Source organism: Cryptomeria japonica, chromosome 3 (assembly GCF_030272615.1).
Source record: "Cryptomeria japonica chromosome 3, Sugi_1.0, whole genome shotgun sequence".
NCBI lineage: Eukaryota > Viridiplantae > Streptophyta > Pinopsida > Cupressales > Cupressaceae > Cryptomeria > Cryptomeria japonica.
This window is the reverse complement of record NC_081407.1, coordinates 58,402,274-58,474,362: the sequence shown is the minus strand read 5'-3', so window position 1 is coordinate 58,474,362 and position 72,089 is coordinate 58,402,274.

The window sequence follows — 72,089 nt, the reverse complement described above, 5'->3', positions numbered from 1 at the left end:
AAAACATATTGCAACAAAATTAAGCTTGACTGCAAATACCATTTACACAAAATCCTAATACAGACAATCTTTTCTTTAAACAACCAAAAGCATAAAATACTTGCAATTAAAGATTTTCGAGAAAATAAGAAAATACAACATATATTAATACAAGGAAATCAATGTTGTCATTTGTGCAATAAGGTTAAATAAAATCACATAAAAATTAACCCCCTAATTATGTATTCATGATTAATTTACAAAAAAACCTGATTAGATTATATCAATAATCTAAATTAAATTCCAAATTCCAAATTATATATAATAGTATAATATAATTACATAAATATATATATTCTTTGAATATAATATTATATAACTTATATCACATTAAAATATATAATAAAAAGAAGATTTAATTTTGAAATAACTTTTATTTCCAAAATAACATAATAACCCACAGAAAATACTATATATATATAATATTACTTTTTTTAAAACATATTAAAATTTAAATAACTGAAAAAGAACCAAAATAATAAACTTCAGAGGGCAATCACAAAAGATGGTGTAGTTTTATTTATACATGGCTGCCTCCCCCCTGCTACCGCATGGTATTCTGCTACCATATGGTAGCAAGTGCTACCTTGCGGCAGCACTGCTACCATAGGGTAGCAGCCGCTACCTCACGGTAGCGATGCTACCATATGGTAGCAGTAGCTACCTTACGATAGCACTGTTACCGTAGGTAGCAGTCGCTACCTTGGGGTAGTGCTTCTGCTCCCATGGGGTAGCAGGCTCCGCCTCCCCCATTTTTGTTTAATTAATTTTCTTTTTTTTTATAATTTTTTTTAAAAACTTCAATAACCTAAAAAACATTAAATTTCAATAACCTAAAAACATTAAATTTTATTTCCAATCAAATTTATTTCCAGGGAATCTAATTAATACAGATTTACTCCAAAATAATAAAATAAAACTATTTCCCCATAACTTTTAATAACCCAATAAATTTAATTAAATTTAAATTCATTACCAAAGTAACTAAATAATTACACCGAGATGTACAAATATTGACAGAACAACCATAGAAAAATATCGAAACCAATACCAATCCATAGGACGTTTTCTCTGGCAAAACCCATTTCTCCCAAAACTTGCAATTTTCATGCACAATAAAACATCTTGGCAAAATTTGCTAGAATAACTCTTCCAAAATCCTCACAAAATTTAATCTACAAACACCCAGGAAATAACTCCTTTCCATAAACTAAAATTAATCTCAGGAATGCATTTTAGCCAAAATAATGAAATAACGAAAAAGGGTTTTGGATTTGACAAATATTTTTAACACACATCATTCAGAAAAAGGGAAGAAATAAAATATTTTCTTTAAAAACAACCAGAAGAGGCCACCCAACTTGTATAGCTTTCCTGGAAGATTCACGTGGAAGAACTCAATCCTGTACCGGTTATCCAAGCCAGTCCCTCTTCCAGCAATCCTCTGATAATTTCTTCTTCAACAAAATATTGCTTCCAAAATAATTTTTCTTCCAAAATCTCTGCCTCCTTCTTGTGTACCAAAAAGAGAAAGATCTATTCTTTTTAACCTAAAATTTTAGGTTGCACATATTTTTCCCAAAAACCTATAATTTAATTTTAGTAATAAAAACAATTTTATTTTCTTTTCTAATTCCTACCAAAGGGATAAATTAACATGCAATAAGCAAAAATCATTTTTTTTTTCCTTTCTTTCCTCATGCAAATTAATTAATTTTCTAAACAAAGAAAATAAAGAAGTACTTTAATTCTAATTTATTCTATTATTCATTTATTTATTCTTATATTCATTTATTTATTTAAAATTCTAGGAAACAATAAATGAAATTAATCTAATTTATTTTTCACTAATATTTAAATAAGATATAATTCGAATACAATGCAACTTGCAATCCTATTTCTTTTAATTAATAAAATTTAAAATCTTAATGCATAAAATACATAATTCTAAAAATACCAACTATGAGATAACTCCATAAATTTAATTAATTAATTAAATCCACTAAACACACAAACTGAGCAAACCTCAAGCACAGACTCATAAAAAGGTCAAATGACAAAATACGAAGGCTGAACAAACTAACAGGACAACCAACTGACGACACTCACAAGAGTGTAACTGGGTAAAATAGGGTCAAGTACTACCTCCTCCACTTCCATCGGACAAATATAAGGAACGCTCAGACCTGTGAAGCCAGGTGGAGACGATACCCCGTACCTACTCGGTACTTATACCTGCAATATCCTGCATCACCGAACCACACATGCATATATACAATATAGAAAACACGACATGCACACCAATGAAGGAGAATCGCGACGTTCCTTGTCTCACCGGAGTGAGTGATGGAAAATCGTCCCCTTGCATCCAATACACTCGCAGACATGCAACATATAATTTCATATTGCATAGATAAAATAAAGTGTTAGTACAGAGCAATAATCCATAAAATACCATAAATCACAAGTACAGAAATACTGCAAATAAATTATGCATCTCATATCCAGATAAAGCATGAAATAATGTCATATAAGTCTAAATAACACATCATGGTAATGTATCCACTAAAAGTAAACAATAATAAAATATGAGTCTAATAAGTTCAAATGAGGAGGGGTACTACACCTAATCTTCAGATCTATCTTCTATGTTCTAAAAACTGATTTCTAAATGCTTAATTATATTGTTTTATATGATCAAATATGATTCATGTCAGCCCAAGATGAAACGTGTAAAACAACAAGGTCAGACTTCGCTAAAGAGATCCCTTCGGAAAATCCAAAGAGTGAAGTGCAGACCCAAGGAAAGGTCGGTCATACGCCAAGGAATGTTGGAAACAATAAAATCAGGCTCTGCAAGCATCATCAACAACAAATAGGTCCAGGCATCTCCAATACACAAGAAAGAAAACTGTCCCATATTCCAGAAGCGATAACTTACCAAAAAAAGATCCAAACGTCCCACAGACCAAGGATAATATTGATGGACATGTCTATGAACCAAATCTAGCTCCACAACATCTGGTGAGAAAACAAAAAGATAAGCTGAAAGAAGTACACTGAAACTGCAAAACAGGAAACAAACTGAAAGGAAAATATTTTTGGTTGATGCAAGATTACCAAGAACCAGAGATGCTCCTGCATCAACTATGATATCGAACTACTTTTAAATGTGAAATAAATGATATATTTTCATAAAAAAAACATGGATGGCATCTTGATTTTCCAGTAAGACAAAGGAGGAACATATGTTGAATGTGAAACAAGTTTTGTAGATTTTGAGAGAAGAGAAGTTGCTGATAAACATTAAGAAGTGCTCTTTCATGAAGGAAGAGTTAGTTTAATTGGGATTTGTGATATCTACAGATGGATTGAAGATGAATCCTAAGAATGTAAGAGCAATTATTGATTGGCCTACACCGGGAAGAATTAGTGAGGTAAGATCATTTCATGGATTAGCTAGTTTCTACCGGAATTTCATCAAAAATTTCAGTTCAATTTATAGTCCCATGACAAAAACAATGAGAGGAGATAGAAAGGATTTCAAGTGGACAATCAAAGCAAATAGGAGCTTTGAATTGTTGAAGCAAAAGGTGATAGAGAAGCTTGTGTTGGCTTTACCGGATTTTAATAAAGTATTTCAAGTGGACTATGATGCAAGTGGGAATGCAATTGGAGCAGTGTTGAGTCAAGAGGGAAGACCAGTAGCTTATTTCAGTGAGAAATTGAATGATGCAAGGAGGAGGTATTCAATGTAAGATCAAGAATTTTATGCCATAATTCAAGCATTGAAGAAGTGGAGACATTATTTGTTGACTAAGGAGTTTGTGTTGTATACCAATCATCAAGATTTGCAATATTTGAATAAACAAGAGATGAGAATAAAAGTATTGGGTTTTGAGGAATTGAAGAACTTGTATGAGGATCACCCAGAATTTGTAGAACCTTGGAGAGCTTTCATAGAACCTGTTACAATGGATATAAGTAAGTGGCTAGATTATTTCATTCAAGATGAGATGTTGAATTCAGAGGAAATCAGTTGTGTATACCCCAAATCTCTATGAGGGAAAATCTGATAAAGGAGAAGCATAGTGAAGGATTAGCTAGACACTTTGGAGTACACAAGAAACGTAACATTGGTAAGTGAGGATTAATTTTGGCCTCATATTCATAAGAATGTTAAGAAATTTGTTCAGAGATCTAGGATTTGTCAAGTAGCAAAAGGTGGTAATCAAAATGTTGGACTGTATTTAAGCCTTTGACATTTTTAGAGAGACCTTGGGAAGACATAAGCATGGATTTCATACTTGGCTTACCTAAGACACAGAGAGGAAATAATTCTATATTTGTGGTGGTGGATGGATTCGCGAAGATGGCACATTTCATACCTTGTAAGAAGACGACAAATCCATTACATGTTGCTAACCTATTTTTCAAGGAGGTGTTAAGATTACATGGATCACCTTAGAGCATATTTTCAGATGGAGACACTAAGTTTATTGGATACTTTTGGAGAACACTTTGGAAGAAGATGAAGACAGATTTAAAGTTCAATTCTACTTTTCACCCACAGATTGATGGATGGACAAAGGTAGTATTTATAGAAGTTTGGGAAACTTGTTGAGATGCTTAGTTGGAGAGAAAATTAGATGTTGGGACTTGATCCTTGCACAATCAGAATTTACCTACAATAATTCAATGAACAGGAGTATCGAAAGAACTCCTTTTGAGATTGTTATCGAAGTACACCCTATAGGCATATCAGAACTGAGTGACATCAATAATGAAGATAAAAGGAGTGCAGAAGTAGAAGAATTTGCTGGGCATATGAATACAGTGCATAATCAAGTTAAATGCCATTTGGAGGACATGAAGAGGACATGAACAACAAGTATAAGGAGAAAGCAGATGAGAAGAGGAGACATAAGGAATTTGAATTTGGCGACGAAGTGATGGTGCATTTAAGAAAAGAATGATTCCCAATTGGTACCTATAATAAGTTGAAGATGAGGAAGTTTAAACCTTGTAGGATCTTGAAGAAATTCACTTTCGGAAATGCATATGAAGTGGAGTTACCCGATAGTTTGGGTATTTTGCCTATATTCAACATTGTAGACTTGTATCGGTATCATGAGGTTGAATTCAATGGAGACAATGAAATAGACTTGGAGAAGAAGATACCCCAGAAGGTACCAGATTAGATTGAAGAGATTTTGGATAGCAGAATTGGGCATAGCACTTGTAGCAAGAAGTACAGAGAGTATCTTGTGAAGTGGAAAGGCGAACCAGTTGAGGATTTGTCATAGATTTCTCAAGCTAAGGTGAACCGTCTTGGTTTTCCTTTAGCCCTAGCAAAGTGAGACTCACTTTTTAATCAACCCCCGATGTCTAATTCGAGAGCATCCCTAGTTCTTGGCAATCTTGCATCAACCAAAAACATTTTCCTTTCAGTTTGTTTCTGTTGGTGTAAATAATTATTCATCATGGATATTATTACACTTACTTAAGTTTACTTAGGATAATGCATTTCATAGTAGTTTGGATATGAGACACTTGGGTGTTTGTGCCACATTGGGATAGTGTGTGTAGGAGAAATTCCACCTCTTATGGTGTTGATCTTGTTATTACACTATCATATCCACTTATTGTGGAGTGATAATTCCACCTTCAGTGGGTGATCCACCTCATGTGGAATATTATATTATTTCTTCTACCTACCCACACCTATTTCCTACCTACCCTTGTTTCTTATTGAGCCACATGTCATGTTTGTGTGCTCATACATATCCCTAGCCTTGCCTATATAAGCAGGCTCATCTACATTGTATGTAACAACAATTATTGATCATTTTCTATTGATGAGAATACAGTTTATTCTTGTCCCATATTATGTCTCTATCTTGTACATTTCAATGACTTCTTGATCTTGGCAAAATCCAACATGGTATCAGAGCTATTGGAGTCTCATTGATTCGTCTTGAAGAGGCATTATTGTGACATCAAGAGGCAGATCTGAGGAGCATCGTCATTTGGAGGCGTCCTAGACCAGATCCGACCTCTCCATTGCGTCCGGAAGGCCGTTTCCATGAATTTTGGTTATAAAGTTGGCCTATTTTGGTGAGAAAATTTTTTTTCCCAATTTTGCTTATCGTACGGATTTTTCGAATATCCCTCTATTTTTTTTCAAAAATTTTTTTTTTTGCAATTGTTTGAAAAAATCGAAAAAAAAAAATCAAAAAAATTCAAAAAATTGAAAGGCAAAAAAAAAGAGAAAAATTTTGGTTTGGGGGTCCGCAGACCCCCGCACCCCCGTGCTCCCGTGATTTGCAGGCCCGCAGAATCCGTACCGGTTCGCAGGTTTTCCTGCGTCCTCGTAGTACCTACTCCCTGCGCAGAACGTACCCGCCGCCGTTGCATCCTCTGCGCCACCGTACCTGTCATCTGCGCGGCCTCGCTGACCGTGCACCAGCGCCTCCTCGTCGAACGCGCCGCCGCACGACCGCTGCATCCGCTGTACCTCCGCCTCGGCCTCCGCTCGGGCACCGGACTCCGCAACCTCGTCCACTGCCACCGCCGCCTCTCGAGTGGCCCCCACTCCGTCCTTGCTCCTGCAGCCTCTGGCACAGCCCGAGCGCAGCTCGGCTACACCCACCGAAAACCGTGCCACGTCATCCACCGGGAAACTTGCCACGCAAACAAGACACGCGGAAAACCGTACAGCTCCGCACTGTGCCACGTAGCTTTTCCGTACGACACGTCAACCGTACGGACGACACATCAGCATTGCACAGTCAGCATTACCGTACAGTACGGAACGTACAGTCAGCACGCCACGTAATCTGTCCGTACGGTACGGACGCCCAATCAGCCAGGCGGCGAAGTTTTGGCGACGGTCATACGGCCGTCAAATTTAACCCCGTGAATTGCTGACGTCAGCGCCACATCAGCAGGGTTTGGAAATTTTTTGACCCCCTCTCATTTGCATTTTTGATTTTGCAGTTCAACTTCAAATGGCCATAACTTGCTCATTTTTGCTCCTTTTTGGGTGCAATTTTTTTTGAAATGGGCTAGAATTTCGTGCTCTCTGCAGTGGTGAAAGAATTTTTTGATTTTGATGCACGGATTTTTCAGAAAATGCAGTTTTTGGTGACTGTCCCTGAGTAATCCCAGTTTTTGCAACTTCAGAGGCTTCGTTTGGGGTCATACGACCTCCTTTTCAGGTGCCGTTTTTTTTGAAAGTGCGTATTTTTTCATCTACTTTCACATGATGCTATCAGATTGATGTCGTTGTAAGTAGAAATTGTACTTTCAGATCTTGGCCATTTTTGGCTCTCTTGGTACTTGTATATTTGCTTGAATCTCAGTTAGATTCATTGCACTATTGATTGAAGTCTCTTGTATCTCATTTGAGAAGTTGTAAAATTTGCATCATAAAGCCCACTTTGCCTTGTTTTGCAAGTGGCTCATTGTAATCGCACTAAGTATAAAGTGCCAAAATCATCACTTTAGGGGGGGTACTCTGATTGATTGAATTTGGGGGGTGTCTCTTGTGCTTTTGTGCTCTTGTGTTCTTTCCTTTTTGCTGCTATGGGTTCTTCTAAGTTTCCTCTCTTAACTCCACATAATTATGCTACTTGGAAAATTGATGCATGGAGTAAACTTATGGAAAAAGGACTCACTCATTACATTGATGGAACTATTGTTGCTCCAGCTGATCCTAAGGCTGATCCAGTTGGTCACTTAGATTGGCTCACTAAAAATATCATGGCAATTGGTACCTTAAGAAAGTATGTATCAAAGGATCTCATTTTTCATATTGAGAAATGCACTCTAATCAAGGATGCTTGGCAAAAGTTTCAAGACTTGTATGGTCAAGTTGATGAGATTAGGGGATATCAAATTGATAGTGATCTCACCATGTTAGATCCCAAGAACTTTGATACTATACAAGATTATGTCACTAAGGCAAATGAGTTGAGGGCACAACTCAAAGATTGTGGCATTGATAAGAAGGATACTCAATTGATATTCAACTTGATAGGGAAGCTTCCACAAGAATATGCAGCATTTGTTTCTAGTTTCCAAACTCATAGGATGACAATGGGTTCAAGCTACAAAATGCCTACATTTGATGCTTTCAATGAAATGTTGATGATGGAACAAACTAAGTTGATAAGCATGGGCATTCTTAAGACTTCTTCTAAGTCTCAAGCATTAGTGGCAAATCAAGGAAACAAAGGAAATCAAGGAAAGGACAACTCAAACAAGAAGAAATGGCAATCAAAGCCTAAGGATAAAGCATCATCTTCTCCACAACAAGGAGATTCATCTTCTTCCAAGAAAGATAATTCACCAAAGAGAGAGAGACCTACTTGTGCTTATTGTAAAAAGATTGGTCATGAGGAACATCGTTGCCATACTAAGAAGATTGATGAACTTACACATATCATCAAAAAGCATAACATTGATTTGCCTAAAGTCTACAAGAAGGATGATTCATCAACTTCCACTTCCTCACATTCAAAAGGAAAAGGGCAAGCATTCATGGCTTCTACAAGTGGAAAAACTCACTCTTTTGGAATAAGAAAAGGACAAGCTCTATGTGCTACAACAAATCATACTTCAGAGAGATGGCTTCTAGATTCAGGGGCTTCTCATCATATGGCATCTTCACAATCTATGTTCTCTACATTTGAGCCTTGCACCATGCCACAGATTTTGATGGGCAATCATACATACATGGATGTGATTGGGAAAGGATCTATTGACATTGGGGATAACTCCTTCAATGATGTGTTGTGTGTACCCCACTTGACAAACAATCTCCTTTCTATCTATCAAATCACACATGGCGCAACTAAGAGAGTTGTGGAGTTCACACCTGACTCAGTTTTTATTAGAGACATGGAGACTAGAGCTATCATTGCAACTGGGGTGGTTGATCATGCATCTCGGTTATACTCCTTTTCAGATTTTGTTGATGATGATGATTTCACATTTGATGATTCTACACATGTTGATCACACTTATTGTGATGATTTAGATTTTGAGGAGAACTTTGGACACTTGAACATGGGGATTCTCACATGTGACCCAGTTCTTGAGTCTTGTACTTCATCTTCTCATATTGATATCACATCACCTATGGCACCTAATGATGCAAATAGTGCGACAGTTTTGCCTTCATATGATTCAGTGCAGCAGGATATACATTGTCTTCCAGCTTCAGATTCATGGGATGATTACTTGACAGATATTGCAGGTTTGTTTGTGGAATCCTACATTGCAGATTTGGGAGACATCATTGATGACATACATCTTCTCTTTGATGAAGATGATCCTTCTTCGATTGTTGCGAGGGCACACTCTGACCCTCTTGTTCATTCTCTACATGATCATACTTTCGAGGTTGACATGATTGTGGATACTTATGTACAGCAGTTGGAGGAGGTCTCTTTATTCTTTGAGGAGACACATGAGTCTTTGGATATTGTTCTACATCCATCTTCACTAGATGTTGGAGTTCCTTTTTCAGCAGTATGGCACAGTTTACCATCTTTGGAAGGGGTATCTTTTAGCATCGACATGGGGACACTTGAGCAGTTTTCAGAGATTCCTTTCATCATGAGTTTTCTTCATACATCTTCCCTTCATGATTGGGGAGACTTCATGGATACACCTTTGGTTTCGTTTCTTCCTAAGGGGAGGAATGTTGTTCGACGTTCGTGGAGCAGTTTCTTCATACATCGAGCTTCTATCTTTGGTGCAGATTCTTCATTGAGGGATGATCACAGTTTGACTTCTCTTCTTCTCTCATATGGGGGGGACTTTTTCCTCACATGGGGTTTTGTTCCTCACATTCTTCTATGAGAGTTCTCTTGTATAGCTTTCATCTCTCTTTTGGGGGAGGGTTTTTTCCCATTGGGTTTTTCTCTCTTTCCCCACTTTGTGAGAGATTTCATTTCATTGGTTTGCATGCATTTGCATTTGTGCATGGGTACCTAACATGGCCTCGTAGCTGGGACCCATCTTGCATTGCTTAGTTGCATTGTAGACTTAAGTGCATTCCCCTAAGTTGCACTTAAGGGGGGGTGTTGGTGTAAATAATTATTCATCATGGATATTATTACACTTACTTAAGTTTACTTAGGATAATGCATTTCATAGTAGTTTGGATATGAGACACTTGGGTGTTTGTGCCACATTGGGATAGTGTGTGTAGGAGAAATTCCACCTCTTATGGTGTTGATCTTGTTATTACACTATCATATCCACTTATTGTGGAGTGATAATTCCACCTTCGGTGGGTGATCCACCTCATGTGGAATATTATATTATTTCTTCTACCTACCCACACCTATTTCCTACCTACCCTTGTTTCTTATTGAGCCACATGTCATGTTTGTGTGCTCATACATATCCCTAGCCTTGCCTATATAAGCAGGCTCATCTACATTGTATGTAACAACAATTATTGATCATTTTCTATTGATGAGAATACAGTTTATTCTTGTCCCATATTATGTCTCTATCTTGTACATTTCAATGACTTCTTGATCTTGGCAAAATCCAACAGTTTCCTATTTTGCAGTTTCAGTACTTCTTTAAGCATTTCTTTCTATTTTCTCATCAGATGTTGCAGAGCTAGATTTGGTTCATGGACATGTCCATCAATCTTATCCTTGGTCTGCAGGACGTTTGGATCTTTTTCCGACAAGTTATCATTTCCGGAATATGGGACAGTTTTCTTTCATGTGTATCGGAGCCGCTTGGACCTATTTACTATTGATGATGTAGTTGGCAACAATGAAGGAAAACTGAGAGGGGGGGGTGAATCAATTTTCAGCGGATTAACAAACTTAACCTCAAATATAGATTTGAGTAACTGCAATAACAAAAAAGATAAGCAAATTGATAGCACAACATAGAACACCAAGATTTTGACGTGGAAAACCCAGTTAAGGGAAAAACCACAATGGAACCCTACCCACAATTAGGTGATACTCTACAGTAGTATGTGTAAATATTACAATGAAGAATGCACATGCATTCAGGCTCATTGCCTAGAGCTCACTACTCAAAATACAATAACCCATAAGGCTACAACCCTCGAGGAAGGTTCAATACCTTACATGGAAGTCTCACTGACTTACAAAATATTCGAACAACAATCCAGAATGAGTTGAACTAAAAGAATAGCATCTGCAAATGCTTGATGACAGTATCGGTTAAGCAAATTTGTCTTCTCTGCAATACTCCAATCTCTGCTCAATCATAATGTTGAAGGATGTATTCAATTATTTGCACATTTACCATTCTCAGATAATGCAGACCATTCACCAATACCAAATTTACATGACTATACCATCTATATATACCGATCATCAACCTTGACAACAAGGTTGGCCAAACCCTCAACTCACAATTACAAAATTGCATCACATGAGAGAAAGATTGAACATCAAACCAATATAATGATACATGTGACATAATATGGACATAAACCAAAATCTCAGACATGCAACACCACCAGAAATTGCATCAAGATTAGCTGCAACATGCTACACCACCAGGAATACTACATAACATGAAGAATATCACCAGATCAGTAAAATCACCTAGAACGCACACAAGGATCAATGTAGACCACCAAAAAAGGTATACCATAATTAAGAAACACCATCAAGCACATTAGAATCATCTGTAACAGCTATACCAGCGCCACATATCAAATCTTCATTGATAAACATCTAAAACTTGGGTGAACTCACAATAATGGTTTCCACTTTTTTGCCACTTTTGACACTGAGATGAACAATTTTAAAATAATCTTCAAATTCCGACAACTATAACTTTTAAACTATTAAGAATTTGAAGATGATGTAAATTAGTGATTTGTAGAATTTTGTCTGTAGATTCTATATATATTTTTTTCAAATTTTTTTGAAGGATTTTTTTTTTTTTTCCATCTCCCTCGAAAAGTAGTTTTTTACAACAAACTACATTTTTTAATTATTGATGTGCCTCCCGAAACGCATAAATTTTTTTCTATAAATGATAAAAACTCAATTCTTTTGAATTTTAGTTTGTAACATCAATATCCAAGGCTTGCAGTTGGTTTGATAGTGACATGTTCAATAATTTTTATTTTATTAAGTTTTGAAGTCTGACTAGTCATAATTCAGACATAGGTTTACGTTTGAACACATAACTTATTCTATATATATCGAAATTCAATTTTATTTTTTTTGTTAGAAAGAAGACATCAATACCCAAGGCTTAGATATTTTTCAAAATTTTTTTGAATTAGTTTCCTATTTTTCCCAATGCGTTGAACAGAGAAGTTCATGTTCGGTGAAAAACCTATATTTGGTAAAATTAAAAAAACAAGTTCATAATAAACTCAATATGTAATAAAATTATATTCATTGGAAAGCTTGCTTCGAGGAATATAATACTACATTTTGGGTTGTCAAGATCATTCCATTTGAGCCTTCAACCAGAGGCTTCAAGGCCAAAAATCTGCAAAAAAATGTAGAAATCTTCAGAGAAGTGTTAAAAAAGGGGTTCGAACAAAGGGGGGTTCGAGCGAACCCCCCTTTTTTAGGGGGGTTCGAATGAAGGGGGTTTCGATCGAACCCCCGCGCTATAATTGAAAAATGACATAAATGGGCATTAAAGGTGCTTCGCTCGAAAGATGGTGTTCGAGTGAAGTGGGGTCTTCGTTCGAACCCCAAAGGGTATTCCGTTCGAACACCCCCACTTCGCTCGAACCCCCCGTAAACAAAATTTTCCACTTTCACCAATTTCCTTCGTTGGCAAAAGTGGGAACCAGCTTTGTGAGTTCACCTACTTAAGAACAATAAAAAAACAACTGTCATGAGAAAAGATAACTTAAGGAGAACCAAAACATGATCCATATGAAATGAAAATACACATGAACATCCCAAATAATCTCCCAAAAAAATAGCTCAAGATCTGATCACACCGGAATATATTGAAGGAAATACCAAACTCTGCAAAGCACTGATAAGAGGAACTAAACTGCAAACTAGATCATATGATTTGATCAATTAATCTCACAGGTCACATAAACCAATACTTAAAGATATAATGATACTAGAAGTATTCCATATACCAGACCATGATCCCAATAAACCAATCTGCAACCACCGAAGCAATAAAATCACAGGAATATGTTGACATCAATGACAACAATATATCCTAGTAGCAACAATGACCAACAATCTCCCCCTTTGGAATTGATGGCAACATATGGATGTGAAAAAACAATCAATGAAAAGAAAGAAGACATCCCCAACAAACTCCCCCTAAGATCAAGCTCACCAACAACAGATAAGACAGTTTTTCACATGCTTTATCTACCCCTCTGACATCAATGACAAAGGTTCTCAAAATAGAAAACCAAACTCACCCTCTTAGATAAAAAAATCATGATTAAAACCAGCTCAACTTAATCACAAACATACTACTCCATCAGATGAGCAACATAAGCTCATCAATCTAGACAAAAAGATCAGACTGTGAAGTCCACTGGATTTATGCAACTTAATGCATCTAGTTCCCATCAAGAGGGGTGGATACCCCTAACTTGTCACTAAAATAGACAAATTTATCTGTAAGCAAAGGCTTGGTGAAAATATCAGCAATTTGTTCTTTTGTAGACACATACTCTAGCTTCACTTCCTCTTCACTGACTTTTTCTCTCAAGAAATGATACTTGATTGATACATGTTTAGTCTTTGAATGTTGCACCGGGTTCTTTGACATATTAATAGCACTGAAATTATCACAATTTATGGCATTAGGTTCATCATAGATAACTCTGATATCCTTCAACATTTGTTTCATCCAAACTACTTGAGTGTAGTTACTAGCATCAACAATGTATTTAACTTCAACAATAGATAGGGAAACTAAATCTTGTTTCTTACTTGCCCATGAAATCAATTTCTTACCCAAAAATAATGCACCATTGAAGGTACTCTTCTGGTCATTAACATCACCAACCCAATCAGAATCAGTGTAAGCACATAACATGAAATAATCATTTCTCAGATACAACAAACCATAATCCACAATTCCTTTCAAGTATCTGAATATCCTCTTCACAACAATGACATGAATCTCTTTCGGATCAGCTTGATATCTGGCAACCATGCACATAGTATGCATAATGTCAAGTCTAGTATGAGTCAGGTATAGCAGTCCACCAACCATAGATCTGTACAAGGTCTGATTAGTTTTTGAAGATTCATCATATTTAGACAATTTGCAGCCAGTCACCATAGGAGTTCCAATTGGTTTAGTAGTTCCTTCACATATTTAGGTTGAGGTATAAAAATACCTTTTCCAGTCTGTGAAATCTGCAAGCCTAAGAAAAATTTCATCTCTCCTATCATAGATATTTCAAATTCTTTATGAATTTCATCGATAAACTTCATACTCAAGTCATCATCTTCTCCAAAGATAACATCATCAACAAAAACTTCAACAATCAAAATGTTATTATTATCAATCTTGAAATATAGATTACTATCAACCGTACCTTTATTAAATCCCAATTTCAGCAAATACTTATCCAATCTATCATACCAAGCTCTAGGGGCTTGTTTCAATCCATAAACAGATTTCTTCAGTTTGCATACCATGTCTCCATCGTCGGATAATGAAAATACATTAGGTTGCTCAATGTAGAATTCTTCCTCAAGATCACCATTCAAAAAGGCTGACTTGACATCCATCTGATATACCTTGAAATCCTTATAGGCAGCATATGCAAGCAATAGTCTAACAACTTCAAGTCTAGCTACTAGAGCAAAGGTATCCTCATAATCAATCCCTTCCTCTTTTGAATATTCTTTGCATACTAGTCTTGCTTTATTTATGAAAACTTCACCGACTTCATTCAATTTGTTCTTGAATACCCATTTAATACCAATCACATTTTTGTCTTTATGTCTAGGCACAAGTTCCCATGTGTTATTCTTTTCAACCTGATTCAATTCTTCTTCCATAGACTTCATCTAATTTTCATCTTTGCAACCCTCAACAACATCTTTAGGTTCAATTTTAGAAATCAAACATACCTCTTCAACAACTAGCATTCTTCTAGTCATCACGCCTTTGTTTTTATCACCAATGATCTAATTTTCAGAATGATTCAATCTTACACACCTCGGGGTCTTTTGATTATTCTGATTTTTAGGTTCCCTCACCTCTTCACTGGCAGCAACAATATCCAAATTAATAGTTTCTACCAGATCATTCTGCTTCAATTCTTCTATCTGAGTTTGAGTTAAAACAACATTTTGATCATCATCATATCCACATTCTCTAATTTATTTTCCATAGTTCTCATCAACCTTCACATTTACGCTTTCCACTATCTTTCTCAGTCTCTTATTGTAGCACCGGTAGGCTTTTCTCTTTGTTGAATATCCCAAGAAAATTCCTTCATCACTTCTCACATAAAAATTTCCTATATCCTCATCTCTCTTGATATAGCACTTGCTTCCAAAATTTTTAAAAATATCTCACAGTAGGATCATGACCAAACCATAGCTCATAAGGACTCTTACCAGAATCACCTTTTATATGCACTCAGTTGAATGTGTAAACAACAGTGCTAACAACTTCTCTCCAATAGATCTTCGAAACATTACCTTCAATCAACATAGTCCTTGCAACATCCAATATAGTTTTGTTCTTCCTTTCAACAACTCCATTTTGCAGTGGGGTTCTAGGAGCAGATAATTGTCTTTTAATCCCATGCTTCTCATAGAATGAGAGAGACTCACCAGAACAAAATTCTCCCCCTTTGTCAGATCTCAGACATTTTAGCTTTAGTCTCAACTTTGCTTTAAATATCTTGATTTTTTCCATTGCTTTTGATTTTTCTCTCAAAAAGGCAGCCCACATCATTTTGGAATAATCATCGATCAACAACATGAAATATATGTCACCCTACACACTTATTATACTTGTAGGTCTGTTAGGTCTCAGAGACAACTCAGAGGGGGGGGGGGGGGCTGAATCAGTTGTCTAATAAATTCAAACCAAACACTTATTAACCGACTTAATGCTTAATACCGGTGAATCAGTTAAGTATACCGGTAGACAGTGTTGACAGTAAATTGCTATACTGGTAAGAATTAATGCATGAAACATAAACACAAAGTCATCCACAACACATGACACCAATATTTGTATGTGGAAACCCTGTAAGGGGAAAAACCATGATGGGAAACCTTGCCCACAATCAGATGATACTACTGCAGATAGTAAGTGTACAAAAAGGGGTCTGCACATGCAGAAAGGCCAATAGCCTAGAGCTCACTGCTCAATCACAAATGGGAGTCACACTAACTACAGTTGGATGGTTAAATCCAATAAGAATGTACTGCACAAAATTGCATCTTCATATGCTAGATTCAGTACCGATGTAATGCTGATATGCTTCTACAAAAACCTTACTTCACCTTCAAATGATGTCTTCGTGTATTCCTCTACTTGATCTCACATATACCTTTACTTAAATCTTTTTTGCATTCCACACTTGATCTTACAAATAAGATCTTACATTTATACCATACCCTAAGACCAATTTTAGTAGGTCAGCTCTACAAGATATTAAAATAAAAACATTTTACAAATAATATAATATCCGATGCAATAACCATTTAAACATGTCAGCTTAATGCATTTACAACAATAATAAATCATCTCCATAGCGTGCCATGCCAATCTGGAAAAGATAAACCTATCGGTGTAACCCTAGATAACCTAGACCTATTTGCCGGTAAAAGAAAATATGCAAATATGAATATACCAATGATTATTACTTCAAAATAAAGTGTCCACATGATGTCTTCGACATTACCAAGTGTCTTCCATGTCATTCCAGGTACCCGTGAACATTATATCCTATCGGTTAACCATATACCAGTAACTGTTGCACAAATTACTGCTTCCCGGTGAATGTTGTTGCCTCTCTAAAGTAGGTGTATTCAGTAGGTGTTGACATCAATGACAAAACCATACCAAAATACCAAAAATCTCCCCCTTTGGCATTGATGGCAACACAAGATGGAAAAACCATCACAGTGCCAGAACAAAAATGCCAAATAATATCTCCATTTCTTCCCTTGGGAGTAACAATACCAATTTCTTATACCAATTTCTCCTTAGTTGTATTTTTCAAAATTTCTTCCTTAAAAATCTCTTTTACTAAAAGATAATGTGTTTTTCCATAGATATCTCTCCCCCTTTGACATCAAATGCCAAAGTCACAAAAGGTCAAGTTCATACAAAATACCAACCAATTCAATATACCAACTACTCCCCCTTTGAAGTAGCTTCCTCATCAAATACCGGAATAAAGATTTGTCCATTTAATTCTGTCGGTTGATGACAATCATCAACTGTCTAAGTCTCTACTGATGGTGGTATGACTCCAAGCTGATCTCTGAGATACTCAAAAGTTTCCTTAGGCAAAGGTTTTGTGAAAATATCTGCAAGCTGTTCTTTAGTATTCACATAAACCAGTTTTATCTCTTTTTCTTCAACTTTTTCCCTTAGAAAATTCAGTTTGATAGAAACATGTTTTGTTTTAGAATGTAATACCAGATTTTTAGATATATCAATTGCTGCAGTGTTATCACTATAGTAATAGGTTCCTTGCATTTTACCTTTATCTCTTTCAACATTTGCTTAAGCCAAAGTACCTGTGTATAGTTTGTTGCTGCTGCAACATATTCTGATTTTGCTATTGATAAAGATGTACAACTTTGTTTCTTACTTAACCAAGAAACTAATCTCTTTCCAAGAAAGAATGCTCCTCCAGTGGTGCTTTTTCTATCATCCACATCTCCTGCCCAATTTGCATCTGTATATGCACATAGATCATAATTTTCATCTTTAGGATACCATAATCCAAGATTTGTTGTGCCTTGTAAGTACCAGAAAATCCTTTTCACTACTGATTCATGATTTTCCCTAATATTACTCTGAAATCTAGAAACTATACATACTGCATTCATAATATCAGGTCTGGTTTGTGTCAAATACAGTAAACCTCCTATCATAGATTTGTATCTAGTTGGATTAACAGGTGTAGATTCATCCCTTTGAGATAATTTGTCATTTGTAGTCATAGGTGTGCTTACCGGTTTAGAGTTCTCCATCCCAAATTTCTTAAGTAGTTCTTTCAAGTACTTAGATTGACTCAAAAATATACCTTTATCAGTTTGTAAAATCTGCAATCCTAAAAAGAATTTTATTTCTCCAATCATAGACATTTCAAATTCTTGCTGCATTTCAAGAGAAAATTCTTTACATAATCCATCTTCTCCTCCAAAGATTATATCATCAACAAATACTTCAATAATCAAGATGTCATCATTAGTTACTTTGTAATATAAATTGCTATCTGCATTTCCTTTAGTAAAACCAATATTTAAAAGATACTTATCCAATCTTGCATACCAAGCTCTTGGGGCTTGTTTCAATCCATACAGGTCTTTTCTTAATTTGTAAACCATATCATTGTCATCTGTCAAAGAAAATCCATCAGGTTGTTCAATATAAACTTCCTCTTCAAGATCTCCATTCAGAAATGCACATTTAATATCCATTTGATAAACTTTGTAATCCTTGTGAGCTGCAAAAGCCAAGAATAATCTAACTACCTCAATTCTGGCTACCGGTGCAAAGGTTTCATTGTAATCAACTCCTTCTTTCTAAGAATTTCCCTTACACACTAGTCTTGCTTTATTTCTGACAACCTTACCATCTTCATTAAGTTTGTTTCTAAATACCCATTTGGTTCCAATTACATTTTTATCTTTAGGCCAGGGAACTAATGTCCAAGTATTATTTTTCTCAATTTGTCCTAATTCTTCTTCCATAGCTTTAATCCAAAATTTATCTTCACATGCCTCATTGATAGATAATGGTTCAATTTGAGAAATAAGACATACCTCTTCATTTGCCAATCTTCCTCTTGTCATAACTCCTTTAAATTTGTTTCCAATTATCTGATCTTCAGAATGATTCAATCTTACATACCGAGGTGTCTTAGTCTATTGTTGCTCTTCAATTACTGTGGAATCCTCTGATGATACCGGAGTAACTGGATCATCATTCTATACCAGTGGATTCATTGTAGGTTCATTTGTCATAACTTCTGTTTCCAGTTTAGAGTCCATATACCTTGAAGTTCCTCTGAATTGTTCATCAATCTTTACATTTGTACTCTCAACAATTTTCTGTAATCTTTTATTAAAACATCTATATGCCTTGCTCTTAGATGAATAACCAAGAAATATTCCTTCATCACTTCTAGGATCAAATTTGCCAATATACTCATCTCTTCTAATATAACATTTACTTCCAAAATTTTTGAAATACTTAAGAGTAGGAATATTACCAAACCATAGTTCATGAGGGGTCTTACCGGTTTCACCTTTGATGTGAACTTTGTTGAATGTATAGACAACAGTGCTTACTACCTCTCTCCAGTACACATGTGGTAGATTTGCTTCTGAAAACATACTTCTTGTTGCATCCAAGATAGTTATGTTTTTCCTTTCAACAACTCCATTCTGCTGCAGTGTCTGAGGTGCTGATAACTGTCTTTTGATTCCATTCAATTCACAGAATGTATTAAAATCTTTAGATGTGAATTCTCCTCCTTGATCTGATCTTAAACATTTGATTTTCTTACCGGTTTCATTTTCAACCATTTCTTTGAATAGTTTGAACTTCCCAAGTGCTTCTAATTTTTCTCTGAGAAAAGTAACCCAACACATTCTAGAATAATCATCAATAATTAGCATGAAATATCTATCACCTTGTAAGCTTTTAGTTCTAGCTGGACCACATAAATCAGTGTGAATTAAATCAAGAGCATTATTGGATTTTTTTGGAATACTCTTGAAACTAGCTCTAACTTGTTTTCCAAATTGACATTCCTTGCAAATTGTATTATGAGGTTTCACAATTTTAGGTAGATCTCTAATTGCCTTAGAAGTATTGATTTTTATCATGCAATCAAAATTTACATGACATAGTCTTTTATGCCATAACCAACTTTCATCTATATGTGCAATTAAGCATGCCTTTTCACTGTTATTCAAATGAAAGATATTACCTCTAGTCTAACTACCGGTTGCAATTTTCAAACCAGTTCTATTCATGATTTTGCATTTTCCATTTTTAAATTGTAACTGAAAACCTTTCTCAACTAATTGACCAACACTTAAAAGATTATGCTTTAATCCTTCAACATAGTAGACATTGTCAGTGTTATGTTTACCATCAAGAGAAATTGAACCCTTACCTTTGATTGAACAGGCTTTGTCATCTCCAAATCTTACTAAACCTCGATTGTATTCTTGAAAGTTCAAGAATTTACCTTTGTCTCCAATCATATGATGTGAGCATCCTGAGTCAATAATCCATTCATCCTTTGATTCGACTTTAGCTGCTAGGGCTTGTTCTACCGGTTGAGCAGTAGGTTCCGCTTGATCTTCTGTTATAGCAACAAAAACCCATCCATTGTCTGCTAGATCCTCATTAGAATCATCAGTCACACGTTCATCAGCAATGCAACAAGATTTATCTTTGTTTTTCTTAAATCTGTATCTCTGATATTTAGGATTAGGCTTGTATGTTCTTCTAGCTTCTTATCTTAGTCTAGCATGTCTATCAGGGCATCTTGAGGCCATATGACCAATCTTATTGTAGTTAAAACATTTAAAAGGTGCTTTACCTTCATACTTACTTCCAATTGGACCTTTTGGCACTTTCCTTGCAAATAGTGCTTCAAGTTCTTCAAGCTCTTCATTTTCCTTCCTGGTTTCTTCAAGTTCTCTTGCATAAAAGTCTCCCCAGACTGATTTGTCAAAAGATGGAGTAGATGATGTTGATGCTTTGAAGGCCAAATCAGTCTTAATAGTAGCAACAGAAGCAAATTCCTCAATTTCAAAAGCTGAAAGTTTTCCAATCAATGTATCCCTAGTTACTGATGTATTAGGCATTGTTCTCAACTCATTTATAGCAGTAACCTTCATTTTATATGCCAGTGGCAAACCTCTTAAGATTTTTGAAACAATCTCATCCTCACTCAAGGTTCCTCCACAACACTTGATACCCAAAACAATTTCATTTACTCTTTCCATAAAAGCAGAAATCCTTTCATCTTCTTCCATTTTCAGATGTTCATACCTGACTCGGAAGCCTTCAAGTTTTGCAATTTTGACTATGGAATCTCCTTCATTCAGTGTTTCCAAATGATCCCAAATAGCTTTAGTAGTAGACCTATCTGATAATCCCATGATTTGTTGATCTGATAATGCGCTCAAGAGTGCTTCTCTTGCTTTGCAATCATTTTCTTCATCTTTGGCTAGGGTAGCTGGAGCAGTCTGACCAGCTACAGCAACAGTATAACCATTCTTAGTAACTTCCTAGATGTCTTTACCGATGCAATTCAGATGTGTCTCCATTCTGATCTTCCATATCCCATAGTTGGTTCCATCAAGTTTAGGACTATCGTTCCTGAAATAATTAGTAGACATTGGATCTCCTCAAGTTGTTAAACTTCTACAAAAAGAGGACTAAGCTCTGATACCAATTGTTAGGTCCCGAAGACAACTTAGAGGGGGGGGGGGGTGAATCAGTTGTCTAATAAATTCAAACCAAAAACTTATTAACCGACTTAATGCTTAATACCGGTGAATCAGTTAAGTATACCGGTAGACAGTGTTAACAGTAAATTGCTATACCAGTAAGAATTAATGCATGAAACATAAACACAAAGTCATCCACAACACATGACACCAATATTTGTACGTGGAAACCCTGTAAGGGGAAAAACCATGGTGGGAAACCTTACCCACAATTAGATGATACAACTGCAGATAGTAAGTGTACAAAAAGCAGTCTGCACATGCAAAAAGGCCAATAGTCTAGAGCTCACTGCTCAATCACAAATGGGAGTCACACTGACTACAGTTGGATGGTTAAATCCAATAAGAATGTACTGCACAAAATCGCATCTTCATATGCTGGATTCAGTATCAGTGTAATGCTGATATGCTTCTACAAAAACCTTACTTCACCTTCAAATGATGTCTTCGTGTATGCCTCTGCTTGATCTCACATATACCTTCACTTAAATCTTTTTTGCATTCCACACTTGATCTTACATTTATACCATACCCTAAGACCAATTTTAGTAGGTCGGCTCTACAAGATATTACAATAAAAATATTTTACAAATAATATAATATCCGATGCAATAACTGTTTAAACATGTCGGCTTAATGCATTTACAACAATAATAAATCATCTCCATAGCGTGCCATGTTGATCTGGAAAAGATAAACCTGTTGGTGTAACCCTAGATAACTTGGACCTATTTGCTGGTAAAAGCAAATATGCAAATATGAATATACCAATGATTATTACTTCAAAATAAAGTGTTCACATGATGTCTTCGACATTACCAAGTGTCTTCCATGTCATTCCAGGTACCGATGAACATTATATCCTGCCGGTTAACCATATACCAGTAACTGTTGCATAGATTACTGCTTGTCGATGAATGTTGTTGGATCTCCAAAGTAGGTGTTGACATCAATGACAAAACCATACCAAAATACCAACAAGGTCCACATAGGTCAGTATGCACAAGATCTAGCAATCCATCCGATGTATACTGCTTACTATTAAAAGAAATTCTTGTTTTCTTTCCCATTTGACATTCCTTACATACCAGATTAATAGGCTTAACAATTTTAGGCAAATCTCTAACAACTTGAGTAGAGTTGATCTTAATTATTGAATCAAAATTAACATGACACATTCTCCTATGCCACACCCAACTTTCATCAATCTAAGTAATCAAGCAAATTTTCTCACCATCATTTAGGATCTTTCATTTTCCATTCTTGTAATGCAAATCATAACCTTTGTCAACCATTTGTCCAACACTTAAAATATTATGCTTCAAACCTTCAAGATACAAGACCTCATCAGTGTTATGTTTACCATCAAAGGAAATAGAACCTCTACCATGGATCACACAGGCTTTGTCATCTCCAAATCTTACTATTCCACCATCGTACCTCTTCATATTCACAAATGTTCTTTTATCACCAGTCATACGATGTGAACAACCATTGTCAATCACCTATTCATCTTTTTGTTCAACTTTAGCAGCTAAAGCTTTCTCCTCAATAGTGCAGCTTGTGGAATCAACAGGTATCGGTCCATCTTCTTTAATAGCAATAAACACAATTTTATCTCCTTCTGATTTTTCATCTGTAACACCTTCATCAACAACATAATAACAGTTCTTCTGATGTTTATACTTCTCGCTAGATTTGTAAGGATTGTCATACTTATAATGATTCTCCTATCTATCATTTATATCATGCTTATCAAATTTATCATTCTTATCATACTTAAACATTCTCTCTAGGAACCTAGAAGAAAAATGTCCTATCATATTGCACAAGAAACATTTTAGAGGTAATTTTCCATCATACTTAGCAGCTCCTTTAGGCAATCTTTGAGCAATCAATGCTTCAAGCTCATCCAATTCCCTTTCTTTCTCTTCCATCTCTATTCTCTATCTTTCATATCTAGATATTCTGCATTCTTCAAGATCATTATTCTTTTTGGATATGGATGCTCTAAATGATGGCTAAGACTTTCCATGTGATTCACCAAACTCGCTCAGTTCAAATGCAACAGTCTTTCCAACCAACATAACTCTTATCACCATAGTCACACTCTAGATCTCATCAATAGTAGCTACCTTATGTTTGTAAGCAAGAGGTAATGATCTCAACACCTTGGCAACAATCTCATCTTCTTCAAGGGTTCCACTGGCACATCTGATACCTAGGACAGTTCATTCACCTTAGGCATGAAAGAGTTTATGTTCTCATCTTCTCCCATTCTCAACATCTCATACTTCCCTTTCAAGCTCTGCAACTTAGCAACTTTGAATTTTTTATCTCCTTCATAGAAGGTCTCAAGATTATCCTAGATCTCATGTGTATTCTGAAGTCCCATCACATTAGTCATCTCTAAATCAGTCAGGGCACTCAACGATGCTTCCCTAGCTCTAATGTTATTTTTAGGATCCTTGATCTCAGCAGCAAAAACCCGTCCATTCTGAGGAACATAATAGGCATCCTTTGTAATCTTCCAATAATCCTCTCCAATACATCTCAAGTGTGTTAGACGGATCTGATATTGAGAGTAAACTAAGAGAGGGGGGTGAATCAATTTACTATCACAAATCAAAACTATTGCATATCAAAATCTTTAAACCAGAGCACAAAGAAACCAACACAATGAAAGATAAAACATGAAAGAACAGTACACACAACACCAATATTTTTGACATGGAAAAATCGGTAAAGGGAAAAACCATGGTAAGAAACCCTACCCACAATCAAACAATACTTCTGCAACAGTATGTGAAATAATTACAATGGGGATTGCACTTGCAATCAGGCCAACCACCTAGAGCTCACTGCTCATCACAAAAAGAATTCTCACTGACTTACAAAACACTGGACTACAATCTGGAAAGAGTGAACTATGAAATTAGAATCTCCTAATGCTTGATACAGTTCTGGTTAAGCACAAATGTTTGCCCTGCATTACCAAATACTTTTGTCGAATGATATATCACTTGTTCGCACATAAACCTTCTTCTGATAATGCAGATATAACCATCGATCCTACATATGACATATTACATGAATAAGTCACCTATAAATACAGATCATCAACCTTATGATAAGGTCGGCTTAACCCTAAACCCAAAAACTCATAGTTACAAAAATTATATCACACGGTACCACCAGACCAATATTATGATTTACATTACATAGAATGGACCTAATTCAAATATCCAAACAATTATATCCACCGTAAATTCCATTAAGACCAAAATCAAACACGTTTCACCAACCAGTAGAAACCCTCAGTGCAATAACACAAAAAGTCTAATCGGATCCAAATAGGACCACGATAACAACACGCTAGCCAATGCAAAGTCACCAAACACTTAGAACACAATCAAGAAGCACCTTTAGCATGATAGAAACCAATTCCACAAGCCGGACCAAAATCATTTGATCAAAACATCAAATATCGTTGACTGGTAAAGCTAACTGATACAAAGAAATATCAATCGGGAACATAAGTGATAGTTATTAGAGCACCAAAACATGAACCAACAGAATATGGAAAGCATATAACCATCTTGAATAAGCATCCAAAACCACATCCAAGGATCTAATCATACCAAATTAGAATCGAAGCTAAAACCAAGATAAACACCAAGACTAACCGGGATAGGTCCAACCGAGATAGAAGAACCATATACAACTGGGATACATTGTTGACATTAATGACAATACTTAACCAAATCTAGCATATGCCAACAATCTCCCCCTTTGGTATTGATGGAAGCACTAAATGTGAAAAACATCAAAGTGCCAAGGAATGCCAACAATCTCCCAAAAGCTGATCTAAAGTGTATTTCCCTAGAAATTAACTAATTATCATATGAGCAACATCTCTCCCAAATATTTGACTATTTTTCACATGGTTACCATCTCTCCCCATTTGACATCAATGACAAAGGATGGATACCAAATCAAAAATACTGAACAAAATAGCTGACTACTCCCCCTAAGTAGTAGCACCATCTCATCAACCCGGATCACATAAAATATCTGATAAGCTTACTGGATTGATGCATTCCCGCATCTCTAAGTTTCTTTCAGAGGGTTGGTAACCCCCAATTGATCTCTAAGATATTCAAAAGTATCTTTAGGCAATGGTTTTTTTAGAATATCAACAATCTGGTCCTTAGTAGGCACATAAACCAATTTGACTTCCTTTGCTTCAACCTTTTCTTTCAAGAAATTATACCTTATAGAAATATGTTTTGATTTGGAATGAAATATTGGATTCTTTGACATATCAATAGCAGCAGTATTATCACAATAAATAACAATAGGCTCATCATAACTTATCTTTACATCTTTCAACATCTGTTTCATACATAAAATCTGAGTATAGTTGGTTGCAGCAGGTACATATTTCGCTTTAGCAGTAGATAATGAAGTACGTGATTTTTTCTTACTAAGCCATGAAACCAATTTCTTTCCAAGAAAGAATGTACCACTGATGGTGCTCTTCCAGTCATCCACATCTCCTGCCCAATCAGAGTCTGTATAGGCACATAGTCTAAAATCATCATTCTTTGGATACCATAGGCCAAGGTCTATTATACCTGCCAAATATCTGAATATCCTCTTGACAACAATATCATGAGTTCCTCTAGGATCTGACTAAAATCTAGAAGCAATACAAATAACATTCATTATATCAGGTTTAGTTTGAGTTAAGTACAACAATCCACCAATCATTGATTTGTATCTACTTGGATTCACTTTAGGAGATTCATCATCCTTTGACAATTCGCAACCGGTTATCATAGGAGTACCGATAGGTTTAGAATTCTCAAGTCAAAATTTCTTAAGCAATTCCTTCACATACTTAGTTTGACAAATGAAAATACCTTTATTAGTCTGTGTAATCTGCAAACCTAAGAAAAATTTCATCTCACCAATCATAGACATTTCAATTCATTCTTCATATCATCAACAAATTTCATGCATAGGTTTTCTTCTCCTCCAAAAATTATATCATCCACAAAGACTTCAATAATTAGTATGTCATCATGCTCAATTTTATAATATAGGTTACTATCAACATTACCTTTGTTAAAACTGAGATTAGAAATATATCTATCCAATCTAACATACCATGCTCTAAAGGCATGTTTTAATTCATATAAAGCTTTCTTCAATCTGCAAACCATGTCCTTGTCAAGTGATAAAGAAAATCCACCAGGTTTCTCAATGTAGACTTCCTCCTCAAGATCTCCATTCATAAATGCACATTTGACATCCATATGATATACTTTGTAGTTCTTGTGTGTAGCATAGGCAAGAAATAGTCTTACCGCTTCAATTCTTGCAATCAAAGTATAAGTCTCACCATAATCAACTCCTTCTTCCTATTAATAACCTTTGCAAACCAATCTAGCCTTGTTTCTTACAATTTGACGTTCCTCATTCAATTTGTTCCTGAAAACCCATTTAGTTCCAATAACATTCTTATCTTTTATTTTGGGAACTAATTCCCATGTCTTATTCTTCTCTATTTGATCTAATTCTTCTTCCATTACTTTCATCCAATTTTCATCTTTACTTGCTTCAATAAATGATTTTGGTTCAATTTGAGAAATCAAACATACCTCTTCAGTAGCTATCCTTCTTCTAATCATCACACCTTTGCTTTTATCTCCAATGATCTGATCTTCAAAATGAGTTAGTTTCACATACCTAGGAGTCTCTGAATTTTCTTGATTTACTAACTCTTTCTGTTGTTCAACAGTCACAGTTGATTTTTTTTTATGTTGTCGAAGTCACTAATTCAATGCTCTAAACAGATTCTTGCATTATCATTTCTGGTATGATAAATTCATCTTTTGGTCCACAGTCATATGATCTAATATGATTACTGTCTTGTTCATCCATCTTAACATTTATGCTCTCCATTATCTTATTCATTCATCACTTCTAGAATCAAATTTTCCTAGTGCATCATCTCTTCTAATGTAGCATTTATGTCCAAAAATTCTAAAATAGTTAACAGTAGGAGTATGACCAAACCATAATTCATAAGGAGTCTTACCGGTGTCACCTTTTATGTGTACTCTATTGAAAGTATTTACAGCGGTATTGACAACTTCTCTCCAATAGATATCAGACAATTAGCTTTAGTCATCATTTTCCTTGTCGTATCGAATATGGTTCTATTTTTCCTTTCTACCAATCCATTCTGTTATGGAGTTCTAGGTGCAGAAAGTTGTCTTCTAATTCCAATCTTCTCACAAAAGTTGCTGAACTCACTGGATGTAAACTCACCGCCTTGAGTTGATCTTAAGAATTTTATCTTCAGTCGTGTCTCAGTCTCAACCATAGCTTTGAATATTCTAAATTTCTCAAGGGCTTCTAATTTTTCTTTTAAAAATGCAACCTACATCAATCTAGAGTAGTCATCAATAAATAACATAAAATATCTATCACCTTGAAAACTTTTAGTCCTTGCCAGTCCACACAGATAAGTATGAATAATATCAAAAATTTCATTAGATTTATCATGTATGCTTCTAAAATAAGTTCTGACTTGCTTACCCATTTGACATTCTCTACATACCAGATTATGAGGTTTGACAATCTTGGGCAAATCTCTGACAACCTGTGTTGAAGGGATATTTACTATTTAATCAAAATTTACATGACACATTCTCTTATGCCATAACTAGCTTTCATCAATCTGAGCAATCAAACAAGATTTCTCATCGGAGTTCAAATGAAAAATGTTTCCTCTGGTCTGGGTTCCAGAAGCAATTTCTAATCCAGATCTATTGATGATCTTGCATTTTCCATCCTTGAATTGAAAATGAAATCCTCTATCCACCATCTGACCTCACTTAAAATATTATGCTTCAATCCTTCAACATAATAAACATTATCAGTATTAGTCTTACCATCCAATGATATTGTTCCTTTGCCTTTGATCCTACATGCCTTTTTGTCTCCAAATTTGACTAGTCCGCCATCAAATTCTAGTAGTGATAGAAATTTTCTCTTGTCACCAGTCATTTGATGTGAGCATCCACTATCTATAACCCATTCATCCTTTTCTTCAATTTTAGCAGCTAAAGCCTTCTCCTCAGTATGAGTTGCTTCAATGACAGGTTCCAGAGAATCATCCTTGATAGCAATGAAGACCCAATCTTTATCGGAGCTTCCATTGCTGGTTCCACTTACGGGTTCATCATCATCATCTTCAGTAATACCAAAATAATCATCTCCAACATAATAACATTATTTATTCTTATTCCTTCTAAATCTAGGCCCGTTCTAATATTTTGGATTAGGCTTATAACTCTTCACAAATCTTTCATGATTCCTAGCAGCTCTTTCAGGACATCTAGAAGCAATATGACAAGTCTTATTGCATGAAAAACATTTAACAGGCACTTTTCATACTTACTTCTAGATAGTCCTTTAGGAATTCTTCTAGCAATCAAGGCTTCCAACTCTTCAATTTCTTTGTCTTCCCTTTCAATTTCCTCCAAATCTTTAACATGCAATTCCTTCCAATCAATCTTCTGCTTACTAGAGGTAGATGCTTTAAATGTAGTTTCAGTTTTAGTAGCACTTTGATCTCCATGATCCTCAAGTTCAAAAGCAGTCAATTTCCCAAGTAATGTATCTCTAGTAACAGGGGTACTTGACATTGTCCGAAGTTAATTAATTGCAATAGCCTTCATCTTATAAGCCAGAGGTAGAAATCTCATAATCTTTGACACAATCTCATCCTCACTAACTTATCCTCTGCAACATTTGATTCCCATAACAATTTCATTTACTCTATCCATGAAAGAACTAATCTTCTCATCTTCCTCCATCCTCAAAGTTCCATATCTTACCAGGAAAACTTCAAATTTTGCAATCTTTACTTCTTGATCACCTTCAAAAAGAGTTTCAAGCTTTGTCCATATCTGATTTGCATTCTCCAACTCTATGACATTCAATAGCTTTTCATGAGATAGGGCGCTCAACAATGCTTCTTATTCTCTAACAGCATTTTCAGCTCTCTTATGTTCATCAGTAGGTGTCAGTGTTCCAGAATTAGGATCATGAGGTATATACCCTTTCTCCACTATCTCCCAAAATTTAGCTCCAAGACATCTCAGATGAATCTTCATTTGCTCCTTCCATGTTTTTTAATTTTTACCATCAAATCTAGGGCTCTCCTTCCAATAGGGAATGGATGCAGAATTAGATGCAGTTGCCATAGGATCTACTCAAGCGGTTAAGCTTCTATAGAGAGGACCTTTCTCTGATACCAATTGTTAGATAGATCTGATACCGAGAGTAAACTAAGAGGGGGGGGCGGGGTGAATCAGTTTCCTATAAAAAATCAGAACTATTGCATATCAAAACCTTTAAACCAGAGCACAAAGAAACCAACATAATTAAAGATAAAACATGAAAGCACAGTACACACAACACCAATATTTTTGACGTGGAAAAGCCGATAAAGGTAAAAACCATGGTGGGAAACCCTAACCACAATCGGATAATACTTCTGGAGCAGTATGTGAAATAATTACAATGGGGATTGAACTTGCAATCAGGGCAACCACCTAGAGCTCACTGCTCATCACAAAAAGAAGTCTCACTGACTTACAAAACATTGGACTACAATCCAAAAAGAATAAACTTTGAAAGTAGCATCTCCTAATGCTTGATATAGTTTCGGTTAAGCACAGATGTTTTCCCTGCAATACCAAATCCTTCTGTCAGATGATATATCACTTGTTCACACAAAAATAATCCTTTGATAATGTAGACATAACCATCGATCCCACATATGACATATTACATTAATAAGTCACCTATAAATACAGACCATCAACCTTATGATAAGGTCGGCTAAACCCTAAACCCAAAAACTCATAATTACAAAAATTACATCACACGGTACCACGAGACCAATATTATGATTTACATTACATAGCATGGACTTAATTTAAATATTCAAACAATTATATCCGTTGAAAATTCCATTAAGACCAAAATCAAGCACGTTTCATCAACTGGTAGAAACCCTCAATGCAATAACACAAAAAATCTAATCGGATCCAAATAGGACCACCATAATAAAACACCAGCCAATGCAAAGTCACCAAACACTTAGAGAACGATCAAGAAGCACCTTCAGCATGATAGAAATCAATTCCATAAGCCGGACCAAAATCATCTGGTCAAAACATCAAATATCGCTAACCGACAAAGCTAACTGGTACCAAGAAATATCAACTGGGAACATAAGAAATAGTTACTGGAGCACCAAAACATGAACCAACATAATATGACAAGCATATAAAGATCTTGAATAAGCATCCAAAACCGCATCCAAGGATCTGATCATACCAGATCATAATCAAAGCCAAAACCAAGATAAACACCAAGACTAACCGGGATAGGTCCAACCGAGAGAAGAACCATATCCAACCAGGATATAGTGTTGACATCAATGACAACACTTAACCAAATCTAGCATATGCCAACAGAGTGCACCTCCATCCGGTTCTTTCATATATCATAATTACTTCCATCGAATCTTAGACTTTCCCTCCTAAAAATAACACCTCCAATTGCCATCCCGGATCTCCTCAAGCGATCAAGATTCTTCCAAAGTATCTAGCTCTGATACTAATTGTTGGCAACAATAATGAAGGAAAAATGAGAGGGTGGGGGTGGGGGGTGAATCAATTTTCACCGGATTAGTAAACTTACCTCAAATACAGATCTGAATAACTGCAACAACAACAAAGATAATTAAATTGATAGCACAACACACAACACCAAGGTTTTGATGTTGAAAACCTAGTTAAGGAAAAAAGCATGGTGGGAACCTACCCACAATTAGATGATACTTTGCAGAAGTATATGTAAATATTACAATGGGGAATATACATGCATTCAGGCTCACTACCTAGAGCTCACTACTCAAAATACAATAATCTAGAAGGCTACATTAACACTTAGGAAGGTTCACTACCTTACAAGGAAGTCTCACTGACTCACAAAATTTTTGGACAACAATCCAGAATCAAATGAACTGAAAGAATAACATCTGCAAATGCTTGATGATAGTTCCAGTTAAGCACATTTCTCTAATCTACAACACTCCAATCTCTTCTCAATCACAATGTCGAAGGATGTATTCGCTTATTTGCACCTTTACCATTCTCTGATAATGTAGACCATTCACCGATACCAAATTTACATGACTATACCATCTATATATACTGATCATCAACCTTGACAACAAGGTCGGCCAAACCCTCAACTCACAATTACAAAGTTGCATCACACGATACAAATATCAACCATCGGGCCAATATAATGATACATGTGATATAACATGGACCTACACCAAAAGCCCAAACACACAACACCAGTGGAAATTGCGCCAAGATCAACCACAACACGCTACACCACCAAGAATATGGCATAACATAAAGAATATCATCGGATCAACAAAATCACCAAGAAAGTGCACAAGGATCAATGCAGACAACCAAAATAGGTAGACCATAATTAGGAAACACCAACAAGCATGTTAGAATCATCTGTAATATTTGTACCAACACCACTTCTCAAATCTTCATCGATCAACATCTAAAACTTAAGAACTCTCAAACAACAGCAACTGTCACGATAAAAGATAAATTGCAGAGCACCAAACACGATCCATCTGAAATGAAGATACACATAAACATCCCAAGAAATCTCCCAAAAACAAAGCTCAAGATCTGATCACACTGGAATATACCGGAGGAAATACCCAACTCTACAAAACATTGATCAGAGGAACTAAACTACAAACTGGATCATATGATATGATCAATTAAGCTCCTGGGTAACACAAACCAATACAAAAAGATATAATGATACTAGAAGTACTCCATATACCGAACCATGATCCCAATAAACCAATCTGTAACCACCAAAGCAATAAAATCACATAAATATGTTGACATCAATGACAACAACATATCCTAGCACCAATAATGATCAACAGATGCTTGCAGATCTTTTTTGTTGCTTGTGAAGCTTGATTTTGTTGTTTCCAACATTCCTAGGCGTATGGTCGACCTTCCTTTGGGTCTGCACTTCATTCTTTGGATTTTCTAGAGGGATCTCTTTGGCAGAGGTTGACCTTGTTGTTTTACATGTTTCATCTTGTTCATCGGTATTTGTTTCATCTTGGGTCGACACAGATCATCCTTGATCATATAAATCAATGTAATTAAGCATTTAGAAATTAGTTTTTAGAACATAGAAGATAGATCTGAAGATTAGGAGTCCTAGAGTTGGCTCGCATTCTTGCTTGAGTTGAATGTTGCATAATAGACATGTTTTGTACTCGGGCCTATGAGCTGAATCTATGAGCCCAAATGTTGTCGACAGTTTGTAAGTAATTTCTATGATATAATAAATCTAATTCTGCATTACCTCCATCACATTGTGTTGTTTTTGTTGTGTTTTATCTGCTGCATGGTCTGGATTGTTCTCTTTGAGGACCCTCCTATCCGTGACTACACCAATAGTCAATTGTCATCTTTCACAAAACATAAATACAACTAGGGAAGTTTGATTAGGATCCAATATTAGATATTCTTTATTTTCTAATGAGTAGAAGCAAGATTTAAGCTTTAGGTAAAGTGTTTCTTCTTTTTCATATTATAATGGATTGTCCTTAAACTATCAAGGAATGATCTATTTTAATTTCATTTGTGCTTTCTCATTAATTGTTATATGATGAATTTTTAATTAGACAAATAATATCAAGGTGCCTATTTTTTATACATATTTGACTAGAGGAGAAATATATTGTAAGAAGCTTGGACATATGTGGATTTGTTTTGAATTTTATAGCAACAAATAATGAAAGTGAAGTCCAAGAAAGAAAGCATATTCATGCAATATAAAATGACTATTATGTTGGCAGGTGGTTTGCTTCCATTATGGAATTACCACATTGGCATAAAGATCATGGTGTAATAGATTATGGATGTTGTTGTAGACCAAACATTCCAACAAATGTGAAATAAATGTAGAAGGAGGATTCCATAGTTGTAGAAACACTTCCAAGATTTACAATTCTCAATGTATCTATCTTGAGCCTGGGAAAGACTAATTTAGAGGGTCTTTAGAATGATCCTCTTTATATTTTTTAGCTATAGATAAGATGTAAGGATAAGAAAGCATATTCATTTGCAAGAAATCAACCATTATCATATTAGGTGGGTCACATCCATTATGACATCACTTAAAATTGGTATATGGATCATATTACATTGAAGTATATATATTGCCACATACCAACGTTTCCAACCAATGTAATTACTCTATACAATAATGTTGATTTTATGCTCGTAGAAAATTTTAAAATACATAATTTTTAGGCATATCTGATGTAATGAAATAATTTGGACTCTAGAAGTAGGTAATGAAATATGCTTCAAATATTTGGTGATAATATTCTATTTTCAAAGGGGTATCCTTCTAATCAAATTTGAAGGAGATGTCGTCGATAGCATTCAATTAGAAGATAATATTCCACATGATGATAATAACTCGCCACTAACTCCTATATATACCTAATTATGCCTTGGTTGCCTCCTAGGTCAGCTTAGATACTAAATTACACTTACTATGACCTAGATAACTATATATTATTACAATAATGATTATGTAACATATTTAAGAGTTAATATAGCCACAAGATGATTAATCCTAAATGAATTTGCATTATAATGTTAGTGACATAACATTTTCTTCCTATTTACAAAAGTGTTGTCCTCAATACTAGTTAATTATGGATGCTTCTACACAAAATATTCACCATCCCATGTGATAAATTCAACCATAAAATTAGTTTCAATTAATGTTGTCCTTTGGTATTGTCCTTGTTCTCAACTTCTTCATGTGTGTCTTGACAATTAACTTCATCTTGAATATAGTTATTCCCTTTACACTTACCTTAGGTAGTACTATTTGTGTTGAATATTGCATTGGCCAACTTGCTTCATCATTCTAGTTTGTTCTTATTCCTTGATTTTTTTGAGACTATAAGGTACTTGTGTTTCTTATGCTAATATTTTTTAAATGTCTCTAAACTTTGCGTTCTTTTGATGAAGAGATGAATAGTGGTAGATGATACCCTATCATTGATTGAATTCCTTGACTAGAATTCACTTAGAAGGAAATCATTTTCAAATATATCCACATAATAAAAATTCATGAAAATATATTATTGGATTGATTTATCTCCTTTTTTTTTATCTGCTTCTTATATTTTATCTCCTTCTCCTTTTATTTCATCTTATTCTTGATTTTGTTCTTTCACATCTTCTTTTTCTTTTCTTTTCTTTTCTTAATTTTTCACCATCTGCATCACTTTTTGCTTCTATATATTCTTCAAAAATATTATAATATGAATGGAATTTTTGATAGTGACATAGTAATGACTAGGGTCTCTTACCAAGTATCCCAACCACATAGCGAAATTGATACCAAAACATAGAAAGCAACACATGTTCATTTAGACTGATTTTATTCATAAATGTGTGATAGCTACAATCACAATTAGTTACCAACCAATTTATTCAACACCAGTTATGATGTTATAATTTACAAAACAATATCTTCTCCATTCCATCATTATCATTCTTCAACAGCATCTCCTATAGTCATTCTCTATCTTTCTATCTCTACTTTAGATACTTCTTTAATAATAGAAAGTGTTCTTTATTCAAATCTCAACATTCTAAAATATTCTTGACATATTTTCTTTTCTTTATTCTACCCTTCTCAAAATCACCCTTTTTCCCTCCCTTCTCAGCCCAAATACTTTCTCTATACACCACTTCTTGGCTCCAGTGTTTGAAGGCAACGTTTTACTTTTATAATAAACTTGAAGAAATTGGATTATTGATAGTTGCAACTAAATCATCTTAGGTGGTTACTGAACTAGAACATCAACAATCAACCAATATTTTACAAAACTAAATATTTGGGACATTAGTAAATACTTTTTCTATGGACCATGGAATCCATCATACACATGTATTCCTTTGACTCATCGATATTATAGGAATCCATGAATATGAACTCAACCAATGGAATCCCATTCATACCATTTGTCCCTTGTAAATAATTTTTCGATTGGTTTCACTATACGAGGAATTCTTTGAGCTCTTATACCTTACATTAATACCACCACTTTTTAGTAAATTGAATATTCGACCAACTCTACTCACTAGAATTTTGTCATTTTGGCACTACCCCTTTTCCCAAAATCTTGACACGTCCCTTTATAAAAGTGTTTCAATGATTTGAAAAAAATTAAAAATCACCAAAATAATTTTGTTTCGGCATTTTCGCCTCTCCCCAAACCTAAAAAACTTGCCGATAATGTTCTTCCTCGAGATTTCAAAATATTGTAAATTTGTAGAAGTTGTGAACCTTTAGACAAAGCTTCTTCTCTTTTGAAAATGATGTTTCTGTAAACCACGAATCCATTACTCTTATTCTCGTTTGGTGATTTCACCTATCAATGAATCGAAGAGTTTATGAAGAGATCTAGTGTCTTGCCAAAAAATCCTTTTTTGGTGAACTTCACTTTCACCAAACTAGCTTTCCAAACCTCTATTTTCTCAATGCTTTAACGAATCCAAACTTCACAAAGCTTAAACTAGAAATATTCATTTGAATCTGTTTCATAATGATATCTTTTGCCAAAATTATCTTGAAATCTCCTCCAAAATCAAACTTGAAATATTAATAAATAACGAAAGTAAAACACATTCAAAAGTAAATCAAATTGAAATTGAAATTGAAAACAAAGAGGTAACTTGAAATATTTTAGGGTAATAAATGATCGTCTATGGAATTAGATGCTTTTACATTATATATGCCATGTAAGAATTTTGTAAGCATTTCTCAAAAATGAGTTGAATAGTAGGACTACCCTTTCAAATTGAACAAAAACTTCAGCATACTCTAATGTTGTTTGTGTTAGACACAAAGATATAGTGAGAGGGGGATGAATCAGTATATGTCAATTCAAATTTAATTCAACATTATTTGCTATTAATAACTTCTCCAAAAATAGTGAAAAAATCTAAGTAAGAGATAAGCACACAAACACAATAGAGCACCAGATGTATGTGGAAACCTGGAAAAGGAAAAACTAGAGTTAGAATAGATTTCAAGATCTACTACACAAATATTACCTCACAAAGATAATAACATACATTAAATATTTTGTAGGAACCAATTCATCGGAATTATAGCATCACATGGAAAGACCAATCCCTAATTGTATTAAGGGCACCAACCTAGAAGAGACATCATAATCCAAAAATTGAGCACTAATTCAGATACTAAGGCAGCAACATCAATTACAACAAAGTATATGAAAGATATTTCATGCAAACATTCACAAATCAACCTTCAACATCTATTTGCTTTGATCTATATCGGACTACTATCTCTGGGTGTATATGATTTGCAATATGATTTGAACACTTCAATTCGTCTCTACTACCTCTTGAATATATCATTTGCACAACTTTTGTCACTTCTACCAACTCAAATCGCATGGAGTGAACCTAAATCAACAATATGTATGTATGTATGTGTGTATGCATGTATGTATGTATGTATGTATGTATGTATGTATATGTATGTATGTATGTGTATACACACACACATACACATATATACATATACACACACACACACACACATATATACACATACATACATATACACATACATATATACATACATGCATATAGGCATATACATACATACATACATACATACACATATAGATACATACATATACATATACATATATATGAATTTCAATATTATTTACATTTACATGTTAGCCTAGAACATATTTGCAACATTTGCAAGTTGGATATAAACAAATTTATGTATGTATGTATGTATGTATGTATGTATGTGTATCTATATATAAGTTTGTTTCTGTGTGTGTGTGTACACACATATATACATACATACATACATACATACATACATACCATATACATATACATATACATATACATATACATATATATGAATTTCAATATTATTTACATTTACATGTTAGCCTAGAGCATATTTACAACATTTGCAAGTTGGATATAAACAAATTTATTTTCAAATTTGTAGTTGGCTAGGTCATATAGCCCACACATTACACTAGGAATGGGAACATGCTATGGATTACCCAATACATACTCAACTAGTCCCAAACTACCCTCACATGCTTCCTCCATTTGGTGAACATTATCCTTTGTTGACTCATCCATCAACATAGTTGGCCAACTAGCATAATGAACAATCTATCACTTCTAACTTTATGTCCACTAAAGATCAACCTATGAAATTCTAGAATTTGATACATGTGTTAGGCCCAATATGGAAAGCTAATGTACTGAGAGGGGAGGAGTGAATCAGTACTTCAAAACATTTCTTCAACAATAACTTTACTATTATGCATAAACCAAATAGTGTAGTAACATAATATAAAGCTAAAACAAATAGATAACAATCATACATGATTCACTCCATAACACATATATTTTGGTTACGCAGAAACTCTTGGTTAGAGAGAAAAACTATGGTGGGGATGGCACCCACAACTTCACTACTACAATAATAAAGAGTGCTCGGTTAGAGCTACATGTTTAGCTATTTTTGATAGCATACCCTGTTAGGAGTAACAAGATTTGTTAGATCTACCTTGCTAAAGGATTTTACAACACTTCATCTAAATGCTGCACCTGGTTAAAGGCTTTACAATTTATAGACTTGATTAGAGTCTTTTACCCTGTTAAAGGTTTCTCTTACAACTTCAAAATATTACAAATATCTCCAACTTTACATCTGGAATGTTATAGTAGATTCTATGTTCTCAGAATAAGTTACCTTGCTTATAGCATACCTCGGTAACCCATATAATAACTCGGTAAACCCTTCTGTTTACTCTGTTCTTCGACTGTTCTCTAAAAACCTTCTCGGTGACCTCTGTGTCTCTATAACAGTCTTCTTACACTCATGCACACACCTCTTTAACTCTTAACTCATGCTGTATAAATAGATCTCTTATGACAGTGATCCATTTCATTGCTTCGATCTTGTAAACACGATTTATTGAATGAATAACCATGCAAATTATTTCATTGGTTAGATGACATCAAAATCATACACAATCTTTAAGTGCAATTTCCAATGTGATAACGGTTAGATGTGCCTCGATCTTGTAACACATTTTTATATGCATGTCTAGGTTCAATGAATCTAGTAACACATTTCACTCGGTGTATATTAGCTCATTGTGTCATCTTTGCTACTCAGTAGACATGTAAAGATACTCGGTAGATAGCTCGGTGTATACTGCGTTCTATGACTGCTTTCTTCTATAACCGACTAGACTGTGCATACCAATTGAATATCTCGGTAATAGATAACCGACTAGAGTATATAGTATAACTTTGATATAAAACTAATGGCAATCTGATAAGTAGTAACAATCTCCCCTTTTGACATTAGTTGAGATGTTTGACAAAAACTACTTTCAAAGTTTTAACTCAAAAATCTATATACTTGCAAAATTTGACTATATTGACAGTATATACAATAGTCAATAATATAATATATTAGCTATACTCCCCTTATCGATATACTGTACAAAAATCTGATTTTGCATGCTCGGTGATCTATTTTGTACTTTCTTACTGTCATGTACATTGCGTGGTTTACTGCTCTTGGATACTCTGCTTACTTTGCTCGGTATACTCCCCCTGTATACTATACTCCGAATACCATACCATTCTCTCAATACTGTATCACTCCCCAAATATATTGTATTACTCTCCCAAGACTGTATCATATTACTCCCCTTATTGATATACTGTACAAAAATCTGATTTTGCATGCTTGGTGATCTGTTTTGTACTTTCTTATTGTCATGTACACTGCGCGGTTTACTGCTCTTGGATACTCTACTTACTTTGCTCAGTATACTCCCCCTGTATACTATACTCTGAATGCCATACCATTCTCTCAATACTGTATCACTCCCCAAATATGTTGTATTACTCTCCCAAGACTGTATCATATTACTCCCCCTTTTTGACAAACATCAAAAACTTAATTACCATTCGGGGGTGGTAACTGATCAAAAATGGATTTGTACATGGTCCGGGCGTCGGTGAGAGCGACAGAGAGTGCATCCTTTACACTATCCATTAAAGAATTTTGCGCTTGAATATCAGCCAATAGTGATATTAAGCCATCTAGAGTGCTTCCCTCTTGAGTAGTAGATAAGTATGTGGCTCGATTGATCTGTTCTTGGACCGATGAAAGATGTGGAAGGAATAATGTCTAAAGGGTCATTATGTCCATCCCGATCTTGTGTTCTTCATTTCTTAAGTCCAATTGTTGAGCCATGAGCTATTGTAACCTTGTATAAAAATTTTGAACTGAATTTGGCTCGGTGATCAACTTGCTTGAGAGATCGGTGATCTCTTTCTCAATTGCCTTTGTTTTATTCTTAATGTCTTTAATGAATAAAGAAAATATGCATATTTTCTTAAATAAATAATGAATGTGCTTGAGTTGAGGGGTCAACTCAGCAATAAATTTGACAAGTTTAACTTTGCCAGTAGCTATAGCTTTTTGTATCTCTTCTATCATTTTTGTAGTGAGCTCTTTGTCTTTCAATTTGCTCAAATACTCTGATGCATCTACTCCAGATGTCTCTATCTTTGTTAGGAGTTCATCCAGTTGAATGTGGATGGCTACATCAGTTGATACTGTAGCTTCAGGTAGCATATCTATTAGGAGTGCTTTTACCTTATGAAGTACTTTATTTTTCTTTTGAATGGCCATTTTCTTCTCTTGTTCGGCCTTTGCTTTGCACAGTTCACCGAAATCAATGAGTGCTTGCCCTTTCAATTTTGATATGTCTACATTGGGCAACACTATTGGTTTTGACAAATCAACTTTAAAACTATGCTTTTTCATTTTCTTTTCTTTACCTTTCACCGATGGAACTAAGACAAGGGCATGTGAGGCTTGATGACCCTTGGTAGGTTTCTCAGTAGAGGCAACACTTTGATCGGTTTCTTTAGCCTCTGTAGAGTCCTTTGGTGTCTCGGTATTCTTTGTCTCAGTTGCAACAGTCTCAGTGTTAGAAGGCTCTTGAGATGTCTTTTCTTGAGTAGTACCTTCTCCTACTGTAGACTTGTGACCTTCAGTGCCTTGATCTATATCCTGAGGAGTTTTGGTTGAGACATGTTGCTTGACCGATGGATAAGGCTGAACTTGTTCCAAGACTGATTCACTAGATACAAGTTTTGCATATGCAGTGCCTTCTATCATTTTTTGTTTCGATGCCTCTGAATCCATGACATCTTCATCTATTTGAATGGTGTTAGCAGGATCTTGTTTGGTAGCATCAGGACCTTGCATGGTGACATCAGGATCGTGCTCGGTGACATCAATGATTTCAACTATAGCTTGCTCACCGGCATCCTTGATTTTGAAGATTTCCTGCCACTTTGCTTTAGTCTCATTTTCAACTTCAATATATAGCCCATTCATCAGTTTTAAGGCTCTCTGTTTGACAAGAAACTTTGAATTGTAGGTTGTCAGATGTTCCTTTATTTCAGTGACTGACATGTCAGGAAATAAATGAACCAGACTTCTCTCTCTGATGTGTTTCTCTAAGTCCATTGCATACTTCCACCTATTATCAATATGCAGATACAGTTCATTCAGAAGTGACTTAGCTAGTTCCAATGGAGCTAACCAGAACTTTAGAAGTGTGTAGATGACAGCTTCTTCAATTTGTCTCTTTTCATCATTGTTCCTGGTTTCATACTTGACATATCTAAATCCTCCAAATCCACCATATTCTTTCAGATTAGCACAAAAGTTTTCAACACTATGTATATTTACCTTCTTGCTTTTGACAATTTGTAATTTGCTTGCATCCTCTGATTCAGTTGTTGGCAATATCGCATTATAACAAACAATGAAAGATTGTTGGCATTTCTTAAGGATATTGAGAAGGTTGTTGATGATTATGGATATAACTGATTAAAGATGTTTTACTATCTTGATATTATTATTTTGTCATTGATGTCAAGAAATTGATTTTCTAATTCAGTATGATGTTGCCATATCTTGAGAAGTATGATATGAAGATTATAAAGAAGTCGGTAAAAGACACAGGAAAGAATATGATAAATAAGGTATTCAATGGACAACTACTACCGAGTCAGACAATGATGAGATCATGATGTTTTAGATTGTTTTAACATCATACATATGTTGTAAATTGTAAAGGTTAATATTATACTATGTTATCAAGCAAAGAACCTAGTCGGTAAACCCTAAGGTTATCGCTATCGGTTAATGAAGGCGGCATGTCTACCGAGTGAAGTTTAGTATTCACTGAGTTGTTACCGAGTTGTAACCGAGCTACAACAGAAAGCATTAAATGTTTTCATGCGGTATTTAATGAAGGAAGCTGATGAGCTGGAGCACATCAATGATTGGTAAGCCGTGGAAGAAGTTTGTTAAACGAATCTAAGGCAATGAAAAGTTGGCATGAAGATCTACAACTCAGATTGAACCGCAATACCCTGGCACAAGTTCCAAGACTATTATACAAGTTCCAAGGCAGGGTAAAATATTTTCAGATCGAAAGATGCATTGAACCTGGACAAGATTGAAGATCTGATGGCTATGATTGATCATGGGAAATGTGATCAAGGAGATTATGCGGTTACCTAATTGTTTATAAATAGGAAATTATTGATAAACAATGTATGTGGGCAAGTGTATGCACAGGGATGCTACATAGTGATTACCGAGCACAGAAGCTTGAAGACCTGTTAGAATAACAGAGTATAGAAGCCCAGCAGATAGACAAGATTAGTTCTATGTCTAGATTGTATTGAACAAATAGGAATCTGCTTTAGCATTTTAGATGTGAAGTTGCAGATAGATTTTTATTACTATTATTTTGTGGAAGTGACAAAAAATCTCTTAACTGAGTGGACTTAACAATCTTATATGTAAATCCTCTAGCAAGGTGACATTCTGATAGAGTGTTTTGAAATCCTTTGACAAGGTCACTTCTAACAAAGTGAAGATCCTAATAGATCTGAGGGAAATCCCTTAACCGGGTCACATCTAGCAATGTGTTTGTAATCTTTAACATGATTTTCTTTTAACCGAGCATACTCTAGAAGAGTATATTTCTTATTGGGTCTGAAATCCCACAGTGGTTTTTCCCTATTTGGGTTTCCACGTTAAATTTGGTGTTATGAGGTTTATATTGTTCATATGCTTTTGAGTTTATATGTTTGATAGTTTTGATTATATGACTGATATATATGTTACTGAGGTTGAATCTGATGTTTTTATGGATGATTAAGTTTGTATGATTCACACCCCCCCGCCCCCCCCCTCTCATCTTGTTGGCTATTGGATCTGTACTTATATTAAGTATCAGAACTATCAATTGGTATCAGAGCTTTGGAGTCCGGAAGGAAAGTTTAAAGGCACTTGAGTTAAAGATCCAAAGATGTATAAGAGGGATGCACTAAAGCTGAACAAGTCAAGTTTCTCTACATGGTAGAAAAGGATGAAGCTACATCTATCAGGAGTTGGAGAATATGTTGTATACTATCTGGAGAATGATTTTGTCACACCGAGCACCTATCCATTGACTATGGAAGAGATAAAGGTGAAGGAAGAACATATTCAAGCAATGATTGAAATAACATCTACATTGATTGATTCAGAGTTTAATGATCTAGAAGGTTGCAATGATGCAAAGGCAATGTGGGATAAGCTAATATCAGTATATGGAGGAGATGAACTTGTTCAAAGAGAAAAAGTAGATAGTCTAAGATGACAACTTGAATCTATGAGGATGAATGAAGGTGAGAACATAACTCAGTACAGTACAAAACTAAAGGAGATTGTCAATCAAATCAAAGGAGCAGGTGGAACTATTGAAGAAAAGGATATAACAAGTAAGTTGTTGAGAACCCTTCTACCAGCTTATGCAATCCGAGTTTTAGCAATCAATGAACTGAGGTCTATACCTAATATGCCAGTTTCCTTGGATGCTACTATTGGTAAGCTACATGCATTTAAGTTAAGTAATTTTGATAACAGTGGATCTTCGGTAAATAAAGTTGAATCTGCATTTAGTTCTTTTCATCTTGATGAATCTAATGATTACAATGAAAGAAAGTATAAGTACTCTGAAGGAAATCACAGTGGAGCAAGTGAGATTTTGGAAGAACATGGAAGAAGTACACAAACTATATGAAGAAATCAGAAAGCAAGAAGAGTTTGAAGCACTATTAGCCAAAAGGTTACCAAGAGGCAAAGGTAAGTATAAAGGAAAACTACCTTTGAAATGTTTCAATTGTGATAAGATAGGACATATGGCTTCTAACTATCCTGAAAAAGATTTTACTGAAAAGAGAGATTACCGAGATGACAGATAGAAAGATAACCATTACAAAGGACACCGAGACTTCAGAAGAAGAGATAGAAAGACATGCTTAATAGCTGATGAGGAATCTAACAATGATAAATCAAATGAGACTGATACAGAGGAAGTTGTTTATGTGGCTATCAAGGATGGATCAGATGAAGAAAGGTATGAAGAAAAAGCCCTAATATCTCACATAAACACTAATGATTCGTGGATTATAGATAGTGGATGCTCACATCATATGACAGAAGATAAACACAAGTTTGTTATGTTAGAAGATTATGATGGAGGCTATGTTAGATTTGGCAATGATGCACCATGTCCAGTAAGAGGTAAAGGATCTATAACACTGCTTGATAATGCAAGATGCAATGATGTTTATTGGGTTGAAGGTTTGAAATACAATTTGTTGAGTGTAGCACAACTAAACAACATAGGTTACCGAATAGAATTTCAGAAAGGAATTGTAAAAGTTCATGACAAGAATGGAAAGTTAGCTGCTACCGGGACACAAACAAAAGGTAATACATTTCACCTTGACTCAACTCGAAATAAGTGTTTGCATGCAAAAATTGATGATACCTGGCTATGGCATAAGAGGTTTTGTCATGTAAATTTTGATAACCTGATCAAAATAAGTAAGAAGCACAGAGTAAGAGGTCTTCCGAGTCTTGAAAAACCTGAGATTGCTATGTGCCGAGGATGCCAGATGGGTAAGATGACAAGGTCAAGCTTTACAAGTAAGTCTTACACTTCTAAGGGAATTTTAGATCTAGTGCACACTGATCTTTGTGGTCCTATGAAAGTTCAAAGTTATTATGGTGATAAGTATTTCATATTATTTTTGGATGACTATTCAAGGATGATGTCAGTAATGTTTTTAAAGGAAAAATAAAACGCTTTTCAAATGTTTAAATGGTATAAGGCAAGAGTTGAAAATGAAACAGGAAGACAACTGAAATGTCTTAGATCAGATAGAGGAGGAGAATTCACATCTGATGAATTCAACTTATTCTGCACTGATTATGGTATTAAAAGACAAGTCTTTGCACCGAGAACTCCACAATAGAATGGAATAGCTGAAAGAAGAAACAAATCTATTGTGGATTGTGCTAGAACACTGATGATTGAAAAGAAGGTGCCACAAACATTTTGGAGAGAAGCAATAAGCACAGCTGTTTACACCTTGAACCGAGTTCATTTGAAGAAAGGTACTTTGAAGACACCATATGAGATCTGGTATGATAAGAAACCTAATGTTAGTTATTTTAAAATCTTTGGAAGTAGATGCTATGTTCATAAAGATGATAGAAATGGTAAGTTTGATCAGAAAAGTGAAGAAGGAACGTTTCTAGGTTATTCTTCCAAAAGCAAAGCATTTAAATGTCTGATCAAATCATCTAACAAAATAGTAGAAAGTGCAAATGTGAAAATCGATGAATTTGCATAAAGAAATGATGAAGGAAATTCCAAAGAACCAGAAGACTATGATGAATTTGTCTATGTGCAACCGAGAAGTCCTACTGAAAAAACTGTTGAAGAAAATGAAAAAAAATTCTAGTTACCGAGTGATGAAGAAGATCATACAGAGCCTGCCGAGCCTGTATTAGCCAAGTATGTCAAAAGACATCATGCACCAAGTCAGATTATAGGAGATAAGGATGATCCAATGATGACAAGGAACAAATTGAGATAGAACACATGCCTGATATCTGAATTTGAACCGAGAATAGTGAAAGAGGCATTTAACAGTGAAGATTGGGTAAATGCTATGACAGAAGAGATTGATCAAATCAAGAAGAATGACACATGGACACTAATCACAAGATCGAAGGACAAAAATGTAATCGGTACAAAGTGGATTTTCATAAACAAGCTAAATGAAAAAGGGGAAGTCGTTCAAAACAAAGCAAGATTAGTTTGCAAAGGTTATGCTCAAGAAGAAGGAATTGATTATGGTGAAACTTTTGCACCTATTGCTAGACTTGAAGGAGTAAGAACATTGTTGGTCTATGTTGCTTTCAAGAACTTCAAGGTATATCAAATGGATGTCAAATCTACATTTCTGAATGGAATATTAGAAGAAGAAGTTTTCATTGAACAACCTGAAGGATTTGTTGAAGACAATAATAAAGATCAGGTATGTAAATTGAACAAAGCTTTATATGGTTTGAAACAAGCACCAAGAGCATGGTATGAAAGATTGCACTCTTATTTGATTAAGATTGGTTTTATAAGGACAAGTGAGAACAACAACATGTACATGAAGAATGATGAAAATGGAATACTGATCTCAGCCATATTTGTTGATGATATTATATTTTGTGGTAATGACTCTTTATGCAAGAACTTTGGAAATGAAATGAGCAAAGAATTTGAGATGTCACTAATCGGTGAGATAAAGTATTTTATAGGTTTACAGATACTACAAATGAAAAATGAGATTTTCATTACTCAATCCAAGTACATAAAGGAAATCTTGAAGAAATTTGGAATGGATGATTCAAAACCAGTAAGTACTCCTATGACTACCAACTGTAAATTATCAAAGAATGATGAATTTGCATCTGTTGATGAGACACTCTATTGATCCATGATTGGAAAACTACAATATGTTGTTCACAATAGACCAGACATAGAACATGCAGTAGGTATAGTTGCAAGATTCTCTGCAGATCCTAAGGAAACACACATGACAGCAATCAAAAGAATTTTTAGATACTTGAAAGGCATAGAGGATTATGGCTTAGTATATTAGAAAGGAAATGATTTTGATTTAAAAGTTTATACTGATGTTGATTGGGCAGGCAACATTGATGACAAAAAAAGCACAAGTGGAGGAGCTTTCTTTTTAGGAGAAAGACTAGTGAGTTGGCTTAGCAAGAAACAAGGATGTGTTTCACAGTCAACAATAGAAGTTGAATACGTTGCTGCAGCATTGAATTGTACCAACATTGCATGGATCAAAAAACTGTTGGAAGGTATAAATGAGAAAGTTACCGAGCCAGAAACTATATTCTGTGACAATACTAGTGCCATTAATATTTCAAAGAATCCTGTTATGCACTCTAAGACAAAGCACATATCTATCAAATATCATTATCTTAGAGAAGAAGCTCAAGAGAAGAAAGTGGTGTTGGAATATGTTAGCACAAAGGAGCAAATAGCAGATATCTTCACCAAGCCACTACCAAAGGACACTTTTGAATATCTCAGAAGTAAGTTAGGGGTCCTACCCCTATCTTCTACTCACTGACCGAGTTCAGTGAAAGCATCAATCTGATGACTCTAATGAATATCTTTTTGAGAGTTGATGCTAGAGTTATACACTTTAGGATGTTTTCTAAAAGTGTACTAGAATCAATATTGGAAATATTACAGGGAACAGGAATTGAAGATAAATGCTCTGATCGAGACTCAGTTGATACACAACCACAGGAAATCACTTCTTACAGAAAGAAATTATGTTTTAGTTCTTTTCTTTTTGGCATTGTTGTCAAAGGGGGAGAATACCTACGAAGGGGGAGAAGACCAATATAGGGGACAAGACCTATCAGAAGAGAAGACTAAGAGAAAATTGAGCAGACTACAGATTGGAAAGAAGACTGAAGAAATGAGGAGAAGTCTAATGTATGGGGGAGCGCATTTCAACATTTCAGAATCACAGCAAACCAAAAACCAGATCTATTAAGGTCAAATCAATTGGTTTTGCCATCAATGCCAAAGGGGGAGATTGTTGGCAATATCGCATTATAATAGACAATGAAAGATTGTTGGCATTTCTTAAGGATATTGAGAAGGTTGTTGATGATTATGGATATAACTGATTAAAGATGTTTTACTATCTTGATATTATTATTTTGTCATTGATGTCAAGAAATTGATTTTCTAATTCAGTATGATGTTGCCATATCTTGAGAAGTATGATATGAAGATTATAAAGAAGTCGGTACAAGACACAGGAAAGAATATGATAAATAAGGTATTCAATGGACAACTACTAACGAGACAGACAATGATGAGATCATGATGTTTTAGATTGTTTTAACATCATACATATGTTGTAAATTGTAAAGGTTAATACTAAACTATGTTATCAAGAAAAGAACCTAGTCGGTAAACCCTAAGGTTATCGCTATCAGTTAATGAAGGTGGAATGTCTACCAAGTGAAGTTAAGTATTCACCGAGTTGTTACCGAGTTGTAATCGAGCTATAATAGAAAACATTAAATATTTTCATGCGGTATTTAATGAAGGAAGCTGATGAGCTGGATCAGACCAATGATTGGTAAGCCATGGAAGAAGTTTGTTAAATGAATTCAAGGCAATGAAAAGTCGGCATGAAGATCTACAACTCAGATTGAACCGCAATACCCTGGCACAAGTTCCAAGACTATTATACAAGTTCCAAGGTGGGGTAAAACATTTTCAGATTGAAAGATGCATTGAACCTGGACAAGATTGAAGATCTGATGGCTATGATTGATCATGGGAAATGTGATCAAGGAGATTATGCAGTTACCTAATTGTTTATAAATAGGAAATTGTTGATAAAAAATGTATGCGGGCAAGTGTATGCACAGGGATGCTACATAGTGATTACCGAGCACAGAAGCTTGAAGACCTGTTAGAATAACAGAGTATAGAAGCCCAACAGATAGACAAGATTAGTTCTATGTCTAGATTGTATTGAACAAATAGGAATCTGCTTTAGCATTTTAGATGTGAAGTTGCAGATAGATTTTTATTACTGTTATTTTGTGGCAGTGACAAAAAATCTCTTAACCGAGTGGACTTAACAGTCTTATATGTAAATCCTCTAGCAAGGTGACATTCTGATTGAGTGTTTTGAAATCCTTTGACAAGGTCACTTCTAACAAAGTGAAGATCCTAATAGATCTGAGGGAAATCCCTTAACCGAGTCACATCTAGCAATGTGTTTGTAATCTTTAACATGATTTTCTTTTAACCGAGCATACTCTAGAAGAGTATATTTCTTAGTGGGTCTGAAATCCCACAGTGGTTTTTCCCTATTTGGGTTTCCACGTTAAATTTGGTGTTATGAGGTTTATATTGTTCATATGCTTTTGAGTTTATATGTTTGACAGTTTTGATTATATGACTGATATATATGTTACCGAGGTTGAATCTGATGTTTTTATGGATGATTAAGTTTGTATGATTCACCCCCCCTCTCATCTTGTTGGCTATTGGATCTGTACTTATATTAAGTATCTGAACTATGATCGGTATCACTCGACTCTTTTGCCAAAATGAGTCTCCGAGTAGATTTCTTGTATGTCTTTGTTACCTTGGGAACAGTAACACCTTTTGTTTTCTCACTCGGTGAGGCTGCAAATGCTCTAGTGTTAGGTCGCTTTACTGGAGGTGGAGTCGGTGAGGCTTTTGATGTGTCTTGTTTCTTTCTCTTCAACACTTTACCCTTAGGCAATTCAGTGCTCAGTGTTATAGCTGCCTCTTGGGCTTTAGATTCCTCTTCGGTAATGGCAATGGTGCCTTTGACAGGTGTAGAGGAAGAGTCTTCTCCGAATTTCTCTGACAATGCCTTAATCATTTTTGATGCCTTTCTTGTAGCTTTGGGTACTACAATGTTCACCTTTACTTTTTCCTTTACTTCCTCATAGGTACCATACCTCAGCTCGGTAGCATGTCTAGGCAATGTAAGAAATGCATCAATTTGCTATTTTGTGATGTCAAAATCAATCTCGTAACCCATCGGTGACAAAGATTGAGTCCTCGGTTCCACAACATTAACATAACAGTAATCGGTGTCAACTTGAAAACATATGTCATTTTTGTATTTCTCTACTAGCTGGGGTGGAATCCTATATTTGTTATGCATTTTCTCTTGAAATGTACTGAAGTAATCATCCATAATATCATTGAAATTATCACCTAACTTCTTGATGAAGTCATTTCTCTGATGGGTGATTGGTCGGTGTAGTTCTCAAACAACTTTACCGACTAATGGAAAGAATTTTTCAAAATAGAAAAACATGCATACCAGTAATGATCCAAACTTTAGAGTATTAGTCGAGTTGTTCTTCTTTGGCTTCCTGATGGTGTTCAAATTTTCAAATAGGTTCTTTAGCAATACCTCACATAGATCAATTTTCATTCCCTTTTTCACAATTTTGTATGCTAGGTCTACTACTGCACAGGGAACACTGTTTTCCCTTGCCGATTGGAAGAAACAGTAGCCCATTACTCTAATGGCAAATTTTAGTTCTTCATCAGTGACATTATTTAGTTTCAATCCTCTACAATCAGATTCCACTTTGGTTAAACTAATCAATTCCTTCTGTGATATCATCTTCTGGGCTCAAGCATGATCATAGATAGGGTAACCGGTAATCAGATGAATGATTTCCTTAGTAATCTTAAATGGTTTCTCTTCTAGCCACATGAAATCATCGTGAACTCTGCTCAGAACAAACTTGACTCACTGGGGTTTGAACACATGGGGATAGGTTAGGGCTTCAGTTAATCCCTTGATTTTGATGTGCTCATACTTGTTGTTCAATTTACCATTGGTACACAGTTCATCATAGGTGTCTTTGATTTCAACATGACCGATTTCTTCAACATGACATTTGGTGAAGAATCTCACATCCTTGACTAGTAACACTCTATCCAGGATGAGTGAAAAGGCGGTTTTGTCATCTGGTTCAGAAGCAACTTTGGGAGTCAAAGAGTATTTTAGTGAGGGCTTTTCTACATTCTTGACAACTATGGGACCTTGGATCTTGGGCGCCATTGTGGATTTCAGATAAAAACTAGCAAAGAGTCCTTAGGGTTTTAGGATTTCAAACGACAAACGCTTTATACTTAGCAAATAATGGCAACTAGATAAGATCGGTAAACCAGCTTAACGATGTGTTGAGATTGATGTAAATACCTTGAATTTTCTTTGTAGGAGGTTTGATCACCTTAGATTCGCTTGCTCTGCTTTCTCGAAAACTTGGTAAGTGAAAATGACCACGAAAATACTTTTAAGTACACAAAATACCTTATCGGGCTCCATGCGGGTTAGGTCAAAAACATTAAATGCACTCAGTTCCTCTTTAATTGATTTACTCTCCTTTTTCCATTTTGACCGAGTAACCAAACTTCATTCTTTCACCGACTAGACAGGTTTCCTGTATTCACCGACTTGACAGACTTCCTGTAAAGTGCTTCAAAAGACTTTGATAGAATTTCAAACTTACTAATACATCTTAATTATGCAGATTTTGAATTAAGTACATAATAGAATAGGAACTATTAAGATTTTAACCTTCAGAGAATGCAATCCCTTCATACCTTTACCGATTAATTTGGAATAGGTGCACCTAACTTGGTAGGTAAGGTGCTTTCTTTATTTGACACAATTTCCTTCTTTGTCCAAATCATCTTTAATTTTTCTTTTATTTCTTCAGTGTCTTTTCTAGGTTGATCTCTGCAATCTCTAGCTAAGTGTCCTACTTTGTGACAATGAAAACACGCCATACTAGGATTTCTCCATGATCTTCGGTTGTTCATTCCAAACCTTATAAAATAGTTGGCACTTATATGTCCATATCTTCCACAACATTCACACCATATCCTTGTATTGTAATCCCATGGTATTACAGAATACTATGGTAAGGATCTGTGTGAGTTCGGTAACCTCTAGCATTTGCTCGGTGTGCATACCACATATAGTTCTTTTGCTTAAACCAACACTTCTCGGTACTATTTCCATATCTATTGCAGTTTTTACAAAACCCTTTGAATTTTGCCTTCTGATAATTGTTAACAGACTTTGTCCTACATTGATTAGATGTGTGACCATATTTATTGCAATTGTAACAATAACCATTGGACTTAGTGACATTTAGTTGCTTACTTTTTCTGATTTGGCATATGTTGGTAGTGTGACCTTGATTTCCATAGTAGTTGCAAATAGGCTTCTTTCTTTTGATGTTATTCTTATTTCCAGCTTGCTTTGATGATTCTCCTCTCTCGGTAGTATGAATTCCTTTCTTGGTAGAGACTTTTCCTTTGTAACTGAGTCCTGCATCTTTATTGGGTCATCTTGTATTCAGTTGCTCATCCAACATCTTTGATGCTTCATAACTCTTCTTCAGTGTTTCTTTGGATTTCTTCTCTGTTTCAAGTTCATCGATTAACTTTGATACTTCAAGTTTCAATGCTTGATTCTCATCATCTTTCAGATTTGCTTCATGATGTGCATGACCTAGTTGATCTGATAGGTTTTATTGAATTCCAGTTAACCTTGTGATTTCATCATTCTTATCAGATACTAAGACTTCAAGTTGTTGTTTCTCTCTCTGTAGATCTCTTGCTTTATCCTTAGCTATCCTCAATGCATCAAGATTTTTAGTCATCTGTGTGCTGAAATGTTCATGTTCTCTTTTCATTGCTTTCATTTGATCAGCCAATGCCTTGTTCTTTTCTTTCAATACTCCAATCATTTCTTCAGTTTCTTCAGATAATCTCAGATGATGTCTCAATTTGTTCCGCTAACTCTTGAGAATCCTACAAATCATCAGATAATCTTCTTCTCACTTTCCGAGATTTTTGCATTTGCCTTTGCATGTCTGCAATCACTTGATTAGCATGATCTAGCTCTTCTTGCAGATACATAATCCTCCGAGATTGTTTATAGCCTTCCATTGATAAGATCTTTCTCTTTAGGTAGTTAAACCCTTTTCCAAGATTCAAGCTCTGATACCAATTATTAGGCCCAATATGGAAAGCTAATGTACTGAGAGGGGAGGGGTGAATCAGTACTTCAAAACATTTCTTCAATAATAACTTTACTATTATGCATAAACGGAATAGTGCAGTAACATAATATAAAACTAAAACAAATAGATAACAATCATACATGATTCACTCCATAGCACATATATTTTTGTTACGCAGAAACTCTTGGTTAGAGAGAAAAACTGCGGTGGGGATGGCACCCACAACTTCACTACTGCAATAATATAGAGTGCTCGGTTAGAGCTACATGTTTATCTATTTCTGATAGCATACCCTATTAGGAGTAACAAGATCTATTAGATCTACCTTGCTAAAGGATTTTACAACACTTCATCTAAATGTTGCACCTGGTTAAAGGCTTTACAATTTATAGACTTGATTAGAGTCTTTTACCTTGTTAAAGGTTTCTCTTACAACTTCAAAATATTACAATAAAATTATTACAAATATCTGCAACTTTACATCTAGAATGTTATAGCAGATTCTATGTGCTCAGAATAAGTTACCTTGCTTATAGCATACCTCGGTAACCCGTATAGTAACTCGGTAAACCCTTCTATTTACTTTGTTCTTCGACTGTTCTCTGAAAACCTTCTTGGTGACCTCTGTGTCTCTGTAACAGTCTTCTTACACTCATGCACACACCTCTTTAACTCTTAACTCATGCTGTATAAATAGATCTCTTATGACGGTGATCCAATTCATTGCTTTGATCTTGTAAACACGATTTATTGAATGAATAACCATGCAAATTATTTCATTGGTTAGATGACATCAAAATCATACACAATCTTTAAGTGCAATTTCCAATGTGATAACGGTTAGATGTGCCTCGATCTTGTAACACGTTTTCATATGCATGTCTAGGTTCAATGAATCTGGTAACACATTTCACTCAGTGTATATAAACTCAGTGTGTCATCTTTGCTGCTCGGTAGACATGTAAAGATACTCGGTAGACAGCTCTGTGTATACTGCGTTCTGTAACTGCTTTCTTCTGTAACCAACTAGACTGTGCATACTGACTGAATATCTCGGTAATAGATAACCAAATAGAGTATATAGTATAACTTTGACATAAAACTAATGGCAATCTGATAAGTAGTAACAACATGATATTCATCTCTACATTAATTCCAAACTGCAATCCATGACTTGCATTGGTCGTAACATGAAAAGCACAACACTTTGATAGTACAATACCTCTACACATAGTGTCTTTGAGAGATAAACCTTTGAATTCCACCACAGACACTTTACGACCTCCTAAAATGTGCCAAAAGATAAATAACAACTAATACTAGAACATCATGATAACATTATGATAACTCAATGATGAACCAATAGTACCAAACCAGTACTGAGAGGGGGGGGTGAATCAGTACAAACAAAAATACAGTCCAAAACCGGTTTGACAACATATACTCCAAATGACTGGCGAGCAGTGATACTAGCTGAAACAGAGTGCAACCGGTAAGACCCAGAATAACTAAAACAATTGTAAACCGGTCACTCACTAAGATTTCCTCTTAGCTCAATACTGTAGTACCATTACACCCTCATGCATGAACAGGTAAACTATCATCTGATCTTCACAATAGTTAGTTCAGTATGTTTTATAGACAGACATAAAACACAGAACCATCATATGCTCAACAGGTAATAACAAAGCATCATAAGACAAAAGCATCACACATGACACATATTTTTCACGTGGAAACCCAACTAGGAAAAACCACGGTGGGGATGAATACCCACAATCTTCTTTTGAACTCTTTAGAAGTTCGCTCTGTTAGGAGCCTTGTCTGGTTAAAGACATTACAATAGGTTCTGCTAGGAACCGATCCTATTAGGGATCACCCGGTTAAGGGTTAAAGCCGGTTGGGGTTACCTTGTTAGAGGATTTCAAGAACTCAATAGCTAAAGGATCTCCAGAGCTCTATAGCTTCCCAGAACTCATTAACTTCGAGTTACCCAGTTAAGGGATTTGAATCAAGCCGGTTAAAGCTACCGTGTTTAGGGATTCGTATCAAGCCAGTTAAGGCTACCTTGTTAAGGAATTTCACAACTGTTGAAGTGGTTAGAGATCAACATGAATTACAAAAAATCTGGTAACAACACTCAATGCTAATGCAGATCCATTTTGGCTCCTCTTCACCTTTTGCACATTCACTTTGTAGGTATCTCTTCTCTCCTTTGGTCTGGCAAGAATCACCTATCACTTCCCTTGGATACACACTCACAATTTTTGCCAACAACCTTAGAAAGAAGCACAACATCGACCTTATAGGAAACAGACAGGTCAGTAGCAAAAACCCTAAACCCTAAACCTGTTAGGTTAAGCAATTCAAGTGGTTCAATCCTGACCGTTGAATCATACTGCATTAAATGCAACACTCTTGAATCGATCTCAAGACATTCTCCATCGTCCATTATCTACGGATTTCATGGCGGCTGATAACCCATCACGCGTTATCACCATTTGACAAACTTCGCACATTCCCGAGGTAGATAGGAATAATCTTCTTCATGCAAGATCCTTCACGTGCATAGAGCTTACGTGGCAACACGACCTATTCTTCGTTATACTGTTAACTGATCACACACAGATCACCGATTGAGTCACACAGGCTTGAGGTAGTCCAACCGAAAATCCTAAAGTGGAAACTACCTATCAACCGGTAGTCACAGAATGTTTCCATGTGCCGGTTCCCATAACTACATGCCGGTTCATCTTGAACAAATATGTCGCTTCACTTTGGCATATATACCGGTTCATACATATGCCGGTTCTCTCTTCTCACATATCACATATGCCAGTTCACTTCATATCACATATTGACATCAATGACACAATACAATATCATTATGTCCTTATACTGGTTCACATAATGCCAACAATCTCCCCCTTTGGCATTGATGGCAATATACAGAGATATCTCTCCGCTTCACATCTTCTCCCCCATTTGCTGCAGATATCTTTTCCATTTCACTCCTTCTCCCCCTTTGACAACAATGCCAAAGTGGAGGCACAAGCAACCCTATTCCATTATGCTGCTCCCCCTGAGGAGTAGCATCCTTCAACACATCAGTCAACAAAAATTTGACTATACAATACCTGACCGATGTGGAAAAAATACTTTTAGTTCACCTCTTGAAGGGGCAGTACCCCCAATTCACCTTTTAAGTGCACAAATGTAGTCTTTGGAAGAGGCTTGGTGAAAATGTCCGCTAACTGCTCCTTACTGGAAACATGTTCTAGTGCAATCTCTTTATTCTGAACCTTTTCCCTCAAGAAATGATACTTAAGCTCAAAATGCTTGGTTCTAGAATGTAAAACCGGATTCTTTGAAATATTGATAGCACTTGTGTTATCATAGAATATACTTACCGGTTCAAATACAGGGATTTTGAAGCTTTCCAGTAAATGCTTCATCCAAATTGTCTGAGTGCAGTTCATGAAAGCTGCAACATACTCTGCTTCCGCTGTAGACTGAGAGATACAACTCTACTTTTTACTCATCCATGAGACCAGTCTACCACTGAGAAAGAATGCACCACCAGTTGTGCTTTTTAGGTCATCCACATTACTTGCCCAATCAGCATCTATGAACACTTTCAGATTGAAATCATTGCTATATGGGTACCACAATCCATAGTCAATTGTTCCCTTCAGATACCTAAGAATCCGCTTGACTGCAATCAAGTGGGATTCTCTTGGACTTTTCTAGAACTTTGCAGTAATGCCAACTGCATGTGTAATATCTGGTCTACTGTGCACTACACAATGCAACTTACCAATCATTGATCGCTATTCCTTCTAATCAACCAGTGCAGAATCATCCTCCTTTGTCAATTTGCAACCGGTCACCATTGGTGTACCAACCGGTTTGCTATCTTCCATGCCAAAAGTCTTCAACACCTCTTTGACATATTTGGACTGAGTGATAAAGATTCCATCTTTCATCTGCTGGATGTGCAGTCCAATGAAGAACTTAATCTCCCCTATGAGTGGCATCTCAAACTCTTTCTTCATCTCATCAGCAAACTCATGACTCATCTTGTCATCTCCACCAAAGATAATTTCATCAACAAAAACCTCACAGATCAGGATCTGATCTCCTTCAAACTTCAAGTAGATATTGCTATCTTCACTTGTTCTCTTAAATCCAATCTTCACAAGATGGGAATGTAGACGCTCATACTATGCCCTAGGTGCTTGCTTTAGACCATATAAGGCTTTATGTAGCCTGCACTCCATATCACTACCTTCAGATAGGGAAAACACATCTAGTTGCTAAATATATACCTCCTCTTCAAGTACACCATTTAGGAATGCAGATTTTACATCCATTTGATATACTTTGAACCTTTTAAAAGCTGCATATGCAAGAAGCATACAAACTCCTTCCAATCTGGCTACAGGAGACAAGGTTTCTCCATAGTCTTCTCCTTCTTCCTGAGCATATCCTTTGCACACCAATCTGGCTTTATTCCTAATCACTATGCCATCCTCATTCAGCTTTTTTCTGAATGCCCATTTGGTGCCAATGACATTTTTATGCTCCGGTCTGGGTACCAAGGACCATGTACCATTTTTCTCTATCTGGTCAAGTTCCTCCTCCATTGCCTTGATCCAGTCTTCATCTTTATGAGCCTCTTTGAATGATTTAGGCTCAAATTCAGAGATCATACATGAGTTTTCTCTGATCTTTCTCCTTGCAAGGATTCCTGCATCCTTATCTCCTATGATCTGCTTAGGATCATGATTCAGCTTGACATACCGAGCAATGGTCTTAACTGGTTCTTCTTGCTTTTCCTCTTCATCCTCATCTTCATTAGTATCAACATTCACCGGTTCAGGAACACTATTACTGGTACTTGGTTGACTGACAACGGGTTCCCAGAAGGTTGCAACCGGTTCATTCATAGCTTGCTCACTGTCGGTTTCCTCAATTTTCACAGAGGATTCATCAATTCTTACATTGATACTTTCCATAATTCTCTGAGTCCTATTGTTGTAACACTTGAAAGCTTTACTCTTGGTGGAATATCCTAAGAATATTCCCTCATCACATTTAGCTTCAAATTTGCCCTGATGTTCACTCTTCTTGATGTAACATTTGCTACCAAATACCCTAAAGTAGCTGACCATAGGTGTCTTACCGGTCCAATACTCATAAGGAGTTTTGTACTTACCTTTCTTGATGAGTACCCAGTTCATAGTGTAGACTGCAATGCTCACCACTTCTCTCCAAAAGGTGTGAGCTACTTTTCCTTGAATCAACATGGTTCTAGTTGCTTCAACCACAATCCGGTTATTCCCCTCTGCTAAGCCATTCTGCTATGGAGTCCGGGGGGTAGACAGTTGCCTTTTGATGCCAAATTCTTCACAGTACTTGTTGAATTCACCGGAAGTGAATTCCCCTCCTTGATCAGTTTTGAGACACTTAATTCTTTTACCACTTTCCTTCTCTACTAATGCTCTGAAAGCCTTGAATTTCACAAAGGCTTCAGACTTGTCTTTCAAGAATGTGACCCACATCATTCTTGAGCAGTCATCAGTGAGAATCATGAAGTACCTATCACCTTGCACACTTCTAGTTTTCATAGGACCATACAAATCAATATGCACAAGATCAAGTAAGTTGTTAGCAGTGAAAGGTATTATCCCGTTTGCTTAGCACCGGCAACCCTCTAACTGCCTCTATCTTACTAGCCTTCACAATGTTATCAAAGTTTACATGATAGTGTCTCCTATGCCATATCCAGCTATCATCAATTTTAGCCATAAGACATGTACTTATATTTGCATTCAGATGAAATAGGTTACCTTTGGTCTGCATGCCGGTGGCCACCAATTTACCATCTTTTCCTTTGATTCTGCAAACTCCATTCTTGAATTCCAGAGTGAGGCCACTGTCATTTAGCTGGGCAACCCTTAGAAGGTTGTGTCTAAGACCATCAACCCAGTACACATTGTCAGCATTGCTCTTCCCATTCAGAGAGATGGACCCTATGCCTTTGACCATGCATGGTGCATCATTGCCAAAGTGAACCACACCACCATCACACTCCTCCAAGGATAGAAACTTTCTCCGGTCACCTGTCATATGGTGAGAACAACCACTATCAATGATCCACTCATTGGAATTATCAAACCGGGAGACAAGAGCCTTCTTGTCTGCCACATCTTCCTTTACAACAACAAACACAATGTCTTCATTCTCTTCATCTTCTGATTCCTCATCTATGACACCTTCATCAACTGCCACAAAATAGTTTCTCTGATTTCCTCCTTTGAATTTCTTGAACCTTTCTGGTTTGTCCTTGTTATCACCATTAGGACAGTTTATAATAATATGTCCTATCCGGTTACAAGAAAAGTATTTCAAAGTTAGCTTACCTTTGTATTTACTAGTACCTTTAGGAAGCTTCCTGGCAAGGAGAGCTTCAAATGTCATCAGAATCTCCTCATCATTCATTTCTCTGCTCTGACTAGGTTCACCACTAGTGCTAGCTTCTTTTCCTTTTCTGGATGGTATAGTAGAGGCTTTAAATGCAGATTCAGTCTTTTGAACACTGCCATCAAAACTATTTAGCTCATAGGCTGTTAACTTGGATATGATGGAGTCCAAGGGTACCTTAGACTTGTCTATTGATCTTAGCTACTGGATAGCAGCAACCCTTATTGCATAGATCGGCAATAGGGATCTCAGGACTTTGCTTACCACAGTGGAATCTTCTATTTTACCACCCGCACTCTTGATTTCTCCAACAACTATTTTGATTCTTATTCCATAATATTGAATGGTCTCTCCTTCAACCATCTGTATATCTTCAAACTTCCCTCTCAGGCTTTCTTCCTTAGCCTGTTTCACATGTTCATCACCACCATAGATATTTTCAAGAGCATCCCATACCTCTTTGGGATTTACCTTGTCCTGAACATCAATAAACTCAATGTTGGATAGACTACTGATGAGGGCTTCCATGACTTGCCCATTTTCTTGTATCTCTCTCTTTTGGTCATCAGTGTTAGTACCGGAAGGGAAAACATAGACATTCTCAACATAACTCCAGTGTTGAGCACCCATGCTTCTGATGAATATCTTCATCCTATCTTTCCATATACCAAAATTTTCCCTGTTAAACTTTGGACCTTCCCTCTTCATGATTTGACTGGGATCTTTACCTCAAGCGGTTAAGCTTACAACACAGAGGACCTAGAGTGCTCTGATACCAATTGATAACTTAATGATGAACCAATAGTACCAAACTAGTACTGAGAGGTGAGGGGTGAATCAGTACAAACAAAAATATAGTCCAAAAGTGGTTTGACAACAAATACTCCAAATGACTAGCAAGCAGTGATACTAGCTGAAATAGAGTGCAACTGGTAAGACCCATAAAAACTAAAACAATTGTAAACTGATCGCTCACTAAGCTTTCCTCTTAGCTCAATACTGTAGTACCATTACACCCTCATGCATGAATACGTAAACTATCATCTGATCTTCACAACAATTAGTTCAGTATGTTTTATATATAGGCATAAAACACAGAACCATCATATGCTCAATAGGTAATAACAAAGCATCACAAGACAAAAGCATCACACATGACACACATATTTTTCACGTGGAAACCCAATTGGGAAAAACCACGGTGGGGATGAATACCCACAATCTTCTTTTGAACTCTTTAGAAGTCTGCTCTATTAGGAGCCTTGTCTGGTTAAAGTCATTACAATAGGTTCTGCTAGGAACCAATCCTATTAGGGATCACCCGATTAAGGGATGACTACAATAACCAGTTAAGGGTTAGACCTGGTTGGGGTTACCTTGTTAGAGGATTTCAAGAACTCAATAGCTAAAGGATATCCAGAGCTCTATAGCTTCCCAGAACTCATTAACTTCGAGTTACCCGGTTAAGGGATTTGAATCAAGCCAGTTAAAGCTACCCTATTAAGGGATTCGTATCAAGCCAGTTAAGGCTACCTTGTTAAGGGATTTCACAACTATTGAAGTGGTTAGAGATCAACAGGAATTACAATGATCTGGTAACAACACTCAATGCTAATGTAGATCCGTTTTGGCTCCTCTTCACCTTCTGCACATTCACTTTGCAGCTATCTCTTCTCTCCTTTGGTCTGGCAAGAATCGCGTATCACTTCCCTTGGATACACACTCACAACTTTTGCCAACAAACTTAGAAAAAAACACAACATCGACCTTATAGGAAATAGACAGGTCGGTAGCAAAAACCCTAAACCCTAAACCTATTGGGTTAAGCAATTCAAGCGGTTCAATCCTGACCGTTGAATCATACTACATTAAATGCAATAGTCTTGAATCGATCTCAAGACATTATCCACAGATTTCATGGTGGCTGATAACCCATCACGCATTATCACCATTTGACAAACTTTGCACATTCCCGAGGTAGATAGGAATAGTATTCTTCATGCAAGATCCTTCACGCGCACAGAGCTTACATGGCAACACGACTTGTTCTTTGTTATACTGTTAACTCATCACACACAGATCACCGATTGGGTCACACAGGGTTGAGGTACTCCAACCGAAAATCCTGAAGTGGAAACTACCTATCAACCAGTAGTCACACAATGCTTCCATGTGTTAGTTCCCATAACTACATGCCGGTTCAACTTGAACAAATATGTCGCTTCACTTTGGCATATATACCGGTTCATACATATGCCAGTTCTCTCTTCTCACATATCACATATGCCGGTTCACTTCATATCACATATTGACATCAATGACAACATACAATATCATTATGTCCTTATTCCGGTTCACATAATGCCAACACATTAAGGAAATAGCCTTCGTGGGCAACATAGTTGGCTAAGGGATTTGGGTTCTTCTCATATAGGTCTCGAGGTCACTTCTTGCTTGCAAGATTACACCAATGTATGTGGTTTGCAGGTGACTATTCACATCTCTATGGGATTAGTCTCACCTCCTCTTGCCTCATTGGAACCGCAACTTGGAAAAAGATCTAGTGAAAAATGTTGGGATGAGTCGCGGGGATACCTCTATGACAAATAAAATAAAAAAAGATATTAAGGGATCAATCTGGAGCATAATTTACACTATCCTTCAAATGGTTTGCATGTTGTAACAACTTCTCAATAAATTGACATAAATGAAAAAAATGACAACACTAGGTCCAAAAACCTCCCCCTTTGTTATTTATGGAAATCTACAAAATGCTCCACCTGTGATTATAGCTTTTCTAAGTCAAACAAGCATTTTTCTTTCTCTCTCCCCCTTTGAGATCATTGGAAAAGGAACAACTGAATCCTACCTTTGATATTTTCTCCCCCCTAGTATAAGATAATCAATACATTGATACACATTGTACTTCATCGCAAGACTCCCAATCATTTGTGTGGTACAGAGTCAATGTACCCCATAAACCTATACTTCCGCTACAATAGAGATGGAGATACCACTCCCATCTTTATTTTGAGATATTAAAATGTATCAGTATACATTATTTTCCTATGCCATGACCAACTTTCATCTTTCTATCCCAAGTACCATTCTATTTCGTTGATCTTATTGTGGTCATCACTTTCTATGATACAACTATTCACAACAAGCTTGCCAATACTTTCCTTCTATAATTTCACATTCTTCCATACTAGATGAAGCATTGTAGGCTTTAAATTTCCAGATTATTCACTCTTTTTGTACTTGAAATGTAGTATGATAAATTGTTGGGCTTTAAATTTTCCATTCCTCTAGCTTTATTTTTAACACCTTCTTAGTTTCATTTATCTTATTAGTATAGGTGTTTTCCTTTATATCTAGTTTATAATTTTACAAAAACTCATTTCTATAATGTCCTACAATACATCCAAAATTATTGCACTTGTAACATATGACATTGAAATAAACTAAAGGAGAAAATGCATTTCTACTCATGAAAATATTAGATTCCTTGTGGGAAAACTTCTAAAATCTTTTTCCTTATGTCCGTAATGATTGCAATGTAAATAGTATCCAAAAAGAGTGATTGAACCTACTATTGTACATTTGTCTTCTTGATTTTTTTCTTTCAGATCTTTTCTTCTATCTTTGAATAGGGATGAATCCATTATCTTCTTTACTCTTGTCCTCAATCACCTTGGTATATAAAGAGCTTGAACTTCCAAATCCATACTGATCTAGATCTTTTTCACTTTCCTTCATGGAATTATTAGTAGGATTATTGATCTATTTTTCATTAAATCCAATAGTAGTCTTCATATGTGGTTCTCTCTAACTACTTATTATTGAATATAGGATCTCAATACTCTTTTAAAACTATAAATTCTTGCTTAGCTAATTCCTTGTGTTTCCTAGATTTTTTGTCTTTCGTAATTTATCTCTTTGGCCTTTAGGTTTTCAATTAAGATGATTTCCTATCAATTTTTATTCTTCCATCTAAAAATTTAGATATAGGACCATCTTCTCTAATTTATCAAGACTTTGTGATAGTTTATCTTTGGCTTTAAATTCCTACATAACTTTTTTTAAAGATTGTTGATCACTCCGTGAGAACAATGAAGTTTTTCTTCAAAATATATTTCAACATATTCTTCATTTTTGGAACATACATGACCATCTAGAGTTTTCATCAACATAAATAAAGCCTTTTTTAATTTTATTTTTGGAGGTGTACTAAACATGCTCATTTGATGAGTAGCCCTCATCCTCAACATAGAAGCCATTCCTTTTCTTCAGTTTTGACATCTTCTTACTACCTATTATGAAGGAACATTTTAAAGAAATTTACCCAATTTTACCACAATTAAAACATTCGAATGGTAACTTGATGCAGAGGGTTTGGTGTTAATGAGCAATTTCCTTGACTTCTTCTATGGGTTAGCACTTGGCACCATCCAATGGTCCAATACCTCCAACCTTCCAATGGTTCTTAATCTTTTCCTTGATCCTTCCCAAGGATCAATCCACTTAATATATCTTGGTTTCACAAGGAGACTCCTACTCCTATGTACTCAACCCCTAAACCAAGACACCTCACAACCCCAAGACCCTTACCAATAGAACATTTTGAAAAAATGGTGGAATATGTCATGTGTGGGTATTTGGACATGTTTTACATGGTATTTTCATTGACTTATAACTCTTTGGTCTATGCTTACAAGCCCTTCGTGCCTTTTGTTCTTAGTGACCTAGGAAATAGGGCTATAAGCAATTAGGCCTCTATTTGGGATTTTTACTCTTTATCTACAAATCTCTCCGCACATACCCTTGAAAAAAATTTATATTCAGGTACCCTTTTGGACCCTCTAAATTATTTTAAACTTTTTCATTTGGGTTTTGAGTGCAAGTGTTCAAACCCTACTATGCCTATTTTAGCCTAGTTAGCCGCTATAGGGGTTTTAGGTCTCAAAACCTTCACTAGTCAAATAGGAATTAAGTTAGGGATTTTGGAGAGGGTCTACACATGTCTATGGGTCCCCTCCATGAAATTTGTGACCACCATTTTGTCAACTGCTCCAAGGATTCAATCAATCCTTCACTGCACACACTTGCCACATGGGTAATGTCAAGTCTAGGGCATCACTCCAAAAGTGAAGGTGAGATATTTTTCTTCCAAAACAAATAAAATCATCTAGTATACATGGTAATACAACATTCCCCATGGTTTCAAACCATTCCTATAGAGGAATGTTGAATGGTGGCACCTTTTGCATCCAAACCCTGAATTTTGGGGTTTCTTCTAGGCAGTGAGAAAGAAAATTCAATTACTCCTCAACCACAAAGCCTCAAGACCTCAAACCTACATCAGATAAAATTTTATTCACTATTACAACCTATTCAAGACATTTTACCTTCCAAATGTCTATACAAATCCATACCAAAGCCAAGAACACAAGAAAATGTAGTAAAAATGACAGTTGTAGAATTGTAGGAAGCATAAATTTCATTCAAAGTCTCAATATAATCTTTGGGAATTGTTCCTCGAGCTTAAATAAGGCCAATAAATCCTTCTAACCACCTCCCAACATTCAAGTGCAACCAACTAGCTATTGGGCAACCACAACTCAATTTTTTGCAAAATTGCCTATGACAAAATAGCAACTTTGGACAAATTATTACATCACACACTTGCCTTCACACCAAAGCTTACAAAGTGGACACACAACACTTATAGGATACCTAGACACTAAAAACATGAATAAAATTCCCATACAAGGCTTTTGACCAAGTACACACCTTGGAGCCTGAGGGCTTATTACATAGCATTGGTAGCATTGGACCTACCACATCCATTTAGGACCTACACAAGAAACCTTCAAGGAAACACATTATGTTGCATTCAAACACATGTTGAAAAGATGCTAGCACACCTTTGAGTGCCCTTACACCATACTCCCCTGGATAAGAAAACTCAAGTCCCTTGATTTTCCAATCGGGTGACTGAGGTGTCATGCTTTATGATATCACTTTCAGAAATCCAAGTAGCTTCAGAATCAGGGAGGTCCTTCCACTTGACCAAGTAGTCCTTGTAGACCCCTCTTCTATTTTTTTTAATCACTTTGGAATCAAAGATACTCTCCAACTCCAAAGGTTTTCTCAGTGGAAAATCCTTCACCCAATCTACATCCTCCTCCACAAGAGATGAACTAGGTGCTGCATTGCGTAAATGACCCTTGAAGGATGTCAAATCACATACGTTAAAAATGGGAGAGATCCCCAAATCTAGTGGAAGTTCAACCTCATAAGCATTGTTACCAAATTTATGAACCACTCGGAGAGGTCCTATCTTCTTCATGAGTAGCTTAGAGGATTGGCCCTTGGGCAACCTTTCCTTCCTTAAGTAGGCCATCACCAAATCTCCTACCTGAAACTGAATATCCCTTCTCTTAACATCTGCCTTGAGTTTGTATTTTTTTACACTTTTGTGAAGTGAAGTCTTGACTTGATCATGGATCTCCTTCATAGTTATGGCAAAGTCCTCTCCTTGAGCACTACTTCTTTCCATACCTCCAAGGTCTCTAAGTTCAAGTATCCCTCTAGGATGTAAGCCATACACAACCTCAAATGGGCTTCTCCATGTACTTCTATTAACTGAATCATTATATGCACATTCAGCTTGTCTAATCACCAAATCCCAACTTTGTCCATGTTGCTTGGTAAGACATCTAAGAAAATTTCTAGGAGATCTATTAACCACCTCGGTTTGGCCATTAGTCTGAGGATGGTATGCTGAAGAAAATGACAGATTGGTGCCCAATTTCTTCTAGAGAGTCCTCAAAAAATGACCCACAAACTTAGAGTCTCTATCAGTGACAATATTGAGAGGTATACCATGTATCCTTACAACTTCTTTGAAGAAGAGACCTGCAATATGAGATGCATCATTTGTGCATTTACATGGTACAAAATTAGCCAACTTGCTGAACCTATCAACAATTAAAAAGACACTATCAAACCCCCTAGAATTTTTGGGCAAACCAAGTACAAAATCCATACTAAGGCTTTCCCAAGGCCTAGTAGGAATCGATAAAGTTTGATACAACCCAACATTAGTAGAAGCTCCTTTTTCCCTTTGACAAATGGGACAATGCTCCACAAATAATCTTACCTCTGCTTGCATCTTAGGCCAAAAGTAAAACCTTGATACTTGCTCCAAATTTTTATCCAAACCAAAATGACCACCAAGGTTGCCATTGTGCTTTTCCCTAATGATATTCTCCCTCATAGAGAATTGAGAAATAAATAGTTGATGCCCCTTAAAGATAAATCCATCCTGCAACATGAAATCAGGGAACTCAACATGAAAGGAATCAGAAAACTTAGTACATACATCATAAGCATCCTTAAAATCTTTATCTTCCTTATACATGATTTTAAGAGAATCAACACCAACACTTAGACATTGGATTTCTTGGATAGTGATAACTTTCCTGCTCAAGGAATATGCAACCTTATTAGACACACCCTTCTCATATTTGATAGTAAAAGTGTAAGATTGGATTTGTTCAACCCACCCAACTTCTCCTACCCATTAAGAAAACTCAATGCATGGTTATTAGTATAAACAATGAACTCTTTTGGAAGAAGGTAATGTCGCCACTTTTTAAGTGCTTGTACTATAGCATAGAGCTCCAAATCATAGTTTGAGTACCTTTTCTTAGCCTCATTCAACTTCTCTGAAAAAAAATGCCACCGGATGCTCCTCTTGACTAAGAACTGCACCTATTGCCTACTTGCTTGCATCACATTCAATTGTAAAAAGTTGATCAAAATTAGGGAGCCTCAAGGTAGGAAGTTCTACAACTTTCCTCTTCAAAATATCAAAGCTTTGGGATGCCCTCTTTGTGCATTCAAACCGGCATTTGATTCCTCCTTTTATAGTGTTAACAATTGGAGCACAAATATGACTAAAACCCCTAATGAATTTTCTATAAAAAGAAGCCAATCCATGAAATCTCCTAACATCTCCTACTATATTAGGTGTAGGCCAATTGACAATAGCCTCAACCTTTGAAGGATCCATTTTGAAACATCCCTTAGAAACAACAAAGCCTAGATACACCAACTCAGTTTTCATGAATTCACACTTCTCAAGATTGATTACTAGTTTCTCCTCATGAAGCTTCCTCAAAACCTGATCCAAATGCTTCAAATTATCCTCCTTGGACCTACTAAACACCAATATGTCATCAAGATAACCAATACCTCATTGATGAGGCGCATAAAGGTACTAGGTGCATTTGTGAGCCCAAAGGGCATCACCAACCATTCATATAAACCCTCATTTGTCTTAAAGGCAGTCTTCCACTCATCACCAAGTATGATTATGATCTGATGGTAACCTGATTTCAAATCAATCTTTGAATAGAAAGATCCCCCAAGATAGTCCATTAGGTATTCAATCCTAGGCATAAGAAACCGGTACCTAATTGTGATCTTGTTAATGGCTCTAGAATCAGTGCACATTCTCCATGTTCCATATTTTTTTGGTGCCAACACAATAGGTATATCACATGGTCTTAAACTCTTCCTAATCAACCCCTTGTCCAATAGTTCTTGCACTTGTCTTGATATCTCCTCATTCTGTTTGGGAGTCATCTTGTAGGCAGCTTTGTTGGGTAACGCCACACCAGGGATCAAATCAATTTGATGATTGATTTCTTTGATTGGAGGCAAGTTATTAGGCATTTCTTTGGCTACAACTCCTTCATATCTATCCAAGATGGCTTGTAATTCACTAGGAACCTCTCTCTTTGCACCATTCTCTTGTTGAGGTTTATCCTTTGGGTATAAGACTAAAGCATAGCCTTGGGTATCATCTTGCTTAAGGACATCTGAAAACTCTTTCTCACTAATCATCATGACACTTGGACTAACAATTTTCTCTTACCCTTGATCAGGTAAAGGTTCCATCCTAAACTACTTACTATTCCTGGAGATGACATACACATTCTTTTCCCCATCATGTTGGGCTTTGACATCATACTGCCAAGGGCGGCCCAAGAACAAGTGACAAGCATCCATAGGAAGGATATCACACAAGATCCTATCCTTATAGTCTCCTAGTTCAAAATCCACCCAAGTTTGTTCATCTACCACTACATGTTGCCCCTTGTTAAGCCAGGATACCCTATAAGGACTCACATGTGGTAACCTTTTCAATTTTAACTTCTCTACCATTTTCAAAGAAACAATATTCTCAGTGGATCCAGAATCTACAATCACCTTACAAACCTTACCATGAGACTTGCAAGTAGTCTTGAAGAGTGACTTTCTTTGTGGTGGCTCCTTGTATTGGGGTACCTTCAATAATGTCCTCCTTATCATGAGGCTTTCTCCATCCAAGGTGGGACCTATGTTTCCCATGGGTGAATTGACACTTTGTCCATCATCCTCTTGCACAAGTTGATTCCTTATTTCTGGTCCATGTGAACTAGAAGCTTTCTCCAGGCATCTACTCATGGTATGACCCACTTGGTTGCAATTGTAACACTTTCTAGTGAAAACACCAAGATCTCTTCCTCGACTTCCTTGCCTACCCCTACCAAAAGGTCTTCCTCCTCCTCTAAAGCCTCCATTCTTATTGTTGAACTCTCCATTGGACTCTTGATTGTTAGAGTCGCTATTTTTAAAAGTAGTATTTATTCCTCCATAGCCACCTCTACCTTTGAAATTCCTACCTCCCCTTCCTCTATTGTTTTGATCTCCTTTTCTCCTTATCTTATCTTCCACTCTCAATGCCAATTGGAAACATTTGTTCATAGTGTCTGGAGCCATGATATTGATCTCATCTTGAATGTTTTGCCTTAACCCATTCAGGTATCCAGCCACCTTCTCTGCCTCTTCTTCATGCTTCTTTGACCTAAGGATTAGTTTGTGAAATTCTTTGGTATATGCATTCACATCCAACTCCCTCTGTCTGAGGTTTTACAACTTCTTGTACATCTAAACCTCATAGTCTATTAGTAAGAATTGATCTTTGATTTTTCTCTTCATCCTCTCCCAAGAGGATATCTTCTTCTTCCCTATATTCATCCTTTCTTCTTGCAACACTTTCCACCACAACAAGGAACACCCCTTAAGTCTAGACTTTGCCAGACTCACTCTTTTCTCCTGACGAACTTCTTTGTAGTCAAAGTGGTTGTTGAGTGCTTCTATCCATTCAAGAACCTCTTCTCCATTCAAGCTACCACCATAAATAGGTAAAATTTCCACATTGTCTTTGTTTATTGATTTCAAAGCATCCAAGAACATCTTTTGATCACATTCCATATTCTGAGGGATGGCCTCCTACTCTTCATTCTCCTCCTCTGATTCATCATCACAAGTTTTATCCTTTCCCTTGGTTTGTCCGGTCTCTTTGAGTTTCTCTTCAAGCAACTCCTCTACCATCTTCTTGAGGGCCTCTGGGTTCATTGCCTTAGGAGGCATTGTATCATCCTATCTTCCAAATTCTGAGTCTGACATACACTATTCCACCCTTGGTATAGCTCTGATACCAATATGATGAAGAGGTTTTGGTTTTAATGAAAAATTTCCTTGGCTTCTTCTATTGGTTAGCACTTGGCACCATCCAATGGTCCAATACCTCCAGCCTTCCAAAGGTTATTAAGCTTGTCCTTGATCCTTCCCAAGGATCAATCCACTTAGGATAGCTTGGTTTCACAAGGGGACTCTTACGCCAATTTACTCAACCCCTAAACCAAGATACCTCACAACCCCAAGACCCTTGCCAATGGGACCTTTTTATCAAATGGTGGAATATTTCATGTGTGGGTATTTGAACATGTTTGGCATGGTATTTTCATTGACTTAGACCTCTTTGGTCTATGCTTACAAGCCCTTTGTGCCTTTTGTTCTTAGTGACCTAGGAAATAGGGCTACAAGCAATTAGGCCTCTATTTGGGATTTTTCCTCTTTATCTACCAATATCTCCACACAACCCCTTGAAAAACAATTATATTCAGGTACCTTTTTGGACTCTCTAAAGGATTTCAAAATTTTGCATCTGGGTTTTGAGTGCAAGTGTTCAAAGCCTCATGTGCCTATTTTAGCCTAGTTAGCCAGTATAAGGGTTTTAGGTCTCAAAACCTTCACCAGTCAAATAGGAATGAAGTTTGGGATTTTGGAAAGGGTCTCCACATGTCTAAGGGTCCATTGCATGTAAGGTTTGACCACTATTTTGTCCACCGCTCCAAGGATTGAATCAATCCTTCACTGCACAGACTTGCCACATGGGTAATGTCAAGTCTAGGGCATCACTCCAAAAGTGCAAGGTGATATATTATGCTTCCAAAACCAATAAAACATCTAGTATACATGATAATACAACATTCCTCAGGGTTTCAAACCATTCCCATAGAGGAATGTTGAATGGTAGCACCTTTTGCATCCAAACCCTGATTTTGGGGGTTTCTTCCAAGCAACGAGAAAGAAAACTCAATTAATCCTCAACCACAAAGCTTCAAGACCTCAAACCTACATAAAATGAAAGGTGATTCACTATTACAACCTATTCAAGACATTAGCCCTTCCAGATGTCCATATAAATCTGTACCAAAGCCAAGAACACAAGAAAATGCAGTAAAAATGACAGTCTCAAAATTGTAGGAAGCATAAATTTCATTCAAGTATCAATCTAACCTTTGGGAATAGTTCCTCAGTCTTAGATAAGGCCAATTAATCCCTCTAACCACCTCCCAATGTACAAGTGCAACCAACTATCCGTTGGGCAACCACAACTCATTTTTATGCAAAATTGCCTATGACAACATAGCAACTTTGGACAAATTATTACATCACACACTTGCCTTCACACCAAAGGTTACAAAGTGGACGTACAAAACTTCTAGGACCCCTAGACACCAAAAACATAAATAAAATTCCCATACAAGTCTTTTGACCAAGTACACACCTTGGAGCCTTGGGGCTTATTACATAGCATTGGTAGCATTGGACCTACCACATCCATTTAGGACCTACACAAGAAACCTTCAAGGAAACACATTATGTTGCATTCAAACACATGTTGAAAAGATGCTAGAACACCTTTGAGTTCCCCTACACCATAACTTCCCTTCATACTTGTTGGAAGCTCCTTTTAATCTTCTCACAAAATTTTCTTCTTTTGGATTAAATCTTTAACGTAATTCAAATCTATATTCTCCTTGCATTCCCTAAATCATACCTTCTTTCTTGATGTAAATTATCATTCATAATCTTCATCTCATATATGGTTAGAATCTCATGAAACTCGTCTATGATTAAACTATTTAGATCTTTGGCTTCTTCTATTGTACAGACTTTTGAATTAAACTTAGAGGGAAGGAATCTGAGTACCATTTTGATAATCAGTGATTCTTTCACTTCGTTACCAAGTCCTATAATGGTATTAAAAACCTCATTAATTTATGTGATGTGTACTTGTGTGAAGGA